Source organism: Malus domestica, chromosome 06 (genome assembly GCF_042453785.1).
Source record: "Malus domestica chromosome 06, GDT2T_hap1".
Classification (NCBI taxonomy): domain Eukaryota; kingdom Viridiplantae; phylum Streptophyta; class Magnoliopsida; order Rosales; family Rosaceae; genus Malus; species Malus domestica.
The window spans coordinates 17,525,164-17,597,252 of NC_091666.1; the positions used below are offsets into that span (position 1 = coordinate 17,525,164).

At 37.9% G+C, this 72,089-nt stretch overlaps 3 protein-coding genes, 2 long non-coding RNA genes and 1 pseudogene across 6 annotated transcripts; 3 read left to right on the forward strand and 3 right to left on the reverse strand.

The window, feature by feature from the left end:
* Nucleotides 1–10,744: 10,744 nt before the first annotated feature.
* LOC103420228 (BAG family molecular chaperone regulator 1-like) lies at nt 10,745–12,286 on the reverse strand (annotated as a pseudogene).
* Nucleotides 12,287–28,138: 15,852 nt separating this feature from the next.
* On the forward strand, nt 28,139–31,197 carry LOC114825528 (uncharacterized). Of its 2 annotated transcripts, XR_011582010.1 has the most exons (6): nt 28,139–28,515; nt 29,149–29,255; nt 29,564–29,658; nt 29,894–30,058; nt 30,153–30,422; nt 30,959–31,197. It is a non-coding gene; the product is annotated as an uncharacterized lncRNA (long non-coding RNA). The 2 variants fall into 2 exon arrangements; XR_011582011.1 differs by lacking the exons at nt 30,153–30,422; nt 30,959–31,197 and having other exon boundaries at nt 28,386–28,515; nt 29,883–30,020.
* Nucleotides 31,198–31,900: 703 nt separating this feature from the next.
* LOC103428220 (lysophospholipid acyltransferase 1-like) lies at nt 31,901–36,852 on the reverse strand. Its single transcript, XM_029104586.2, has 8 exons — nt 36,326–36,852; nt 35,589–35,644; nt 35,085–35,305; nt 34,576–34,984; nt 34,096–34,181; nt 32,853–32,916; nt 32,576–32,694; nt 31,901–32,371 (listed from the first exon to the last, which is right to left on the reverse strand). Exons 1-8 carry the CDS (start codon nt 36,625–36,627, stop codon nt 32,231–32,233), a joined length of 1,398 nt encoding a protein of 465 aa, XP_028960419.2. The 5' UTR covers nt 36,628–36,852; the 3' UTR covers nt 31,901–32,230.
* A 15,865-nt stretch (nt 36,853–52,717) lies between these two features.
* LOC139196680 (uncharacterized) lies at nt 52,718–53,935 on the forward strand. The gene is made up of 2 exons (XR_011581778.1): nt 52,718–53,621; nt 53,713–53,935. It is a non-coding gene; the product is annotated as an uncharacterized lncRNA (long non-coding RNA).
* Nucleotides 53,936–62,110: 8,175 nt separating this feature from the next.
* LOC103437160 (uncharacterized) lies at nt 62,111–66,040 on the forward strand. The gene is made up of 4 exons (XM_017332649.3): nt 62,111–62,245; nt 64,116–64,170; nt 64,785–65,136; nt 65,224–66,040. The coding sequence occupies exons 2-4, from the start codon at nt 64,148–64,150 to the stop codon at nt 65,839–65,841; spliced, it is 993 nt and encodes a 330-aa protein (XP_017188138.3). The 5' UTR covers nt 62,111–62,245; nt 64,116–64,147; the 3' UTR covers nt 65,842–66,040.
* A 1,959-nt stretch (nt 66,041–67,999) lies between these two features.
* LOC103420227 (F-box protein PP2-A12-like) lies at nt 68,000–70,756 on the reverse strand. Its single transcript, XM_008358286.4, has 3 exons — nt 70,190–70,756; nt 69,699–69,817; nt 68,000–68,694 (listed from the first exon to the last, which is right to left on the reverse strand). The coding sequence occupies exons 1-3, from the start codon at nt 70,514–70,516 to the stop codon at nt 68,271–68,273; spliced, it is 870 nt and encodes a 289-aa protein (XP_008356508.3). The 5' UTR covers nt 70,517–70,756; the 3' UTR covers nt 68,000–68,270.
* Nucleotides 70,757–72,089: the final 1,333 nt, after the last annotated feature.

Sequence of the window (72,089 nt, forward strand, 5' to 3'; positions counted from 1 at the left end):
ATTGAAGGCTGCCCTTGAAGCTTTCCTTCATTCATCTCCTTAGGACTATTTTAGCTGATAAGCTGGTTGACCAGCTCTGTTTGTACACCTTTTGCGAAATCAATGAAATGAATTTTTATTCTCGCATATCCCATGTGACTAGATAGTATTTCTTTAAAAATTTCCCATTGATATGTAGTTTATGAATTGAGCCGGTTCTATCTTTCAGGTGGCATGCCCTCTTACCAAGAACTTTGTGGACAATGAATGGTCTTTCCCAATTCGACGACCATTTTCCGAATCTAGGGTCTTTAATTCCTACTGGTAAAATACTAGTTCACCTTCGCCGAACGTCTTTTGTCTGACCCGTTGATTATAAGCTCACTCGGCGATCTTTTTCTGTGCCACTAACAAATTATAAGCATTAAATCGAGCTTCCTTTAAATCCTCCAACTCTTGCCTCATGGCTTGATTGTACTCGGCACTAACCAAACTGCTTTGTTTAAGTACTCGCAACGAGTTTATACTCAGCTCGACTGATAATATTGCATCGTGCCTAAAAGTTAACGCATATGGGGTCGTCCCAGTTGCTGATCGAAGTGAAGTCCGATATGCCCATAAAGCCTTGTTTAACTTCAAATGCCACATACCGGGCTTTTCTTTCATCATTTTTCCAAGAAGCCAATCAAAACTTTATTACTTGCTTTGGCCTGTCCATTTGCTTGCGGGTAATACAGCGTGGATTGTTCGAGTTGGATTTTCAAGTCACCGTATATTCTTTGAACCTTTCAGCTGTAAAGATTGTGTCTTTGTCAGTTATGATCATTTTTGTTATGCCGAGTTTGGTCACGATGTTTTCTTCTACAAAATTGCAAACTTCCTTGGATGCTAATTCGTCGTATGATTTTGCTTCGACCCACTTAGTGAAGTAGTCGGTTGCCATAAGCATCCATGCATGTTTTGCTGCTCCAGAAGACGGTGTAATTTTACCGATTACAACCATGGCCCATCCTCTAAATGGCCATGGCTTGGTGACTGAATGGAGTAATACGGCTAGGACTCTCTATATAGGCCCGTGAATTTGACATTGTACACATCCTCGTGCGTACTTGATACAATATTTTAATATAGTCGACCAGAAATAACTGTGTTGGTGAAGCAGCCAACACATCTTACATCCAGATTGATGAGCTCCGCATATTCCTTCGTATAGTTTTGTAATTGCTTGGGCAACCTCCTACGAGTCGAGGTACAATAACAATAACCCATCCTAGCCTTTCTGGTATAACTTATTCTGGTACAACATGTAATTCGTGGCATGGACCTGGTCTTGCAGTCGTGTTTGTGACTGGGGTTATCGAGATATCGCATGATTGACCATTGACCTTCTCTAGTTGTCCGGTAATGTCTCAACTACACACACGTCTACAAGATCTCCTCGCTCTGGTAACGAAGGTAAGGACATCACTCATGTTCGGATCACGTGGTCGTGTTAAAGAACTTGTTGATTAACCAAGGCCGGGTGTGATTGTCGTACTATAGGTATCGCCCGGCCTAGCTCGCCCCCCAAGAGTTGTGCTCTGGAGGCTATTTGAGCCAGTTCATCTGCGTCGTTGTTTTGAATATGAGAAATATGTTTGAATGTGATACTGTTGAATGACTCAGCCAAATAGTTGGTAACCATGTAATAGGGCGCCAGAGTACAAATCATGCAACATAAAGTTCTATTAAGTTGGTTAATCACAAGTTTCGAATCATCGAGGACGAGTACGAGAGCAGCCCTTAAGTCGTGAAGGACACTATGGCCGATGATAAGGGCTTCGTCTTCGGCCTGATTATTTGTACAATCAAAATCAAGCTTAAAAGAAAAATATCAACGGTGTTGATCAGAGGATTTAATGACGATCCTAACACCAGCCGAGGTTGAAGTACTAGAGCCATCAAAATACATCGTCCAATGATTATCACATGTTTCCACCATGTCGATTTCGACGTCGTTGCCCCCGAAACCATATGAAGAAAGATGTTGAGCTAAGAAATCGGCTAGTGCTAATCCTTTAATTACTTTCTGTGGACATATTGCAAACTTAATTCAGATAGTGCCATTGTCCATTTCCCAATTCGGCCTTTAACCATTGGCTGAGTGAGCATATATCGAATAACGTCGGTCTGGGCGATGACCTGGGTGACAGAATGAAGCATTATTGAAGGATAATTTTGTGAAAACATGTTCATTTAAGCAACATCTATAGCATGCAATTAACAATTAAAAGGCGGAATCATGCTTGTATGCACTTAAAACAAAACATTAACTATAAAATTCAAAGCCTAGTAGATTGGTGAACCAAGACTCAACTCAAAACAAAGAGAGTTGAGATTTATGCCTTTGTAGATTCCTCTTTGCATAAGCAAAGGCTAATCACCCAAAGAGAGGGCCTTCATTCCTTGCTTCTTAGATCTATGGATTTGGATGGAAGAATATGTTTCTCCAAGTTCTCAAAATAGAGAACCTCTAAGTCTCTACACCAAGGTTAGATTTAAGTAGAAATGAGTGACCTAGAGGAAGTTGGATTGCTAGCTAATCTCCTCTAGGGTGGCCGGCCTCTTTAGAGAGAAATGAGAGCTTTGTGTTCTCATCCTTTCCCAAAAAGAAACCCTAAATGAATTTTGGCTATAAAGTCATATTTATACCTTAATTCATTGGAGTGGCAAACTTGTAAATAAGTCCAAAACCCACTCCATCTCTAAATGGTCGGCCATAGGGATTCATTGGACTATTTGAGCCTTTGTGAATCATTATTCATTAAGTTGTCATACAACTTAAGTCAATGGACTTGACGTTTGAAGCCCATTGGGCCTTAAGGTCCAAAACTATCCCGAGGTCTTTAACGAACTTATTCGTTTGATTAATTAACATATTAATTAATCCTTGCCATAAATAATTAAACCATTTAATTATTCTTACTCATCTCCGTTGTTTCTTCAATCTCTACCTCACACGGTGTACGATCCATTAGGTTCCTTTTAGCGAGGCAGTGGGCGATTAAAACTCTTTCAAATCGATTGTGAATTGAAACTTACTTTAAATTCTCCCTTTAGTGTTTATACACGTTTAGGGCTTCCACAAACCAAGAGTGACACCTAGCAGCATATCATGGTTACCCAAGCTAATCAGAAGAGGTGGAGAACCTATTCAGTTTAGGATTACAATGCAATACGGTCTTTCTCTAATACAATACTCTTGACCACATTGTTTGGTTTGATAGTTTATTCATGTCTACTATCCAATGTGATTCATGTACTTATATGATTACCTTGAATGTGATTTGGAACGACTTCCTAAATCTCATTCATACTTTGGCCAAAGATTCTTAATCATATCATAGAGTATTCTCCCTCAAATGGTTTGAAGGTTAGAAATCTCTTGTTGCGCATTCACTTGCCTCCATGGCTAAGTGGCTTAACCCCAACGATGCCGTAGACACCCTCGAATGGAGTGACTTTGACATAATCAAAGATCAAGGACTTAACCACAAGACAACTATGATGCCTCAGGTCAAAGGACTACTTTGCATTATCCCAACCATGAGTTCTCATCTGACATGAGTATGAGAACTCTTCGTTGATCGTGTTCAATGAACTCATTTCTTATTGAGCACCTACGTACTTGTCTTGGTGTCAGTCCCACCAATGACTCGAGACCAGTCACTCTCCCTAAGAGAAGACATAGCACATACTGATCTTAACGGACTGTCAATGCCCAATTGGCAATCCTATGATCAGGAACGTTTATGATATGTATATGAAAAAGAATGGTCTCATGAATCTAACTTCTTTAAATTGCATTCTCCTAATTACATATTACCTGGACTTATCGTTTTAGCATATAACATTTATATGAGACGGCTTAAAACAATAATCTTTGCCCTTGATATTAAACTAGATTAGTTTAACATGTGAAATGTCCGTAAAGTATCATCATATGATTGGTTTTAGGGCACATTTCCAACAATTATTGCCGGAGTTTAAACGCAGCAAAAAACAAAACCAAGCAGAGTTTTTCTACTATTGAATAATTGATGTTAGCTGAGTTAAGATTCCGACTAAGATAAAAGATGTCATGTTCATGCTTAATATCGTTATCTTATGCCAGGAGCAACCGATGGACTCTTCGGCAGCTGAAATGTATAGCTTAAGAGGTTTAACACGCCAAGGCAGTACAATGACCTGTAGGGTTGTAAGGGAAACCATGATTTGAGTGAAGGCCGCTTGATGTTCTTCAAGCCACTCGAATCAGTCTAAATCCTTGAGTTTCAAACGTGTAGAGCACACTTTCATTTTTCCCGCTGAATTAGCTATGAAAAGGCGAAGAAAATTTAATTTATCTTGCCGAGTAAAGACTGGAGTTGCTTTTTGGTCGTTGGGGGTGGAGCGTCGATAACTGCGCGAGCCTTATTTTTGTCCACTTCGATACCACGATTATGTACAAAGAAACCCAAAAAGTTGTAGGCCAATACACTAAAGATGCACTTGGCTGGGTTCATTTTGAGATTATGTTGGCGCATACGAAGGAAAGTTTGCCGAAGGTCATCGAGATGCGTTTGGCGACCCTTCGATTTAACTACTACATCGTCGATATACACTTCTATGACTATACCAATCAAGTCATGAAAGATGGTATTCATAACATGTTGGTATGTGGCACCAACATTTTTAAGGCCGAATGGCATGACTACCCATTCGTATGTCCCCAGTGCCCCTGGATAACAAAAGGTAGTTTTGTGAACATTGGCTTCGGCAATAAAAATCTGGTTGTAGCCAACATGGCCATCCATGAAGGACAACATTTCATGATTAGTTGGGGCATCGATTAATAAATTTGAAATTGGCATCGAATATTCATCTTTGGGAGTTGCCAAATTCAAATTATGAAAGTCAATGCAATGCGTAGAGCGCCACTTTTCTTTATCATTGGTATGATATTCAGCAACCATTCAACGTATCAAATAGTCTGAATCAACCCAGCTTTTAAAAGTTGAACCAGTTTGCCTTTTATGCCAAGTTGTAGTTGGTCGAGAATCGCCAAGAGGGTTGGCGAAAAGGCTTACAACCAATTTTGATGCATAATTCATGCTTGACGAGTGTTCGATCTAAACCAGGCATCTCATGGTAACTCTAAGCAAAACAATCTTTAAATTCGTTTAGCAATTTACAAAGTTCGCTTTTCATGGGTTGGGGTAACAAAGCACTAATGAATAACGGCTGAGGGTTATCAGCCGCTCCAACATTTATTTCCTCTAATAGGTCGTTGACTTAAGGCCGACTATCTTCGAGCTCAACTGGGGTAGCTTGGACTTTGTCAAGGGAAATGACATGACCATTATCTCATTCGGAGAGAAACTCTACGAGGTTTACTCTTGAATTCGGTTGTTTAGAAATAGTATACTAGTGGGCTAGCAGTCGTTCCATGGTAGATAAAACTGCGGCCCGGCGTTCGATCTGTTTGGTGTCAAACATCGGGATCGGTAATGTGGTCAGCCACCCCAAGTCTCGCCGAATCCTTCTGAACAGTCTTGGCGCCAACCTCAATGGCTTTCTGAACTGAAATTTGAGTCGACCTTTCTTCATTGTTGAAACATGGAAAAATGATGTAGTCGACGTGGTCGTTGTAGTAACATGCTTCGATCATGTTAGTTTTGAAATGTTGATTGTCGGCCGGATAAACCACGACCAATTTGTTGTCCCAAAAGATAAAGACTTTATATAAAGATGAAAGGATACAACCTGTTTGATGGATCAAGTCTCGACTGAGCAATGCGTTATACTCAATTTTTGAGTTGACTATGAAAAACGCAGTCATGTGATTTTGACCTACGATATTTACTTCTAACAAAAGTACCCCCTTAGTCTAGGACTTGTCACCGACGAAGCTACTCATGGTGACCCCTGATGAAATAAGTTCGTCATTAGAGCAACGTAGTGCTTTCATGATGAACACGGGCATGATATTGACCATTGCACCACAGTCGACGAAGATTTTAGAAACTGGATGTGAGCTGTAACATACAATGGCTTCAAATGATGTAGGTTGGCCGAGAACGGGGAAACAACTCGGCAAGAGCTGCTTTGAGTTTGTCTTCCTTTGTGGTCAAATCAATCTCTTCAGTGGCCACAAAATCGATTTGTGTGGTTTCTTCGGCAACCACGTCACTATTTAGGAAATTTGCTTGGGACGCGGTTGGCTAGAACTTGACAGGTCAGACATGAACCATACTGATTTCCATGTTGTCGAGGATCGAATGACCCATCAGGTCGTGATCTACTTCCGGACTTTCTGGCGACGTGTTCTTCTTGAAGGCAATTTTGTGAAAAACATGTTCATTTGAACAACATCTATGGCATGCAATTAACATTTAAAGGCAGAATCATGCTTGTATGTATGCACTCAAAAACAAAACATTGCCCATGAAATTCAAAGCCTAGTAGAAGGGTGAACCAAGACTCAACTCAAAACAAAGTGAGTTGAGAAATTTTATACCTTTGTTGATTCCTCTTTGCATAAGCAAAGGCTAATCACCCAAGGAGAGGGCCTTCAATCCTTGCTTCTTAGCTCTATGGATTTCTAGGATGAGGATGGTTGAAAGGATTCTCCAAGTTCCCAAAGTTGAGAACCTCTAATTTTTCCACACCAAGGAGAGACTCGAAGAAGAAATGAGTGACCTTGGAGGATGGAAGATTGCTAGCTAATCTCCTCCAAGGGGGCCGACATCCTAGAGAGAAAGGGAGAGACATTGCGTTCTCATATTTTCTCCAAAAGAAACCCTAATGAAGAAAAGGCTATAAAAACATATTTATACCTTCATTCATTGGAGTGGCAAACTTGTAATAAGTCCAAACCCACACCTTTATCAATATGGCTGGCCATAGGGTTTTATTGGGCTGTTTGAGCCTTTGTGAATTATTAGTCATTAAGTTGTCATACAACTTAAGTCAATGAGCTTGACGTTCGAAGCCCATTGGGCCTTGAGGCCCAAAACTAACCCGAGGTCTTTAACAAACTTTATTCGTTTGATTAATTAACATATTAATTAATCCTTGCCATAAATAATTAAACCATTTAATTATCCTTACTAATCTTTGTTGTTTCTTCAATCTCTACCTTACACAGTGTACGATCCATTAGGTTTCTTTTAGCGAGGCAGTGGGCGATTAGAACTCTTTCAAATCGATTGTGAATTGAAACTTACTTTCAATTCTCCCTTTAGTGATTATACACATTTAAGGCTTCCACAAACCATGAGTGACACCTAGCAGTATGTCATGGTTACCCAAGCTAATCAGAAGATGTGGAGAACCTATTCAGTTTAGGATTACAATGCAATACGGTCTTTCTCTAATACAATACTCTTGACCACATTGTTTGGTTTGATAGTTTATTCATGTCTACTATCCAATGTGATTCTCTTTCTTATATGATTACCTTGAATGTGATTTGGAACGATTTCCTAAATCTCATTCATACTCTGGCCAGAGATTCTTAATCATATTATAGAGTATTCTCCCTCAAACGATTTAAAAGTCAGAGATCCCTTGTTGCGCATTCACTTGCCTCCATGACTAAGTGGCTTAACCCCAACTATGTCGTGGACACCCTCTGACAGAGTGACTTTGACATAGTCAAAAATCAATGACCTAACCACAAGACAACTATGATGCCTCAGGTCAAAGGACTACTTTGCATTATCCCAACCATGAGTTCTCATTTGACATGAGTATGAGAACTCCTTGTTGATCGTGTTCAGTGAACTCATTCTCTATTGAGCACTTACGTACTTGTCTTGGTGTCAGTCACACCAATGACTCGAGACCAGTCACTCTCCCTAAGAGAAGACATAGCACGTACTGATCTTAACGGACTGTTAATGCCCAATTGGCAATCCTATGATCAGGAATGTTTAGGATATGTATACGAAAGAGAATGGTCACATGAATCTAACTTCTTTAGATCGTATTCTCCAAATTACATATTCCATGGACTTATCGTTTAAGCGTATAATATTTATATGAGACGGCTTCAAACAATAATTTTTGCCCTTTAAATTAAAATACATTAGTTTAACATGTGAAATGTCCGTAAACTATCATCATATGATTGGTTTTAGGGCACATTTCCAACAATCTCCCACTTGCACTAGAGCCAATCAGCTTGGTCATCAATGATGATACCTCTTCTGTAGTTATTTAAAAAATGGCTGAGTAGTAGGCTGAGACAATGGATATCTATATGTTATCCATAAAAGTAACCTTGAGAATAACGACGTCACCATTATACATGATTCTTAATCATGTGGTTTAGTCTCTCATTTGAGTTCAGATCATGATGAGACCTTGATTCCCTGGCTTGAGGTATCGCCCCATTAGTGTCGTAGTGTCGTAGTGTCGTTACACTAGAGACACTTTCTGGTTGGAACCGAATAGAGAGTTCATGAATGAACTTTCTCATCCAAACAACATTGTTGTAAGCTTCTATATGGCAATATATTTTGCATTCACAATGGAACACACTAAAGTCATTACTTTTAATGTTTCCATCCAAATATCTCTTTAGTCATAATAAAGAGATATCTGATTTTCTCTTCATTCATAATGAAGAAACATCTAATGATGGATTATATTTTAATCTAATACATTTACGCTTCCATTATGTTACTCTAATTCTTCCTCATTCTTGAGGAATCCATCCTTTATTATTTCTCAAATACTTAAGGATTCACTTGACAGTTGCCATGGTTCTGATCCTGGGCTTGCATTGATATCGTCTTGTACTGATCTTGGTACAACTCATATCAACGTTTTTTATACAATATGAAATACATAAATCACCTTTCTGCGTATACATAAAGGATTCAATTTACGCATTATTTCTTTGGGAGTCAAAGGGTACATTCCCTTTGAAAAGAGCTACCTCTTAGTCTCACTAGAGTTGTTCTTCTGATTGAAGTTTATCATCATATGAGAAACTTCCTAGCATCTTTTGTCTATCATTAGGGCTTGATATAATCCAATTATATCCTGAAATCTATCATTATATCCCATGTTTATAGACTATGTCTCCCATATACATTCTATCGTTATAGAATGTTTAAAGTCATAAATTTAACGAAGAAGTATTCTTTTCATTTCCAAAATTAATATATCATATATGTGTGTGTATATAAATTTAACGAAAGTGAAGTCCTTCCTTAGTTTCCGTCTCTAGAAGTGGTTTAACACTTCAACACTCAATGATTCAAAATCATCATAAGTCCATGTTGATGGACTATTTTTGTCAACCAACCATTATGTTCTAAACACAATTACAAACTTTCAAGAGTTGTTCAAGGCAACTCTCATTTCTTCATACAACAATTTGTAAATGAAGAATCATGGCACATAAAGTGTTCATGCCCTTGTGCTTACTTCTTAAGTTCCTTGTTCATGTAACAAAGAAACGAGCACTAATGTTTGCGTTAACTAAGGGTTGTTCTAAGGGTTGTTCAACGCAATTCTTACTTCTTCATACAACAATTTGTAATTGAAGAATTATGACATTAAAAGTGTTGTCACACTTGTGGCTTCGAGTGTGATGGCAACAGGAGGATTCTATGTCTGTGACAAACCATCATGATCTAGGTTTTAGACCGTAGGTGGAAGGTTAATCGCCAATTTACCCATTCTTATTTTCATTTTTACTGACCGCGTCTCAATGGTCATGAAACTTCGTAGCTTTAGCATTGTTTCCCACTAGGCGTGCCAAAATGTAGACCCTAAAAACTACTAAGCCTACGTGGCACGCAGGCCGAGTAATTAATAAGCTAACTACGTCCTTTGGTTGTGTGCGGGGTGTGCCATCTTGTCGGCCGAGCTCGGCCGAGGAGTAAAATATGTTATTATTGTGTTGAGCGTGCTGACTTCTCTATCTTGGGACGGCGACCGAGGAAGGAACACGTCTCAGCCTTCAAGTTCTAAAGCCTGAAGACAAGGCTGCTAGTCTTGCGAAGTTCACGGATCATTGGTGCCAGGTTCGGTCACAGTGATTATATTTGTAAGAGTATAAGCACGTCGAACTGGCACCAAACTATATAGACACAAGTACTCAAAAGAGATGTATGTCTTAATGATGAATGTGGTTCGGCCGTCAGAATGTCGAACTCTAAAACTTGTGAATATTTAATCATAAAACAACTCGATGTTCAATGCGCTGAGCCTAGGAATTTTTAACACCTCACTTCGCCGATAAGGCTAGTGAGATGACCCCTGCCAATAAGGACTTGAAAATCCTTTTTGACCAAGACTTAGATAGATAACCAGTCGCCCTCAACACAGTGCTGTTTATCCAAATTGAAGGTGCTCAACGATCGGCTAATTCTACGGCAACAGTGTTGTTTATCCAAACTGAAAATGCTACCGGTTGGCTTTACAGTGTTGTTTATCCAAACTGAAGATGTGTCAACGAGAAAAAGAGAATAAAAATCTCAAGGTTGTTGAGAGATTTCGCGTAGAGCGAGAGTTTGCATAGGGCAGTTTGTGTGTTGAATTGGAGGGGCTCCAAATGTTGCACGGTGTCTTGTATTTATAGCAACGAGCCTGCTTCTGGCCAAACTAAAGATATACTCGGATTAGGACTCCTCAACCCAATCCGATTAAACTTCGACCAATCCTAATCTCTATAAGATTCTGAACCAAACCTTCAAACAAACCAGGTTCATCAGTTAATCCCAAGTACTTTAGCTTTAAGACTCCTTATTATACCAGGATTCAACTACTTCACCTTTATCCGATATAATCCTATTCGTAGCAAGATTCGGCCAACCTCGACAGAGCCGGCCCATGACAAGACTTTACAAAGAGCCAACCCCAAAAGTATAGTTGTAATTAGCCCTTTTGGTTTTAATCAAAAGTTTCCCATTTTGTTGTAACCACAACAGACTCAGAATTCTATTGTTGTTGCTGCTGCATCACTGGATTTTTGCGTATCGAATTTTCTGGCTTCCAATGCACGCGTTGTTTCTGCATCGGTTTTGAGTCCTTTAGCATATGGCCAGTTGGATTTTCTTTATTTCTTGTTGCTGCAATTTGATTTTTGCTCCATTTCTACTTGATTTGGAGTTCTGATGCTTCAACATGTCCAGAATTTCTATGTACTTCTGAACTCTTGTCACCTTCAAGATCATAAACCAACAATTAGAATAGTACTAACAACGTGCAAGTAAAAGACATTTAAAACGTACTTAATTTTATAATACCTACACTCTTCTCTGCAATTTTAGATGGCCGGTGCCAACAATTCCATCCAATTTAATTAACTTCATCATCATAAGCTCAGTCAAATTCTCCACATCCATCGTGGAAACTTTCCCACCTGTAGAATCTGTTGTTTCCAAAGCTGTGACCTATTTACAACAGGAACGAAATTAATAAAAACAATTCAGTAGATATCAGTTAGGCTAGTTCGTCATTGCAATCTTGCGCCCAAGTTCGAATTTCTTTCCCTGCAAATTATGATTCATTTTAATTACCTAGCTTGCAAGCTTGTCCACTTCCAAGTTGATTTCAGCTAAGGATTTCGAAGATTTCTCTACACTTGAATTTTTTAGACACCTTTTTTCTCTACCTAAAATGTTCTCCACCAGCACGATCTTTGATCCTTGTTTAACTCTTGCCACATCAAGATACTTTTTGGAGCCCCTCTCTTTCTTTTTGTATATCAGCTTCTGATCCAGATGGTGCAACTTCATTCGCTCTGCCAACATTTTCTTCAATTCCCCTGCAAATTCGAAAACCAAATTCAATTAAACAAAACAATTTAATTGTTTCTTTCCAATCAAAAAACCAAAACAAAAGTTGGATTTGAAATTTCGTAGTACTAAAGCTTGCTTGGAAGCTGATTTGAATTTCGTGGTACGAAGAGCCATACTTGACTCTAACTTTGATTGTATGGATTGAAATAGAACTAGGATTCATCTCATCGGTTCTCTTTTGCACCAGCATTCCCCCTGGCTTGATTTCCAAGTCTACGCTATCGGGACCTCCACTGCCATCATCAACAGAGCGCTTACTTTCCGAAGAAAGCATTTTGTTCTTCTTTGAATTCATTGGCTCCATTTATAATCTATTTCTTAATCATGTTAGCTAAGACCAAGAGAAAAGAAAACTACTTGAACAAGAAACCTCAAAAGAAGCTGAGAGTTTTCGTTCAATGTTCTTTGCTTGGATTCAAAGTAACCCAATACAGAAGAAAGAACCTTTCGATCCCTACGATGGAATAAAAAAAACACCCAATTGTGAAAGAATTAGGAAGAAATGGTGCAAAACCAAAACAACAATTTCAAGTAATACAAACAGCATTTTTCTATCAATGAGAATAGCAAAAGGGAATAAAGGATTAGGTGAGCAAAACTACAGACTAAGTGAGACAAATGACGAAAACATGATCAAAACTTTATCTAAGAGAGAGAGACGCAGAGAAGAAATTGAGATCTACTCAAAGCTATATAGAAACCAATGGCAAATGGGAAAGATAAAGGAGAGAGAACTAATGGCCAACAGAGAATGTGAAGTGAGTGAAGGGAATAAATCCCTCTGATAAATATACAAAGAAAGAAAATAAGGGGGAAAAAGGGAAATCCACATCAGTTTACGTGAGGAGAGGGACAAAAGAAAAAGAGGAAAATATTTAGATTTTAAGGTAAAACAAAATCAAAAATGGCAAATAACAATAAGCATTTTACATGCAGTATTCAGACCTTTTAACCCTTTTTTCCTTCTTATTCAAGTTTGTCGTTATGTGTGTTGATGTATACTCACAATCCAACACCAAAACAAAGAAAATTAATGTAGGAAAAGAGTATACGATACGGCTATCTATTTCTCTTCTCAGAGTAACTTACATGACACCGGTACACACATATTGATTTTCGTGCTAATAATAGGGTTATCTATGTTGGAAGTTTTGAGACTCTTGTCCCACATTGGGGAAAACAAGATTCTCAAGGGTCTTTATATAGATTTAGTGCTTTAGTCTAGTAATTATAATATGGGCCATTTGGAAATGGATTGAAGGCTTGAGCCTTATGGTTGTGTGGATTAGGCTTGTATAATATAGCCTAAATACAATTAATATTAATTAATCAAGACAAGGGCCTAAACCCTAAACCCTAAATTTAAAAATAATCTGATTCATTAATTTTAATTTTCGGATTAAGTTTTTAATTAATTTATTATTAATTAAAAACGTTTTGATTAAAAGACACAGTTCTTAGAAAAGAGTTGTGAACCTTCAAATACACTGAACTGGTATTTGAAAGGGTGTGAAACAGCCTATATATCTGCAATCCATGGTATCCAAATGAATCATCTTTTCTTCTTCCTTTTCTTCCGTACAAACTTTCCAGAGAGAGTAAACACACAAAGTAATTCGCTAGAATTCTATAATCCAGTGCGGGTTATAGGATTAGGTAGTTGTATCCTGGTCGAGCAGACGTTATAGAACCACAAGCACAAGAGTGGGACGGAATTACTGTTCGAAGGACATAGCTTTTACGCTAGCCTTTACCTTCTGTAATCAAGTTAGTACCGTTGATATTCTTATATTAATTTCTGTATTTATTGTATACTTTTCATTCTGTATAGCAAGTACCTTTTGTGAAATAAAAATTGTGAATTTCAAGTTCTGTTTATTTCTGTTATTCTGTTTATTTCTGAATTGTTCTCCAACAATCTGATCTGATCAACTGTGTAAGCCCTAGCACGTTAGCGCGCGTACTCTTCCTCTATCTATGAGTGAGACTCTATCCAAATCTATTTATCTCCCCAACATCAAAGCGAGACCCATCAAAATCTGCCATTTGTTGGGTGACACCTTCTTTTCTATGAGCACCCCACCATTGAATGATGAACCTTGCTAGTCTTCGCCTCGAATCCAACTAAGGGAGGACACACAGCACATTGTTCAATGATCTCAATGCATAATCCAACATACTTGTATCTCTAATATGTAGCCAAGCAAAAAGCTATGTGCAGAGAAATACACATCTTTACATCATTAACACAGAATGACACGATAACAATAAACCCGTGCCATAAAAGTTCTTCTTGCGTGTCACATAATTGAAAAAGAAAAGCAACATAGAATTGAAAAGCAGACATGTGAAGGAAAACTTAACAGAAAGAAAATTTCAGCTAGTCGGCACCTGTCTGGTTGCCTAAACGTGGTTGGTTCTGAGGGACAATACTGTCATTGTCTAATAGAAAATAATTGGTTTGTATTGTATAAAGCAAAAAATTAGGCTTTTTATATTAGCACTTCACAAAATGTTGAATGCACTCCACATTAAAATTTAGTATTAAATGACTTATTTACCCTACTATGCTATGACAATTTTGACCTTATTAGGTTTTAAAAGAAAAAAAAAATTCTATATACACCCTAAATCACTTTTAACGTATTATTTATCTTCTTCAACTATCAAAACCCCTTCAACCCTCCATTATTGAACAAAACCCTATCCAATGAAACTACAAACATATTAATTGAGAAAAATTATTTTTGACGAATGAAACATGAAATCGATATTTCGGAAACTTTACATGAGGTAATGACACACCCCGACCGAGATCAAGGCATGCTGGCCATCACGTGAAAGTGAGGTAGCCAAGTGCACAGTGCAGAAGCAATAAAGATAAGAATATACGAATAATTAAAAACCAAATTACTAGAGTGCACTACTAAAAGAAAGTGATAGGAGTTAGTTACAACACTAAACACTCCTAATCAGAGCATAAAGTCTAGGTGCAGTCTAATAGGACAAGTACTAGTTACACAGTACCAGGAATGTCCTACTGTTATTCAAATAGGTCAGAACTGCTGATGATCCCGAGCCACCGACAACAAGCTTACTTAAAATCTGGAAGGGCGCAAAACAGAAAACGTGAGTGGGCAAAAACAAATGTTTTACAAAATCATTTCATTTATCAATATACTAATCCCTCGTTGTAAAACATGTATAATTTTTCCCAGAATCAGAATATAAGCATATACATAATTAGATATGAAATTTATCAACTCAATTCATGCTTCACATAATCATATTCATATGTATGCCATGCCAAAATATAACAAAGTAAACAATCCAGGTAATAATAATTTCATAGAAATATGATATGTTAGCCGAAACTTTTATGGTAGTCTGTACGGCTGAATTCATAGCTCACACTCAATCTAGCCGAAGTCACTACTATGACCTATACGACAATATACTGCACATAAGTCGGAACCCCTAGATAGGGTCTGTACAACAAGATTGGGTGTAATATAATTATGCTCAACTCTATTCTCTCATAATAGTCGGGAGATAAATCGCTAGTCACCTGCGAGTCGGAACCATGAATAAGGTATGTATGACAAGACTGTGCACTTAAGTTGGATCCAATATGAGCATATAGTGCGGGAGGTGACGTAAATAAATAGGCATGTACTTCATATCTCTGGCTAAATCACAATCACCCTAGGTGCAGTTTTATGAGCTCAACATTATTCGATCACATATCACATCATTGATGATTCACTTAGCCAAACATAACTTACCTGAACTTACCTGTGCCTCCACAGCACCACATTGATATATATATATATATATATATGCAACCATGAAATGCATATTCAAAATATAAAAGCATTTGGCATATTATTTCAAAGCATACTTTCCTTATAAATGCATTTCTCGGAAATATACCAAGTATATAAATATATACTAAAAACAAAAACCCACTCACTAGTATGTCGAAGGGTCGTAGCCCCCGAGTCGCCCGTGGGTACGCTCGTCCTCGGGATAAGTCTCACCTATATGCGAATTAACTATAAAAACGTTATTTTTAAAGCACATAGACAAACTAGCTAATAACTTCTTATACATTGCTCAAAATGGGTATATGAATATACCACAGTGATCTACACAACCTCAAGATCATCCCCATATTTTTAGAAATATTTTTGGACATCCCAAGCGCCGCCACACACCGGCAAGGGTACGGCAAAACGCGCCCCCACGCGCGGCCCAAACCTGACGGATTCCTTAACCACCGTTAGGGAATATTCTATTAAACCTAATAGATTCTGCTAAAATTGACTGACGGTGTCAGCATATTCAGGCGAGTCGCCGGGAAACTAGGTAAAACTTTAAAACCCTTGTTCTCACTCTTTTCTTCACCAAAACTTATGAAATTTAAACCAAAATGAAGCTAAGGACAAGTAGAAACACTATATAACAATTTGGGTCCTTGAAATTCACGAGAACACGTGGGAAATTACCTCGACTTTCTGGCCAAATGTAAAACATGTCGATCTCCACTTTCCGACGTCCAAAATCCTCAAAGGAACTATCCCAAGCCTCCCAGGGACCTCACAAAGCTTCCTATAAGCTTCAAATTCCATAAAAACAAGCCATAAGTTTTTGCATGAACAGTACCTCATTCACGTGATTTCAAAGTAGTTCTTACCTGTAAATGGTATGGATGTGTTCGTCTGAGCTTCACGAACATAATGGTGCCATTTTCCACTTTGATCCGTCGTGTTTGCAAAGGTTTTGGTTGGCGTCCGTACGAGTTCGAAGGAGAGAGAGAATGAGAGTCCGAGAGAGATAAGAGGGTACGGGAGAGAGAAGAGAGAGAATGTGTGTGTGTGGCCTAGGATTGGTCAACCACCAAAAAGTACCATAATTTAATCCTAATTGGTTCCAAACAATTAGTATTTAAGAATATTAACCCAAAGCTACACTTAAACCACATTACACAACTAGCGTCCAAGGGTATTTTCGTCAATTCACGCCATCAATAAATATATATTTGGGACGGGCTGTGACAGGTAAGACTTCATATTTTTTTATTGTTTTAGTGATTTTGACGACATCGATAATTATTGAATCTTGCTTTTGATGTATTATTCAAGCTTCTATGTTTGTATTCATCTTTTAGGGATCACAGGGATTACATGAAGAATTAAACACCTAAAATTACCACCAAATATTAAAATTTGAAGACATGGGTTTTAATAGTGGAATTGAAAACAACCCACATATGTTTTAAATCTCAGACGGCATCTTTTGTCAAAATTCCAGTTGGCATTTTTTTATCCAAATTAAAAACTTTCTAAGATTTGAGAAATGTGGGGTGTAAAGAAAATATGGGGTGCATGTAGAAAATATAAGGAGTATATTAAGAATGTGGGGTGTGAGGGTATTATGGGAAAGTATGTAGGGTGTATTAGGATAATTTTTAATTGAAAAAAACAAATATGCGGTATATTAAGTATGGGGTGTCAATATAATAAGCAAAAAATTATTATATTTTATAGAAGGTGAGTTGTAGACGTGCATGGTTCAATTTGATATAATAAGGTCATCTCCAACCGAATGGTTCAGAAGGCCAGAAGGCCGAAAATAGCCCTAAAACCATCTCCAACCAAGGGCCAAGCCAAAAGGCTCATGGGTCCCACTGGACCAAAAAGGGCCAAAGGGCCAACTGGCCGGCCCAAATAAGCCAGCCAGCCGGGCTAAAAAATTTGAATCTCAACAGCTAGCCGTTATTTTTTATTTTTCATTTTTTTTTACAGTTTTTTTTAGGCCAAAAATTTAAAAAGAATATTTAATTAAAGCCCAGAAAGGTGATTGGTTCTATGTGAGGATATTGCTTTTATAAGTATGTTTGATTGCTCAAACCTCTCTCACAGCCGACGTGGGACAAATATAATGGGGGCACCAAATGTAAGCTTTCTATTAGAGGTGGCAAATGTGCATTTATACATGGTAAATGTGCATTTAATTTAAGTTGTTTTAGTTTTTAAATTTAAATAATATGTTTGGCCCTAGGTTGGATATAGTTTTTTGTGACAGGGCTAAAACGAGCTTTATGGCCCTTTGGCCCTCGGTTGGAGATGGTAAAAAATATAACTATGCACTGTTCATTAAAATATTAATTTTTTGGAGAACCAAAGGGTTAAAATGAGTAATCTGGCTAGCTTTTGGTGAGAGATGGCCTAACAATATAGTCATCTGTCATTTTGCACACCAAAGCTCTGCAATCTCATTTTTTTTTTTTTTCGACACGAGAATCCACGACTTCTTTTTTTTTAAAGCAGGGGAACAACAAGGCAAAGAAACCAAAAAACAAGAAAGCCTACAGAGAGGCAAACACAAAGCAGGAAACCAAGTAATGAACGGGGATACAACAGAGACACCGCCACCTAGTGGAGACGTCACCCCAAACATCACAAAGCAATCAATGAGGACACGGGAGCCCATCATTGTTCAAAACAAAGATCAACGAAGATGGGGGCCGCTCGACCCAAACATAATCACTCATCTCCGTAAAACCAACCGACGCCATCTCATGCGCCGCACCATTAGCTGATCTAGGTACCCAAGACCAGCGACAGAACTGGAAGGCCTCCCCAAGCTGTTTGACCTGAGCCAACATAGGGAAAAACTCCCAACTGCCCATCTCTAGAGAACCAGAGAGACAATTAACAGCATCAAGAGAATCAGATTCAATAATCAGAGCATTGATACCCAAAGCTGCACCCAATTCATAACCACGAAGCAAAGCTAAAGCCTCAGCTGCAGCAGCCGAGGGAGCAGAAAGAGGGTACCTTGCAGTAGCAACAAACCTCCCATCCGCAGCCCGCATAACCACCCAGCGAAACCCAACTTTGAAACCTTTGACCAACTAGCATCAACATTTATCTTGATGAAAGGAAAGGTAGGAGCACACCAACGCGAAGCATGCCCCACCCTATCAGATCCCTCCGACCTGGACACTCCCAAAATATCTTTCAAAGCCAAGAAAGAGCCCACAGCCGTAGATAAAGCAAACAACACTTTAGAAGGATTAGTGGGCACCTTATTAAACATAAAGTCACAGCGAGTCTTCCAAATAAACCAACAGGTATAAGCAATATAAGACCGCATCCACTTAGCATGGGTAGAGGACGCAAAGGAAGAAGACCATACATCCTTTAACCAATCCACCCAAGAGTGAATAGCATCACGATTAATTTTGTAGTTCAAGGCACCTCCAAACCAAATAGGCTCAACCCACGAACAATTAAGAAAAAGATGCTCAATAGTCTTATCATGGCAAAGACAAATAGGACAAGTAGAGGAAATTGAGGACTTTCTGCGAAAAAAGGGCCGTACAAGTAGGAAGACAATTGTGCAAAGTGAGCCATAGAAAATTGCGCAATTTCGGAGGCACCTCAAGCTTCCAGATAGCCTTCCATAACCTCGAAGGAACCCCACGAGCAGTAGAAAGCTGATTATCCCTCAAAGCAAGCGATCTACTTTGAATCCACCGGTAACCCGACTTGACCGTGTAAATACCATTCTTACTACATCCCCAAATAATCCGATCCTTGTGACTCAAATCACCAATTGGAGTGTCCTCAATAGCCTTTTTATCCGTATCCGAGAGGAAAGGCAGGAAGAAATTAAGATCCCACCTCCTAGAAACCGGACAAATAAGTGAGCTCACACACAAACTAGAGGTAACTGGAACTGACCCAAGAGGCAGAGGATAACCTAAAGGCAGAGACGGTAACCACTTATTCACCCACACCTGCACATCCTGACCTTCCAAAATTTGCCAATGGGAACCAAGTTTAAGCAAATCCCTTCCCGTGATAATACTAGACCAGGCCCAAGAAGCACGACCACCTTTCGTTGCTTCCTAAATGTTGCAATGAGGGAAATAACGAGCCTTAATTACATGAGCCCACAACAAATTAGGGTCTGAAACCAAGCGCCAACATTGTTTAGCTAACAAAGCATCATTAAACTCCTGGAAATTCTGAAAGCCCAATCCACCTAAGTCTTTTGGAAGACCCAAAACATCCTTGGAAACCCAATGTATTTTGCGAGCTCCATCCTTGTTACCCCACCAAAAATCTGCCACCAAAGAATCAAGCTCCTGACAAACAATGGCAGGGAATTTAAAAATACTCATAGGGTAAGCAGGAATAGCCTGAACAACAGCCTTAATCAGCACCTCTTTTCCGGCTCGGGACAAAGAACTTTGTTTCCAGCCTTGCATTTTCTCTAGAATTTGCCTCTTCACATAAGAAAGGCCCCGCTTCTTAGACCGTCCCCAAATAGCAAGAACCCCCAGATAGGTCCCAAGATTACAAACCACAGCCATACCAAGAATACTCCCCATGTGGGCAGAAAGCGAAGCCGAGACATTTGCCCCAAAGAAAATGCTAGATTTCAATAAGTTGACATTTTGCCCCGAGGCTTCACAATATGTAGCAAGAAGATCGCTCAGATGCCGACAGTTATTCTCATCAGCTCGTAAGAAAATTAAAGTATCATCAGCAAAGAAAAGATGGGATATAACTGGTCCCGAGAAACCCATCCGCACACCAACCAGTCGCCTTTAATCCACCTCACCCTGAATCATTCGGGAGAGAACCTCCCCAACCAATATGAATAAATAGGGAGAAAGAGGATCCCCCTGACGGAGACCCCTGGAGAGAGCAAACCTATTCCCAGGTTGCCCATTTAGAAGAACATTAAACTGAACCGAATTAACACAGCCCATGATAAGCTTTCTCCACATCGGATAGAACCCCATCTTTTCCATAACTGCCTTCAGAAAATCCCATTCAACCCTATCATAAGCCTTCTGCATATCAAGTTTAATGCCCAACTCAAATTTATTCTTTGCTTTCCTCCCTTTCAAAAAATGAAAGATTTCATGAAACTATACCAATACTATCCTGAATTTGTCTACCCACCACAAAAGCATTCTGAGAAGGAGAAATAATGGTCGGCAGTAACACTCTCAGTCTATTGGTGATAACTTTTGACAGAATTTTGTAAGAATAGTTACATAAACTGATAGGCCTGAATTGTGAAACAGATTCAGGATTTGCAACCTTTGGGATAAGAACAATATGAGTATCATTCAGAGTACCTGGGATGGTAGAGTCCTGAATCAGAGCTTTAACCAAAGCTAAAACATCCGCTCTGACAGTCTCCCAAAAAGACTGGTAAAACACCCCTTGGAATCCGTCCGGGCCAAGAGCTTTCAAGCACCCCATTTCCAAGGCTGCCTCCTTAATTTCGTCATCCGAAACCGTCACAACCAAAACCATATTCATAGCATCAAAAACCACAGGATAGATACAGTCCAATAAGGAACCCTAGTTCCGAGACCCAGCCGAGCTGAAAATGTCAACAAAATGATTCTCCACCAAGTGACAAACCTGATCAGGATGCTCCACCCAACACTCATCCTCATCCTTAAGCTTCACAATGGTGTTCCTACGACGCCGGTGCAAAGTTAAATGATGAAAAAACTTAGTATTAGCATCCCCATCTCGCAACCATTTGACCCTAGAGCGCTGACACCAAAAACTTTCTTCCTGCGCCCTTAGATCATCAATTAATTGAGATTTGTCCCTTATCACATCTTGGTTTGGACCCCAATCCCTCTGGAGATCATCTAATTGAGCAAGGAGATCTTGAATTTGAAGGCCCCGCCTCTTAAACTTGGTACTGCTCCAGCGACACAAACTAGACCGGCAAGCTTTTAATTTTCTCCCCCAATTCAACAAAACATCACCGTGCTACATGTGCTCCCAACAGGTACGAACCAAATTCTGACACTCCTCCTCCTTAGCCCAAAAAGCCTCAAACCTAAAAAGCTTCCTTCCTTTCGGACCATCCAAATCAGACTTAATTATGAAAGGGCAATGCGTAACAGTGGAGTTAGGCCAAAGGTCCTACCATAAATCATTAACAAGGACCCTATCAAGCCGTTCCTCCACCCAATCCCCATATCTCAATCCTCGCCAAGTAAAAGCCGACCCATTGAAGCCCAAATCAAACAAATTCGAAGAATTCATGAAATCCTCCAAATACCTGGGCCTATTATACAATACCTCAACCCCTCCAGACTTTTCATAAGCCCAAATGTACTCATTAAAATCCCCACCACATATCTAAGGAATCTCCAAAAGAATAAAGTGATTTAACATCCAACCCCAAAACATTTGTTTTTCATTTCTATAAGGAGTCCCATACACCCCAGTGACACGAACCCATCTATTATCCCCTTTAGTGCGCTGAACAGCATCAATAATATTATGTGAAGAAAAAACAATTTGAACCTCCAGTGTGTCATCCCACCACAAGCTTAAGCCTTCAGCCCTACCAATAGGCGAGACGTTAAAACCGTTCAGAAAACCCAATCGCCTCTTCACCCCATCAATTCTATGATCTTTCATCTTAGTTTCAGATAAAAATATCATAGAGGGTCTCTTATTACAAATAAGCCCATGTAGAGCCCTAACTGCCGTGTCCGACCCTAGACCACGGCAGTTCCAAAAAATATAACTCATGGCTGACTTGTGGCTATTGAAGGCCAGCCGCCACCACCCCGAGCCATCTTGCCCACCTTGTTTTCCAAACTCTGATCCTGGTCAGTTTCTGAGAAATCCTCCAATAATTCCCTCATGTCACGAGCCTCACATGGGACTTCCCGACTCTCTTCCTCCGCAAGAAAAGCCTGTTCCACCACTAAACAAGTTTCCTTAAAACTCATGCTCCTCTATAAGTCAGCCACCCTACCTTTACTAGTCTCCTCTATACCAAGACCCCTGAACTTTTTTAGCGGAGAAGTAGACAGCTCCAAGCTCTGCGTTTCCATTCCCCTTTTAGTACCCCATTCAGCTACTCTACCTAAAGTGAAGAAATCCTCAGTAACTGCTAGGAGAAAACCTGATTTCCAGCCACCCGCATGTTGACTTCCTGAAAAAACTAGAATGTGAGTAGCCTTCCTCAACCGCCGTTATAGACGGACGGTCCCCATCAGCCTCATTCCCTGGAACCTGGTCAGTTGAAACCAAAAATCGTGGCTTTCGGCGCCACTTCTTTTTACTGCTGCCCTGGTGAGCAGAACCCACCCCAGATGCAATACCCCGAGTTACATCCCCCCTTAGTGAAGTCAAGACTCTTCCTCCCCGTTGGTTCTAAGACTGAGGAAGACCAGAGCCCCTCACCTCACCAGCCTGTCGTCACTCACATCCCAACATTTAACATTCTCAAAGGCTCTATAACATCCCTAACTGGAGGCACATTTGTCCACTCCCCATACGCAGCCACCCCTTCACCAGGAGCCATAAAATTGCATTCTATATTACCATGCACAATGCGTCCGCATCGGTAACAGAAATCTTGGAGCCGTTCATACCGAAAATCCACCTAAGTATCACGGTTCTGGTCCCTCTGAATCCAACAACCATTACATAACAACTTACCCGTATCAATTAGGAGTCTAACTCGCAAGAACCCACGAGCTTTACCTGGATCCTCCAAAACTATAAACTGTACAACCGCTTGAGTAAGACGTTGAATATTAGCTGAAGAAATGAAGCCCAGTGGAATGCCACAAATCTGAACCTAGAAGGGAATAGTCTCCATCTCAACTTCCTCCAAGGCTAGCTCCAGGGGCCATTTCTTGACAGATAACACCTTCTTCATCACTGCCCATGGTACATGTTCAAGAATTTTGAAGGCCATACTTTCATCTTGGACCGAAATAAGAAACGTATTATCCCTTACCCATTTGATGTCAACCTTTCCCAAATCTTTCCAAGCCGATATGAGAATATTCCTAACTCCCCATTTGTTCAACAGTTTACTCGTCAGAACTTTCCCAATCAATTTGACTCCTTGCTCCATAGACGATAAGTCCAACGCCTGATCCAAATAGACCACAAGCTCCTGTTAGAAATGTGCCCTAAAACCAATCATATGATGATACTTTACGGACATTTCACATGTTAAACTAATATAGTTTAATTTAAAGGGCAAAGATTATTGTTTAAAGTCATCTCATATAAATGTTATACGCTTAAACGATAAGTCCAAGGAATATGTAATTGGGAGAATGCGATCTAAACAAGTTAGATTCATGAGACCATTCTCTTCCGTATACATATCCTAAACGTTCTTGATCATAGGATTGCCAATTGGGCATTGACAGTCCGTTAAGATCAGTACGTGTTATGTCTTCTCTTAAGGAGAGTGACTGGTCTCGAGTCATTGGTGTGACTGACACCAAGACAAGCATGTAGGTGCTCAATAGAGAATGAGTCCACTGAACACGATCAACAAGGAGTTATCATACTCATGTCACATGAGAACTCATGGTTAGGATAATGCAAAGTAGTCATTTGACCTGATGCATCATAGTTGTCTTGTGGTTAGGTCCTTGATCCTTGACTATGTCAAAGTCACTCCGTCAGAGGGTGTCCACAGCATAGTTGGGGTTAAGCCACTTAACCATGGAGGCAAGTGAATGCGCAACAAGGGATCTCTAACCTTCAAACTATTTGAGGGAGAATACTCTATGATATGATTAAGAATCTCTTGGCAGAGTATGAATAAGATTGAGGAAGTCGTTCCAAATCACATTCAAGGTAATCATATAAGTAAGAGAATCACATTGGATAGTAGACATGAATAAACTATCAAACCAAACAATGTGGTCAAGAGTATTGTATTAGAGAAAAACCGTATTACATTGTAATCCTAAACTGAATAGGTTTTTCACCTCTTCTGATTAGCTTAGGTAACCATGACATACTGGTAGGTGTCACTCATGGTTTATGGAGCCCTAAACGTGTATAATCACTAAAGGGAGAATTGAAAATAAGTTTCAATTCACAATCGATTTGAAAGAGTTCTAATCGCCCACTGCCTCGCTAAAATGAACCTAATGGATCGTGCACCGTGTAAGGTAGAGATTGAAGAAACAATGGAGATGAGTAAGGACAATTAAATGGTTTAATTGTTTATGGCAAGAATTAATTAATATGTTAATTAATCAAACGAATAAGTTCGTTTTAAACCTTGAGTTAGTTTTAGGCCTTAAAGCCCAAATTGGGCTTCGAATCGTCAAGCCCATTAGCTTAAGTTGTATGACAACTTAACAAACAAACTTCAAGAAGCCCAAAACAACCCAAAGGCTTGGGAAAACCGGTCATATAGAGAGGGGTAGTGAACTTGGCTTAATTGCAAGTTTGTCACTCCATTGTGAGGTGGTATAAAGGCAACTTTATAGCCATTTCATCCTTAGGGTTTCTTTTAGAGAAAAGATGAGAACACAAGCTCCATTTTTCTCTCTAAGAGGCCGGCCACCCTAGAGGATTATAGCTAGCAATCTTATTTCCTCTAGGTCACTCATCTCTTCTTCAAGTCCTACCTTGGTGTGGGGACTTAGAGGTTCTCAACTTTGGTTTAACTTGGAGAATCCTTTCAACCATCCTCATCCAAGAAATCCATGGAGCTAAGAAGCAAGAATGAAGGCCCTCTCCTTGGGTGATTAGCCTTTGCTTATGCAAAGAGGAATCAACAAAGATATAAAGTTTCTCAACTCACTTTGTTTTGAGTTGAGTCTTGGTTCACCCTTCTACTAGGATTTGAATTTTATGGGTAATGTTTTGTTTTTTAGTGCATACAAGCATGATTCTGCCTTTAATTGTTAATTGCATGTCATAGATATTGCTCAAATGAACATGTTTTTCACAAAATTTTCTTCAACTCCTCCACTCCACTATTCTCCATTGGAGAATAACACAAATTGACAAGTTGCCAAACCAGAACTACAAAGTACACTAGACTCGCTGCACCAACCCTCAGTATAATTCCCCAGAATAATCTGATAAACGTCTAAAGCCATGACTCACTACACCCTGATAGATAAGGGAAAATGAACAATCCCATAAATGCATTCACTATCATATACCTGAACGGGATAGGTGAAATACACATTGGAGATACACCTGTCGCCGAGATCCCAAATGGCCAATAAATGACATATTTAAGACCAGGACTCCCCCTTGAATAGATCCTCATAAATACATAAACGAACAGTAGCTCCAAACAGTACATTTAAAAATCCCCTACCCACCAGAAACTTGTGAGGAAGAGTTAAAGCCTGATACCGTCGCACAGGACCAAACCACCAAACGCTCAGCAAAACCCCCCAATTAATTGACCAATCAAACCAGGAATTTAAGACCCCACCTACACCCACCCAAAACCCCAACCGTAAAAGGATAAAGCGCCACATACCCACACAACCAGCAAAGAACCGAAGGAACCAACAAAGAGAGACAAGACAGGGAAACAACAGGAACACAGCAGAACAAAGAGAGCAAACAACACGCACAAAGGCGGATCTCACAAAGGAGAAAACACTCTCACACCGGAGAGAACATTCATCTAAATGGCTCAGCTGTGCAATCTCATTGGTTAACACATTATACACTTCTAAAAGCCTGTGGATGGGGACTGTTCATTGACAGTGCCTACCCGGTTTCGTCTCATTACATTATACACTTCTAAAAGCCCGTGGATGGGGACTGTTCATTAACAGTGCCCACCCGGTTTTGTCTCATTCTCTTCATGATTTTTCAGTTTTAATGGGGTTGTATGGTGAATTGGCCATTTTGCCCCTCTCTCATTTTCTTTCACTTTTCACTTTCCTCTTCTTTTCTTCTCTTTCCGTTTCTCTCTGTTTTTTGGTTTCGATTCCGATCGAATTCTCTACAAGGTGTTTGCCATTTTTTCCCCTGTTTTCCACGAAGGAATCGCTCGCGTCTAGGTATGTTGATTTATACGTTTGTTTACTTTCTGTTTGGTTAGGAAGAAAATTTTAATTGATTGTTGCCAAGTTCGGCTCTTCAGCTTTTTGCCCAGCTTTTTCTTTGTTTTTTCATGCTCTAAGTCTAATTGTTATCTCTAATTTTGTATTTTGGTTGCAGGAAACCTTTTTCTTCCAGTTTCAGGGTTTTATTCTTTGAGCTTGTGTTTTAGTTAAACGGTTAAACATATCTCAGAAACACATGTGGATGATCATATGATTAATTTTTTGGAAGAGAGAGAGAGAGAGAGAGAGAGAGAGAGAGAGAGAGAGAGAGTTAAAAAATGTAGTCTATGTGAGTTCACATAATTTTCCTTTCACAGTTTCATTGCGGTGCAGATTAGCTTAACCATTATCTCTTAAGAGCTAGAAAGGTTATCTAGAGGATTACATGTTATAGGTTAAAAATTGAGGAGACAATATGACTAATAGATCAGGACAAAAACTGTGTATCATTTTGAGGAAACAATATGACTGATTTGGATTTTTTTTTCATTGGTGAAAAAAGATGGTTAGCAGTAAATTGATTGTATTTTTATTTCTATTGAATTCAGGTAGCCATGATCAATTTTTCAGTTTGATTTGAAGGAATTTCTTGCGCAGAAGAGCTAGGGTTTCTTGGTGGTGCATCTGGGTAATTTTCTTTTGTTAAAATTTTGGGGCTTTTGTTATTGTGATTTCGGGTATTGTGATTTTGGGGATTTTGTTTGTAGGTTTGGATTCCCCATCATGGTGTCTAATTTTGTTTTGTTTTTGGCTTTAGGAAATCGTGGTTTTTTGGATTTGGGGCTTTTGTTTGCAGCCTTCAGAGCCATGTGTATTTGAGGTGAGCGATTTCAAGATTTTAGAGTTCTGATTTAGAGTTTTGTTTGGTATTTTGGTTATATTGGACTTGAATTTGCTTTTTTGTTGTCGATTATATTGAAATCAGATCTTGGGTTTAGATTTTTATTTGGTTTTGATTATAATTTTTTGCACTTATTAGATTTGATAAGTTTAGATTCGGTTATTAGTTTGGTTTGACAAGTGAGGGAGGTAGAGGGAGAGAGATAAATAGTGGTTTGTCATTTTAAGTTAGTGGTCTGCTGCTTTGGACTCATTAGTTCAACCTCTACTGGATAACCAAAACCAGGAATATAACATAAGAAAAGAAATCAAAATCTTAAGTATATGCTATTGGAATAAAATGATATCACACATTCTTTTCATATAAAATAATTGACGAACAGAACCAAAGTGTCTCAAAAGCATTGGAGGGCTAAACATTTCTAAGGAACTCATATGGATGATCATGGTTAATTTTTAGGTTTAATTGAGTTGTTTCGGTTTATACCTTGCGTCAAGTTTTTATTTTATTTTATTAAAAGGCCAGACATTATTGAGGGATGAATATGACTAGAATAGTAGTTGAGACAATGTCTTTGGCAATATGATAGAGGGCGTTCTAGCTTTATTTGATAGCTTGGGGACTGTAGCTTTGTATATTGCTGAAAAAGCCAAAGAAGGGGATGGCTTCATAAATTTGTATAGGCGAAAAATAAGAGGATTTTTTTTCCAGAGGGTTTTTTTTCTATGTTTAGATCTTAGGTATAACTAGATAATTTTGTTGTCTTTTCATTTGGAGGAAATAGTGATTTTTGAGGGTTTTGTCTGCAGCCTTTAAAGTTTAATAGTGGTTGCTTTCAATTCAATCACGAATTGCTGAGAGGTTGAATTTAGCACTGAATGCAGAAGAGAGCACTGAGCATAGAGCTAACAAACTGCACCGAGTATTGAAGTCGAGAAAAAGCTAAGGTTAATGTTAACTAAATTTATTGATTTTTTGTGCATGGGTTAATCTATTTGTTATATGTCATGGTTAAATTTTGGTTTGTTCCCGTTTTCTTTTTATCAATCCTCTCCCTCTCCCTTTCTAATTTAAATTGAATTATTCTGGCATCCATGGATTTCAGCATCGTATTTCTAACGGAGGACATGACACAGAACCGAGCGCAATGGCGTTCTAGGATTCCTATAGCCACTTAGTGGGAAAAAGCTTTGTTGTTGTTGTATCAGGAGCGGCTAAGTAGTTTTATGTCTAAAATATTATCCTCGGATATAAATCTCGACTGCTTTGTATTCCATCTGATTTTGATAACATTTATAATTTTATATAAATTTGCTCGATTAATACTGTATGACAAGTTATTTTAGTAACATTTACACTGTTATCTGTCATGATTAGACTTTCAGTTTGTTTCTTTTTTATTTTGTAAATTCTGTCTGTTTTGCCCTTAAATTGGATTATGCTAATCTGCATAAAATTGAGAGTCCTGTTGATAAAAGCTTTGTTTTTATTCTCCTGTTATTGAAAGTAGCCTGGAAATATTTTAAGTTTGTTTTATCTTTATTTGAAAATGAATTATTTGTGTTTGCAATCATCTGCAGGTTAATTTCAATTTGAAAAAAATCTCTGCCATATCTTGGTTCCTACAATAATTTTAGCTGCTGAAGTAGCTTTTAGCTGTCAAGGTTTCAAGCAATTGAGTGTGTTTGTAAGTGCTTTTTGTTTTCGTAAGATTGTGTTAAAGATTATATAATGCTATCACTAAATATATTTTATTGCATAAGACACCGATTTCCATCTTTGTTGTACTAAACTGAAAAAAAACTTATCTTTTCTGAGACGTTATTCAAATTCCCAACCCAGGTATGTATCCAATTTCACTTACTCTTTATTTTTCAATGCATTTGTTAGTATAAATTAACATAACATTAGTCAAAACTGAACAACTTACAAATTATGCCCAATTTATTTTTAATAATTTTTTAGTTATTACCTACGAACTTTCTTATCCCACAGCAACACACAGGCGCCACCTCCTAGTGAATTCTGAAAGTGTGGAAGTAGAAAAGCTCAGCAATCTGCGTTTCTGGAATATTTGGCCAACAAACACCGTAAGTTGTTCCAAGTTTAAAATCTCAAATGTTTGTTATTGCTTTTGTTGAACGTAGCATGCTCCAAATACACCCAGTACTTGTCAACATCTAAAGTTGTTAAATTAGGGGATTCTCCTTTTACGACAAATTTATTAACAGTTTAAAATTTCTCTTTAAATTCTGTCAATTTTCTAAATATCGAACTAGAATTTTGTGAATTCCATGTCAATTTTGTAATCCAGCTCCAAAGCAGGGAGTCAAATGCCGGAGACGAAATATGCTGCTGATATTTCCTCTATAAGGGAAGCGCAAGCACACATCGAGCCATTCATGCACAAAACTCGGGTCTTGACCTCGGAATCCCTCAATGCTCTTTCAGGAAGACGCCTTTTTTTAAATGTGAATGTTTACAAAAGGGGTGAGACTCTACTTCGCACTCAATCATGTCTCTTCTTTTCTTTTGTAACTACGTTTGGATTTCATTAAGGTAATCTATGTGCCTACCTATACAGTGGCGCTTTCAAATTCAGAGGCGCTTGCAATGCGGTGTTTTCACTTGATGCTGCAGCATTGTCTTTGGCTGCAAAACTACAGGGGATCCCTGCATACGTAGTTATACCAAAAAATGCTCCCAAGTGCAAAGTTGAGAATGTCATTCGTTACGGTGGTCAGATTATCTGGAGTGAGGCCACTATGCCGTCAAGGGAAAGTACAGCAGCTAAGGTGTTGCAAGAAACTGGCGCACTTCTTCTCCATCCTCACAATGATAGGCGCATCATACGGTACAAATTGACTTCAGTTTATTTGCATTTAATCACGTATGTTTGAAATTTCACCTATGATAAGGGAAGAACATAAATCTTTTGCTCAAGAGATGGGCTTGTTTTGTGCAAATGTTTGAAACTTAAAATGTATCTTGAAAATCTAATGAGCTGATACACTATAAAGACAACTTAAACAGATTGCTTTACAGTAGTGTATGTGTTTACTTAAAGAATGACCAGATCAAAATCATATTATGATTTGTAAAACTGCTGGTAGTATCGCGTTTCCCATATTTTGTCTCGGAAGTACACTAATAGCTGTTCTCTTGAATTTCATGGCGACGTATTACCCTGGTTTTTCCTCGGCAAGTATTACTAATACTTAAATCATTCCAGATGCATTAGCGAAACAACTTCTTTGTAGGTTAATCCATTAATGCTGCTGCTGGACAATGCTGTAGTTCGTATTAATGTATTTGAACACATTAGCATTTAGTAACATACCTAATGAGATTAGGGCTTTATTGCATGTTTAAGTTTAACTGTTCTTTCAGTGGGCAGGGTACCATTTCACTGGAGCTTCTGGAGCAACAAGTTCCGCAGTTAGACGCCATTATAGTACCCATAAGCGGTTGGTTTAGTTACATGTAATCATAAAATTCGTTTGATTGGTTCACTTTTGTTGTGCATATTTCTGTTGTTGATTTTTCAGCTTTGTAGTAGTATTGGTTTATGTATATCTGTCTTAAATCTTTAAATAAGGATTTGCCGACAAAAAATTCGAGTTTATAAATACACGGGAGCATGATAAGAGTCTTCAAAAGAAGAAAATTGTAACAATTATCTCTCAACTTTAATCCAATTAGAGCAATGATCTCCCTATTTTAACCTAATTAGAGTAATAGTCTCTCTACTTTAACCTAATTAGAGCAATAGTTCCTTAACTAAAAATTCAGAACTTTTGGCCCCTTAATTGGTCAAAACGTGCATCTATAGTTATTTTCGTCAACTCTTGCTAAAACTTACGCCAAAATGATTCACCATGCACGTGAGATTGAATCAGGAAGCAAATATGGGAAACTAAATGAGAAAATTATAGAAATGGTTCTTCAACTTTAACTCAATTGGAAAAATGATCTCTCAACTTTAATCCAATTGTAGCAATGATTATTCCAACACGACTCGTTTTGACAAAAGTTCTGACAAAGTTGACAAAAAAGACAATAGCTGCATGTTTTAAAGAGTTAGAGACCAATAATCATAGGTTTTTAGTTGTGGAACCATTGCTCCATTTAGATTAAAGTTGAGGAGTCATTACTATTATTTAATTGAATGTGAAAAACAAATTTTTTTGTTGTCGATTCAGCTTCTACTCACCATTTTCCGACAAAAATACCCCTCAGGTTCGACAAAAAGTTCGACTCTAAAACCGACATTGGTGCGTTATGCAATTATGAATCAAACAAACCTAAGTCCTCCAAATTGTCTCTCAAGTGTGAAGTTAAACGATGTTCCACTCAGTTCAACCGTAAAGTTGACACCAACAAACTTATTTCCAGTAACATCTGTTTGGACAGCTAATGGATTGCTATTTTCTAGACGACTACAACTGCCTTCTGGTTCGTTATTAGCGTGATTTCGCTTACTGAGGTCGACGCTACAAAAGATGAAACAGACATAATCAACGTTGTCGGTAGAACAGATGTTACAATCGTTCGAAACAATTTGGAGGACTTAGGTTTGATTCATAATTGCATAACGAAGCGCCTTCTTATCTCATTCCAAGCACTCCAAAGCGTAGCGAATGCTGTTGCAGCTGACAAACCTCACTCTTCCTTCCGAGCCTTTGATTTCGCAGGCCTTGGAGGTTTTATTACATAGCTCAGTAGGATCAATGCTATGGGAACAATGGTTCCGATGAAATGCACACTTCCATATGAGGCGAGTGTTTCGTGAAGGCTTAATACCTGCACCATGTGAGACCAACGCATGAGAAAACTTTAATGCATCGGAGGGTGGTATGTGTACATGTACATGTGTGTCATGTGTTCATGGTATGTTTGGATGACGTGCTCGTATTAATGTGTGTCTGAATCACATGTGTTCATGTTCATGCGTGTGTCTAAAAATGGCATGTCTGCATGTGCGAGAGAGAGAGAGAGAGGACTAACAATGAAACCAACACAGGAGTAGTTCAGAACCAAGACAGTGTAAGCAAAGTTGATGAACACCAATATCTTCTTAACAACGTCCATAGTTGGAGGTACATCTTGCTGCCATCTGTAAATCGCTGCTTGCGGAAAAGGTAGAAAATGATACAGATTAATTATCTTAAAGAACAAATAATTAGTACATGCTTGCTTATTAAAGCACCTACCCTTCACGGGTGGATAGCAATTTAATGAAACAAAGAAATAACTAGTGAATTAGAAGCGGAAAGACCAATACCTCTTGATCCGGCAATCATCAATGCTGACTGAACAAAGAATATGATGTACCCCGGATAGAGGCCCTGCAGTTCAGAAAATAACCAATACGATACAGATAATTCAAGTTTGAAACGTGTGAAAAATCAAACATATTCTGGAGATAAGAGAACATAAGGGTTTGAAACAAAAAGTAAGCCGAGTAGTTAGTTGAAGAGAAACTTAATGGGCACAAGCATAAATTTTGGTAACTTGGCTTGACGACGCTGAGTGGTGGATAAGAAATTATTACGTTAATATTGCAAGTACCCTTCCACCCAAAAAAAATATCATTTCACTTTAGCAATTTGAACACAAATGAGCACCAAACCAAACATTGGCACAACTAAAAAACTATAGGAACACATGAAATAACACAAAAAGCATAATTACATTTAAAATAACACAAGTCACAGAGTTCTTTTTGGCGCCAAAAGTGGTGACATGAAAATACAAAACTGGAGGGCATGTTGTTACCTCATCCCCACCCCACCAAATTCTACCCAGCCACCTATTTTTCGCCTTGTATTTGTTAAAGGCACAAAACTTAAACAAAAAATGTAAGCGTAAAATGCATTAAGCAATGTAAGTTACCTAAAGATTGAAATTTGCCACATAATGATTAGATTGAAACCTAAGAATTAAAAAGCGACTAAATGCGAAAATATCATTATCCAACCTGATAGTAATAAATAGTTTATACTAAGTAAAAGTATAAAATATGTGGGGCGGGGGGGTGGTCAAAATCCATCACAAGATCACATCCTTGCCCCATCCTGCATCGAGTTTTAATTTTAAATCCAATCGCTACTCAATACTCTACTACAGGAAGAGTAAATCATCCTGTTGGTGCCCTAAAACATTCAGTCCCAGCATCCCCATTAGATAAAGAACACTACAGAGTAACAAAGTGCACACATTGTAGCTACACGAGGAAATTGTTTATCACGTTTTGAAGAGAACTGTGAACTGGTTGATTATCTGGTAGTAGTTGACCGCTTTTCCTTTTTTTTTCTTTTCTCAGTTTTTTTTTTCAAGTATAAAAGATGGACAGCTAAATCCACTCTATAGAATGAATGCCAATAGATCGTTTAAGAGAAGCTTAGAACCTAGGAAAGCATTTGTAGCAGAGCTATTGTTTGAAGAAACAAAGTCTAAAATGGACATAAAATCAGCAAAAGACAAAAACACACATTCAGGATGAGGGTAAGACAGTTTATACTCACATGCCAAACAGCGCTGACAGTCTGTGTAGCCAGCAACTGGAAGAAACCAGCCTTCTTGCCAGGTTTAACAAGCCTTTCATACACATCTACAGAAGAAAAATATATTAGATAATTGAACAGTAAATAGTCATCTTTTGATTCATGTGCATAATTTACTAATAATTTTGGGATATTATAAGAAAGTACGTGCTTTCTTGATCAGAGCTAAAATAAGAAAAATTTTGGCCATTAAATGCAACAGGCACAAAACTGAAGAAACTAGTGACCAGATACCAAACTTCAAATATTGATACCAGGACCAATTACTCATATAGTTCTTTGCATATAGAGAGCTTAAAAATGAATACAACTCAGTCCTTACTAGGATTCATAGTTTGGATATGCAAAAGTAGTTTCCTGGCAAAATATTTAAAAGAAACAAAAATATGGATTGCATGTTACTGACAAAAAGAAAACTTAGGAAGGAAGAGAGATGCTCACAATGACGAAGCCAGGTGCTGACTTGTATGTTCCAAACAAGTGGTAACTGAACTGAACTCTTTGCAAACTCAACACCTATAATATCAACATTTTTTGCACGATCCCACCCAGGTTTTGGTGGTGAGGACTCTGTCCAGCCACTGAAACCGAGACCCGAAAGAATGATAGAAGCCTCTGATATTGACCAAATGAAATAATATTTCCACCTCGCTGTGAATCCAGACATATACTGGTAGCTCAGTCGTTTCCAAAAACCCCATTCTTGGTATATGGGCTCAGTAAATCTTGACAAAGGAAATTGGGGTACCAAATATACATACAAGGCCATACAGAATGCAGCTTGGAGAAGAGCTCGAATTGTTGCTCCGTAGGGTGATGGAGATGGTCCTTTCTCTGAGCGGCTCCATATCTGAAAATGATAATTAGTAAAGGCCAACATATGAGAAGGGTCAACCTCAAGAAAACAAAACTAAGAAGAAGGGAAGACACTTAGTACATAATAAGCATACCCCTTTTCCTTCGGTCCAGTCAAGATAATCCTTCATTTCATAAACTGGACCAGCAAAGTGACTACCACAGCCGAGGCAGTAGCCAAAGTACTCGATCAAAGAGGGTAACTTAATCAACCGGTTTTTCTTCTGAGACTCACGCAGACCTTCCTCTTTCAATACCCCATCGTTGTAATTGATTGCACACGAGATGACTTTCAGTGTTAACACCATTAAGGCCCCTAAGTATGAGAAGGAAATTCAAGCTTAACTGACGCGCATAACAAATAATAGTGCATGAATTCTAGTAATGTTCCAATATATGCATTTTTAGTCATGTTAAGAATTCAATAGAAGAGTCCATGAATTCTAGTAAAAAATAAAAAGAAACGGAAGTCATCAAGGACCAAAAACAGAACTCGCCATTTTCTTACAGGAGATCGAGACTCTGCAACCTACTAAAGAACAGATAATAAAGGAAGAAAGGAAACGCAAGCCGACTAGAAAGGCTGATATTGTGTTTACCAGTTGCATCAATTCCTCCTTCCTTCCATGCGTCCCCACTCATGTAAAATACATGGCTACACATACAGACAAATGTATATGAATGATCAAGAATTCAGAAACAAAACTTTTATAAATCTCTAGATAGATAAACATTAAAAATTATCGCATATAGATGTTGTTATCACTTCAAGACCGTCAAACATTAACAAACAATGTTATGTCAATGAAGAACACAAAGATCGCCATACCATTCACATACTGTTAAATATGCAATCATAGTTTCTCCCCAACATCACAAGTGATTGAAACGTAAAAAAAGAGCACCACAATTGATAATAAGAGTTCAAAGACATAATTTTGGGACAAGTCAGATCTGTAAAACTTAGAACGTAAAGGTCCAGAATTTTCAAGAAATTAACAGGTTATAAGAAAAAAAAACGAATTAATTTAAATTCATGATGCATTGTCAAATTCGATCATCCATATTTAAAACAAAAAGAAAATTAATAACACTACAGATCATAACATAACCATACCAATCAACCAACACGAACTATCCAGTCAATCACAAGCTTTAGAAAACTAATTAATTTTTTTTTATAAACTACAAAACTTACAAAACCACCAATTCAAAATAACACTACCCATCAATTTTTTCTCACAAAATTCGATCACCAAACTCAAAAATAAGGAATCAAATTGTTCAGAAATTACTCATTGGGTCAAATATTAATTTTTGTGTTTCGGAAATGTACCAGCCGATGAGGTAGCCGAAGCCCAGGATAAAGGTAATGATTCCGCAATGGTTTCGGGCGAAGACCATGGAAGCATAGCCAAGTAGCATTGGGACTAAGAAATGGAGGTTGGAAGAGAATCCGAATGAAAGATACGAGAGGAGAGCGCCGGAAGCGAAGGCGTAGAGGTGCTTGGCGGGTGGACTGGGGACGAGTCGCCAGATGAAACTGACGGGGATGGTGGCGACAAAACATAGGAGGAAGCGGAGCACCGGGACCGAGACGCCGATCGCGGCGGCCATGGATTCCATCTCAAGGCCCATGGCTTGTAGTATCAATCGGCAAATCAAATTGACAAACCTGTCCTGATTTTTATTTAAAAACTCGATTTTTGAGAGAGAGCCAAATGACTGATATGCCTCTGGGCGGACGTTTATATTTTTCTTTTAACTAACTATATTACATATACTTTGATACGGGGAATGAGCTAAATTCTACAATAAATTTATCATAATAATATAATTTAAAATCATTTTTCACGTACAATTAAAGAAGAATATCTTTATACTGTACGATTAAGTAGCAAGCAGACGTTCTTATTGTTTGTGTGGGATTTAGTGATGAAAGTTGGTTGGGTGTTGGAGGTCTAATGACAATAGTGTCCTTGGACAATGTCTCTTTCTAGTCCATAATTTGTTGAAGTCATCTCCGGCATTTATCCATCTCCGGCATTTTCTTGTTGAGTAGCTGAAATCGAAGCGTATTTAATTCGAAATTAAATTGTAGGTTTTTTTTTTTTTTGGTCGACAATGAAGCTTCATTAATGAAAGAAAAATACAATTTGTGCTAGAAAGAAAAATACAATTTGTGCTAGAAAGGTCTAAACCTAAACAAAGCACAAAGCCTTACACAACAAAGCAAACATAAGATAGAGGACAAGCCCAAACAAGGAGAGCTACAAATCCAGCTACAAAAAGAGGCCCACACTGATTTAGGCTCGTAGGCTACAAAATAAACAATAAACAGTAAAACCCTCAAATCCCGAAGCCAAAAACTGGTCACCACCGCCACAACCATCGTTACCTCCGCGAAGAAAGACATCGCACCAAACTGAAAAATGCACCCAAACCAAAACCCAGATCTAAGAGTATTGCTCAAAATCAATCCACCAAGAGCCAAAGCCACCACAGCCACACCTGCAAGAAAAGTCACCAATCGTAACAGGGGGAGGGGGAAGGCGAAGGGGGTGTGTAAAACACCCTTATTCCGACGTGAATCGTTCCACACTTCGCCCAATTTTTTCAGTAAGCCGGATCAACAGTGGGTTGTGTGGGTTGAGTCTTGAGTCAAGATAGAGCCCAATACTCATAGATCTAAATCATGGTTCAGAGTTGGGAAAGATGAAGGGCAGCAAGAAGGAGGTAGGAGAACAGGGTGTGATGGGGAGGGATGGGGGGATGACGGTGAGCGACTGATGATTAAGGAGAGGGAACAAAACTAAGACCAAAGCTTAAATAGATGAGACAAAACTTAGAAGAAAAAAAAACATTGAAAAGATAGGGAATGGAAGAGAAGAAAGAAAAGTAGAAGGAAGCATGAGAGATTTTCAAGGCTGCCACTGATCTTAAAGCCAAAGGCTAGGGCCGGCGGCTGAGCAAGGGTTTCTCTTGGCGCTTTTCCTTTTACTATTTCTTTGAGACTTGGAAACACAACAAATGATTCATAAGGAGAAATGGGCGCCATTGGCCCCAGATCCCAACTTGAAACCACCAACCAGATTGAAAGATTGTTGTGCTCGCCTTACTTGACAACGAAATTAGGTGACATATCGTCTAAGTTTGGATAAATTATATTTTGCACCCTTAAATTTGGGTGCAATTGCAACCTCATACTTCATCTTCAAAAAATTACGATGTCATACACCGAGTTACGATTTAGTTGCAATGTCATATATTCGTTAGTCAATTCGTCAAACAAGTGTAGGTCTCACATATATGCTGACATGAATAAAAATTATATTTTAATTATTAAAAAAATCATTTAAATATAAAACTAATCTAAACCCTAATTAGAACTTAAGAATATGAATAATACGCTATCGCTTCTTGTAAAAAAAAAAGAATGAATAATAAAAAGGGGGCTCATCCCATTCTCTTCCTCTTCCTTTAGTAACTTTAAAACAGAGAAGAACCGCGTGAACTACCCCTTCTATTTCAAGATGGAGCTTGCAAATAAGATGACTGTTGTTGTCGCCTACACCCCGATGTCAACTCGCAGGAAGGCTAACTCATCAACCTGTACAAGATTCAAGAGCATTTTGAGGACTTCTACGAGGATATACTTGAGGAGCTCACCAAGTTCGGGGAGATCAATAGCAAAAAAAAAAAAACAAAAATCCCCAAATAAAAATCATAACCGCCATTAAACTAGTGGTTGCGGGATATTGAATGGTGGATGTGAGTGTAGGGCATTGTTGTGATTGCACCAATAGTTTTTCTTTTTTTTTTTTGGGTAAATCGCACTAGTAGTTTAAGTAATGCCTTCGTGAAAAGGTCAGCAAGGTTGTCTTGGAATCGGATATGCTTAACTTCAATCTTCTAATGATCAAGCTAATGTGATGTAGATGCCATATATTGGGCGTTGACTTTTTGCATGTATCATGTTATGGTTGATAGATGCAGCATAGTCTTCATTGATCGTTGTTAGACGCAATGATGGATTAAAACCACATATGCTTCGAAAATGCTTAACAAGACTCTCAACCATGTCTCTCACGTGCGGCGTAGTGAGGTGCATGTCTTGGAACGATTCGAAGATTTCGCACTAAGGTCTATATCATGGACCTCTAAGATATTGCAGTGTTCCTAACAGTAAAGACATAACCCGTTTGGAAACGTACCTTGTGCAGATCAGATAGGTAGTCTATGTCAGCGTAACACACAAGTTATGCATTTTTTTAAAACCAATGGGGGTGATTCATTAGGGATAGAATAAGCCCAAAATCGTAGTAACTAAAAAACGTCTTTAACACCAATTTGGTGGTGGTATGTAGGCACAGTACTGCTTTATGCCAAAACATTATCAATAACTAAGATGTCTGATCTGGTGCTTTGAGCTAAGTACAATAAAAGGAAAACGCACTTAGATATGGAGCTTTAGGCTCCATAGTCTCCACAAAGGTCCTTTTTGATGCTAGATGGGTATACTCGAGGGTAACACCTTCTGGGTGTAGTCCGACTGGTGAACCAGTATATTGTCAAAACCATGCTCGAAACTTTAAGTCAAGATAGTGTTTTGTTTTTCCAAGATATTTCATCTCAAAGTCCAACTTTAGGTGCAAGGTAGTTTTCTCAAGCTTTGCAGGAGTCTGAGATTCATGTCATCTACATGAACTTCAAGTCTAGTAATTTCATATTTGTACACGTATGGGCATATATCCCTAACTGGTCAAATATTCACTTAGATTGGTACACCATCTGCCCAGATTGTTCTGAATCCGTAAAGTGAATGCCTCATCTAAATCTAGAGGGTATTCAATGGTCTAGAACCATTTTAATGAGTACATGTAAGTCATTCGGAAGCTTCCATGTAGTTTTTGTATCATAATCCCAGAGATACATTACAACTATGTTTATAAGCTGCAATCAATCTAGGGTGTATAAGAGAAGCCTTGCACCATAAGGCAGCATTATACCAAACTATTTCATTCATCTTATTTGACATGGATTGTGTCTTTCTGGTTAACCAATCCATTCTACTTTGTCACTAATCAATAAAACGCAGTTTGATACCGTTGCTTTTCATTTATATCAGTAGCTACCATATAAGTAAAGCATCATCGATGATAATTTCATTCCAATTTTATATCTCATCCAAACTAACTAGACCAAGAACTTCAAGTCTCAGGAGTAACCTGGATTAATCTCATGAGATGGAAATGATTGAGACAACAATTGAGGAAGGGATTCGTTTATGCCATGATTCTCTCATGAGACAGAAATCGAGGAAGGGATTCGTTTGTGCCATGCTTCTTCAATTCCATGGAGGTGAATCTTTCGAACCAGTTGATCTGATGCATTTTAGACCAAAGACAGATTGATTGGCTATCTACGGGTGTATAGAGGTTGGCCACTAGGTGCAGCAATCCACCCGTGAATGCATTGCTGATGCACGTAGTAACATCTCTTCTAAGGACAATGACGTATGTAGCTACATTTATCCTTGCAAGCATGTTTGCAACTGGTATATGCAATTTTTTTATTTTTGCTAGAGCAAAGAAAGCACCTAGAAACACTCTGATGATTTAGAATACGGGATTGAGATGAGATATAGTGAGGACGTCCATGATAATTCATGTCGTTCTTTAGGAACGTTAATGTTTTTATCTCCCCCAAACAGTATGCAGATTGTCTTATGAAAGTGAAAGGTCGCTTGCACAGGCTTTAGGAGAATCATAATCAACATTGATTCATATATTTTTTTAGGAACTGTATTGGTATATTGTTGCGGCTCAATTAGCATACAAAGTGTACACCCAAATGCATAAGTACGAAACATTACATTTGTACCAAGTTACCAATTGTAATGCCAAAATAAGATTGGGTTGCAATGGGCCTTAGGTGGACCAACATATCTGCATGTAATATTATATAGGCCTACATAGAAAATTTGAAAGCTTGGTGTGTTCCCTACCAAAGTCTGTACGACCACTGAAAGGTGTTTGATGATCGATTTTTGCGAGATTGTTTGGGTGTGAATATAGGGAATTGAAATTTTCAACTTATATCTAATTAAAATGTAATAATCATCGATTTTGTCGATGTAAACTCTCCGACATTATCTAGTCTTCTGGACTCTATATATAATTGAAGTGATGAGCTCGCAACTTAATAATTGGTGCCAAGATTCTAGCAAGCAGTGTTGGGTATGGACAAACATGTAACCAATGTGTTGATACGTCAACCAAAACCCTAAATTAATTAAATGGTCTGCATTTTGATTGGATTAGTTCACAAATATTGCCTTCAATCTGATGTAGGAAATATGGAGGATTTGTACGTATCATTATAGTTCATAGGCGAGTAATTAGATTGCCTTGTAAAGATCTTAGTAGTTGGGTTAGTAATTAGCTTGCCTAATAAAGATCAGTGAGCATGTTTGGCAAGGTACGCTTCCAATACGATGTCATCACTATTGGTAAGGAATGTCCTATTCAGCGCATCATCAATCAACCTAGATATCCCAAATGTTCGTGCCACAACACCCTTTGGAATCCTGGACTTTCTAGCTGGCCATGTAGTGGGCCTTTACAATGTGAATGATTGTGATGTGCAATCCATTTGGGAGGTGTTTCATCTTCTCTAGAATATATTTCTGGCTATATTCGTAAGAACTTATTCAAAATGAATTGCACTCCATTTTCTACAGTGGCTTCAATAGGTAATAACTCTCTTGAATATCCTTAAAGTTTAAAAAGTGTTCTTCCGGAACAAAGTGAGTATAAGGCTTCCCTTATGGTAAAGTTGATACCATTGGACAATATGATATAGTAGTGTCAAGCCCCACAATCAGGTTAGATAGGCTTGAAAGTGTTGTTAGGGGGTAATTAGGTATGAAGTTAGCAAATGGAACCAGACAACTAACTGCCCCACAAGATATAAGCATGAGTTAATTGAATAAGGTCACATGTATTATCTTGAGTCAATTAGCTTGTGTTTGGGAACAATAATGTTATCCATAACTAAAACAAACACCAAACTTAAATTTGAAAACTAGGAAATTGTTCACAAAGTAAACCAAATTTACTAAGGGGGTTAAAATGGCTTCCCATGTCAAAATTTAACTCTCTAAACATGTTAGGTGGAGCAAAATTAGTCTCACATATTGACTACGGAAATAGTACACCTCAACAAATGATAGGAGCATATTTATGCGACTTAGTTAGCTTGTTCTTGTGCAATTATGTTGTTATTTCTTAGTTAATTTAGTGTTTAAAGTCATTTTCGTGCAATTTCAGGTTCTAAGGACAAAGTATGCAAAAAGGTGCATTTTGGAGCTTTTTGGAGCAGTTTTGGGCTTGGAATGAATATCACATGCATGGAGCAAGAGGGATAGACGAAATTGAAGACCAAAAGAGGCTAGGATTATGCTGACGTTATGAAGAAATCAATTCAAGAAAAGAAAGTCAAAGATCAAAGCAAGAAAGAAGGAATGCTAGCCAAGTTGCCTTATTTGGTCCTAACCTTTCCTATTCCTATATCACTTAAATTCCAGCAGCAAGAAAGGCTCCAAAGTACTTTGGGACACTTAATTATATGTTTCTAGAAGGCCTAATCCCATTCCTACTTTGATGCCGCACCAAATCTGCAAGGATCCTTCCTTGCCTCATAAGGGGAACACTTTCCCTTTCTTTTTAGGTTCCTTTCCCTTTCCTAAGTCCTTTGTCGCACCCTATTTCTATTTCCCTTTGGATTTTGACTTTGACTTAGCCTTTCCTAACAGATTTAGAGTAATAAATCCTAAAACATTAATAAAAACTTTCTTTCCTTTTCCCTTGATTTTCTGCCACACCTTAGCCTTTATTCCCTAGGGTTTGGACATATTTTGCTATAAATACAACCCTTTGCCGCAGCTTGCCATTCATCCATGGACTACTAAAAACACTTCCAGCCATTCTCCCATACAAACCACCATTCAAACCTTCACCCAACCCTTGTGTCGCAGCAAAGAGAAAAAGGAGGACCCTTGGACGTGCTTGCCATTCAAGTTGGATTGCTGAAGCGTTTTTAGGTGTTTTCATTCTTTGTTTTCAATGTCTAAATTTATGTATCTTTGTTTCGTGAACATAAGGAGCTAAACCCCTTTTAGCTAGGAGGAATTTCGAAACCATGAATATATTTGCAACATGAATTGATTACTTCCAGTTGTGATTCTATGAATCGTGAATGCAATTTACTTAATTGTTTGATTGATAACTTATTCTTGTTTGTTGATTAAGGGTGCAAACTTACTTTGCATGCAAGGATTTGGTGCTAGAATATAAGGGAGTTTCACATAATCGTTATGAACTTATATTCATAAGTAGTGAAGGTTGCTAGTCACAATCGCGTTAAGTAGATTCCTAGCAGGAGTATCATGCTCATCATAGTTACGAATGCTTTGTCAATACTTATGATTTTCACATAACTTAATGATCTTTGATTGTTTCTCTATTATGCGCTTTCATGTAGGGAACTTTTGAAGAATGCTTTGGGTTGTCGAATGATGTCATCCAATCCAATAACTAAAGGAAAATCTGACGGTTAATTTAAGCGTACCTAATTAATCTGGGGTGTTGAGATTCATGGTTTATTGAAAAGGAAATGGAAATTGTTTTATATGCAAGTGTGTCATGTGTGAATAAGGACCCTCTAGCTAGCCCATCATCCATCTAATTTCCCAAAATCGTTTTTTAATCTGTTTTTAAGTTACAATCTGTTTTGTTATTTTAAATTCGTCCAAAACAAACCCCCTTCTTTACTTTCTTGTTTCAAATTGTTTTAAACTTGTTTTGTTTGTGTTTTTAAGAGTTTTGAGTCAAGCCCAAACCTTATTTTCGTCCAGAATTATGTTTAGTGTCAGAAACTGCCTAGTTTGTGTTTTTAGGCAGTTTTGAATCTTGTGAACTTGTTTTGAATCTTTTAAGTCTATCCAAACGTTTTTAGTTTGTTTTTGTGTCTTTGAGTCAGTTTAGAGTCGATTAACAATCCCTCCTAATCCCCGATCTAGAACGATCCCTGCTTATACATATACTACAATTGTCAAAAGAGAGTTTAATTTGTGTGTTAAGTTAATTTTCGCATCAACAACATTGGTAGAGGCATAGACAAGTGCATAGCTAATGGTCTCTTCCATCAAAACGTAAGTAGATTCTACAGGGTTAAGGTTCATGAATACTATCCTTTATTCTTGAAGTTTTAAGTCAGGTTTGGGAATATTGTCCCTTATTCTTGAAGTTTTAGGTCTTATGTGCCAAGAATCACATTTTTGGTTATGATGCCACCCCTTAGCATGCCCTGATTCTACCATTTGTAAAACAAACGCGAAAGTGAGTGAGAGACAAACAGACAAACAGACAAACAGACCCAGACTTGGGTTTGGGAGGTTCTAGTCGAAGCTGGATGGGTCTATTTGGTACTCTCTAGGCGAAGATGGATGAACAGATTCGGTAGGTGTCTACCGAATACATAGCCTTATATCCAGTACATCTTTGCTAAAGCATAGCATGTCATTCGGTGGTCCCCAACCAAAACTTAGTAATACCATTCGATAGGCTCCAGCCGAAGCTAAGTTTATACCATTCAGTACCTCCCAGCCAAATTACTAGGATACATTTCTCTCACAATTATGGTAGTAATCAGATTCGAAAATTTGATAAACTTCCACTCACATTTCTGCTTTAGGAGCAATTTAGAACCATGGAATGATAAAAAAAAAAATCATCTCTACTAAAAAATTCGACCGAATTCTATAAACTTCATAACTTGTCACGCCTCGGACCCGGGTCGACAATAAAAACTCGAACCCAAATCAGAAACGTGAGTTAAAAGCTCAATAAATAAAAGAAAATTGAAACGGGTTGGAAAATAAACTCCTCTTATGAAAATAATTCATGATTCTTAAACAAATCAAGAATTCTTTACAACCTACATTAAATAAATGAATAAACATTCTATTCTCATATCTAATCCGATTTCATCATGCTTACCCTCTTGAATGTCTAGTTCGTAAACCTGCATAACAATAGAGGGATGAGCTTCAACAGCTCAATAAGGACATAACCTTATCACAGTAAATTGACAATATTAAATTAAGTGTTATGAAATCATATAGCCAAACATCAAATCATAAATTATAACAATGCATGTATACAATCCAACCTCTTCAGCTACACTAGTTAATTTATATAATAAAACACACAGACCTGCACGTCCCATACCATGCATTTTACCACTGCAATGGTGGTTCAAATGTTCTATTATAGAAACTAACTCCCATACGATATCCCAAGTTCACAAACCCCTTTTGCTAGTCATCTTATCTAATTCGTTAATCTCCAACCCACATCACCCACATCGACAATTCCTGCCGATATGCTATTCTAATGTGCACAGCAGGCTCAACTGGAACTGGTTTCACAATGAATAGATTCAACTAACAAAATATCATTTCCAACTACCCTCATTTCCCGAATTCAAATCTCAACACTGAAGTTGTAACCACATCTAACAACATGAGTGATGCACAAATAATGTCATTTCGTCTTTCACATGTATCAAAGTATATTCTCAACGAATAGTATTCCAGCAGTAATTCCATAACCAATAACAAGTAAACACTTAACTGAAGCAATTAGCCAATTAAAATCCAACTACACCAATCAACCAAAAAGATCAAGAGTATTATAACACTTCACAAAATTTGATAAAATCAATTTCCGTAAAGGTTTACCTTATTTCTCCTACCTCAATTATAAAGCTAAAACAAAGATCCACGTAACTACCTGAATAGCTAAGCTTCACGTAATTATCTACGTCACTACCAAAATAGCTAAGTTCCACATACTTGAGCAAGCTCCTTAATCACTCCAAATACCATGTATTTCTTCCACTCTATTTTCTTTTCTAATCTCTCTCTCTACCATACACATATATAACATAAACCAACGTACTATACATGAAAACTACATGCAATGTACAAGATATAGAGATTTGGAAGAATGGTACAAATAAAAATTAAAGATTGGATGCTATTTATAGTAGGCAAAGGTCGGCTATAAGGGAAGAAATAGATAGAAATGGGCTGAGAAGAAACATTGGTGCAGCCCTTAAAAGGAACACGTGGTTGATGACTCATGGAATGCAGGACCACGTGGCAATTCATGATAAGGTGACTGACGCATCACAAGATGATGTGTCGTGCGTTTCATATGACCAGGTACGAAACTTGACGAATATGGGATAAAGATGGCTTAATTAGTGACTAAGCTATGCATGCAAACGTGTAGCATGCACGACAAGATATCACAAAAACATGTGATGGTTCCATAAGGAATTGGTTATAACAAATGGGTTGGCTAAGAGAATATGGGTCAAAATTCTGTATAATATATAAAATTAAAAATACGAGTTCTCACATAATTGTACCTACGGATTGACGTAAAGGTTTCAATCATGTCTTGCTTCAGGTAAAATATCATCTTCTCATGATTGGAACTGTCCGTAAGAGCGAGTCAAATAGCTATGGAATCCTCTTTAGTAAGGTACTTCCATTTAATAATTCAGGCATAAATCTTCGAATAAAGAGCGTGCCGGAGGCTTATTCAGCTTTTCCACACTAGTGCTGACTACAATAGTTTCAAGCTTTGCGTAGTCAAGTGGAGCTTCACATCTTGTACCGCATAAGGTAGTTCCGAAACTTCCAAATTAGTGAAATCGAACTTCTTACAGTTCAACAATTTGTTGAATGGAGCAAACAAGATTATGATTGGTGCTATGAGAAATGAAACCTCCATAAGCATCAAAGTTAGAACATTCGGGTTTTAAGACATGGTTTAGTTTCAACAGATTAATCATGAAAAACTTTGAGTTTCAATATGAGTGGTGCGTTTAGGAAACTTTATCAGGAGAGAGGACATGGCATAGGGAGAAAGAGAGGTATGGAGAAAAGCTTGAAGAATTATGTGTATTATTCAAGATCTTGTGCCCTTATTTATAGTAAACCAAGAAGGATTCTTTACCTTGCAAGTAATATAATCCTGAAAGGAAAATATCTTCTAGTATCTTATTTACAAAACCAAACATGTGGTTAAATTTATGTTCAAACATAATGATTTCTTTAGAATCGAGCGCCAATTACATCCCTAATATTATATTTGAAGCTACTATATTCAATTTTTCGTCAATTTAAGTCATGTTATGTCATGCCCCGAGCCCAAGGTCAGCAAAAAAGCGCTCAGCACGTGAATAAAAATAAAAATAAAAACGAAAAATCAAACTTATCTTCTATAAATAACTCCAGAATCCTTACAGGGTGTACAAAAATAAATAAAAACTCTTAAGTCTCTCGTCTAACACAATCTCAGCTTGCCTACCTTTCTTTAAACTTGTAGGAATCTGCAAGGTCTAAAATGTATAGGGTGAGCGAAACCACAGCTCAGCAGGGACATAAGTCTTATCAAGGATTATTGTCATGGCTAAACCAAGTATCATGCTCACATAAATCAATTATAACATGTTATCAAAAATATGTTATCTATCATGAATGCAACTTAACTTCAACTACCCAGCCCATTAATTTATATAATAAAACATGCGGACTTGCATGTCCCATACCATGCATTTTACCACTGCAACGATGGTTTGAATGCTCTATTACATTAACCAACCACTGTAACTCAATCAACCCAAATTTACCATTTTGTTGGTCATTTTGTTCTTCTCTCGATCGCTAGAGTCCCCATTACTTCATATCATTCCTATAATTTCACTTTTGGTTCCCTTGTTGGTCCCTATGAGAGTTGAACTCAACCACACAAAATAATATTTCCATTACCATATCCCAATCTTGAATAACCAATAAAATCCTTCCACTCTAATATGCTATGACATATGCAATTAATCAGCATTATCACGTTATCCACATATCAACAATAAAAGTAATATGAATCATTTTCCAATTTACATAATTATATCAATTATAGAGATAGATCAAATATGACACATATTTCACAAAGCTTAAACAAGACTAATACTACAATGGTGATAAGTTTCCCAAGAAACCCCTACCTTAATTTCAAAGCTAAAACGAAGATCCACGTCACTACCGCAATAGCTAAACTCCACGTACTTGAGCAAGCTCCTTGATCACTCCTAATGCCATGTATTTCTTCCACTCTTATCTTTTCTAATCTCTCTCTATATATAAACTATACACACACACACACTAACACGTTGCATATAATTATCATTATACAAAGTTTCAACAACATATTTATACATTTCTTTTGAATTCTTCAACACTAAAACATGTAGAATACCTTTTGCATCAATATAAGTACTCTTAAATTCTTCTGACCAATATATAAATACCCAAATCCTCATATTGAAGCACTATTCTCCTTCATAATTATGATTATGTATATAACAATAATTTTGCAAGTGATTCTCTAAAATCATGAACCAGCACTGAGTTCAAACCTAACTCATAGAGCTCATATTAGCTATAGAATAATTCATAACTCAATTTCAAAATTACAAATCCAAAGGGATCATAATTCTTTGTAGAAGTGGGAAAAAAAAAAACCGAATATTCCAAACCAAACCAATAAAAATACCAAACCGAAAATCCCAAAAATTTCGGTACCCAATACCGAACCAATCCTAAAATTTCGGTATGGGAATCAGTCTCACATTTTCATTCGTTCAGTAATCCCGAACCAATAAAATAAAATATATATATTATGTAATTTTAAATATATATTTGGAATTGTAACAGCCGTCGAATTTGGTTGAGATTTAATCTCAACTGTTGAATACAAATCAAACCCTCAGAACTCAGTCACTCCATCTCTTGACTCGACCTCACCTCATCACCCTCCCCGCCGATTTCTCTCTCTGTCCTTGAATCCGACCACACCCACATCACATAAATGACTCACCTCTCTCTTGACTGACCTATCACCTCTCTGATCTCTCTCTCTCTCTTGACTTCTCATCCCTCACTATGGAGGAGCCTTCTTTCACGACACAGAGGTAGAGCCACGACCACCTGCGCCGTTCACCTTTCTGATCTTTCTCTCTCTCGACTTCTTCATCCAGATTCCAGTGCACTGTGCATCGATTCTCCCCCAAATTTGGGAATTAATTTTGGGTTTGAAATTTAATTTAGGGTTCAAATTCTAGATTAGGGTTTGTGAAATTTAGCACTTGGAAGATACTGATACGGAGGTTGATGATTTATGGTTTATATAGTTATCTTTTACCCAGCAAAGTAAAGAAAGAGATCGTTGAAACTTGAACTTGACGTTAAAGATCCGGTATGCCACAAATCATCTCTCAAACTTAACTTTTTTTGTCCATTATTTGATTTAGCTTCTTGTTTGGTTATGGGAAATTAAGATTTGATGTTAATGTTGAGTATATATCCAAATGTGGAGGAAGATATTTCAGATTGTGTATATGATATATGTTCGATAATTACATCGAAAAATAAAGAAGAATTCTTGCATTTTTGTTTCTAATGTGGTTGAATTAGCATTGAAAAGAATTGTGCTTAGGTGAATTGGAGTAGTAGATTTTGTTATTTTGCGTAATAGTTGTGCTGAGTTTGTGTTGCCGAGTTATTGTTTTGAGGGTCATGAAGTAGAAGCGGTGTTCTAAAAATCGGCCTAGGTGATGCCTAGGCGCTGGATGGCGGAGCTCCGACTTGATTTCGACCAAATCGTTCACTTAAGGTGGAAAGGATTTAGGCGGCCGTCTAGGTGCTCGTTAGGCGGTCTAGGCGGCGCTAAGTGCCATTCTAGGTGGTTGCAAATCCCAAACGCGCTGCAACTCTGAATATGCAGCTTTACCGTCTGTGAGCAGATGAAGGGGTAAAGAGTACGCGCAAAGAGAGAGAGAGAGAGAGAGAAAGAGAGAGGGTATTTGACATATCAATCGTGAGCTTCTACACCTTTCACTTTGTGGTTCTAAAAGGGATAAGGAAGATGAAGAACTGAACAGATTTAATGGGAAGGTATTTTACTTTATTTGGCCTCTACCTTGGGTAATGTGAGAGGTGGAGTGCACGGTTCAATGGATTTTAATTTTCCAACCACCCACTATGTGGGCTTTTATCTTTTATAAGTTTATGTATATATACACATACATACATATACATATATGAATGTTATATCTAAATGCCATATGAGTTATTTAGTCAATGCCCAATCCAATGCAAAGATCATGAATAAGAAAAATTTAGTCTATCATCCAAGAATACTCATCATTATGATTATATGCTTACTATTTTGTAAATATTGAACTTGTTGGATGGATGTACTTTGTGTATTCTTCTACTTCTAGTTTTGCATTTTATCATTCTTTTATTATCCATACAAGTATATTTTTTTTAAAGTGTAAATAGACACTTATTTAGAAGATATAAAATGAATTTACATAAATCCGCCTAGGCGCCCACCTAGCCACCTAGGAGCTAGGCCCCTGCCTGCCACCCTACTAGTGCCTAGCGTTTTTTAGAACCTTGAGTAGAAGATATGTAATGGGGGTTGAGCGGTCTAGTGTAGTCCAGTTGATGTTGCATTATGCTTAAACAATGATGTACATGGCTCTGATGTTTTAATTCTTGAAAGTTGAAACTTTTGCTGAAACTTCTGGTGTTTTATGGTATCTTTATTGAAAATTTTAGTGCTAGTAGGTAATTGAAAGCCTGTATACGTTTTATGTTTGATAATATGTTCTTGGATAGATTTTTTTCTCTCCATTCCTTCTTGTTTGCATAATTGCAACTTGATCTCTGGCTTCTGAGTCTTCATTGTTTATTATATGGGTAGAGCAATTCATTTGTTTCAACGAATTTTATAGTGTTGAGTTACACAGTGACTAGGTTGGACAAGTTATCCTTCATTTGTTGCATAAAAAGAGAATTGAAATATTGACTTGATCTTGGTTGTGCCAAGATAGTCTGTAATACCACTGAATTTAAAGGAATTTGGGTTTGATGTTGCTTTGGATTGATGCCTTTTTTATTAGAAACTAGAAAGGCATATGTTATCTGACAAAAGTGAGGTCACCATTTGTTACCTTATTCTTTGAATGCAAGCAAAGCTTGTTGAAGAAGTATCTCTTTTGCGTTGCTCTGAGAAAGTTTAGGGAGTTGAAATAGATTTTGAATATCCTTTTCTTCCCTGATCTGTTCTAACTATGCGTATTTGAAAGTTTGTTGTAATGTGGTTAAGCAAGGTCAAGTTGTGGTCACATAGAACTGCCTGTCATGCTTGTCCAATTCATATTTGAAATTTTGATCCTCGTTTTTGTTCAATGGTTATGTCCGCTTACTTTAACTTACCCATTGACACTAGGAGGATTATCTGTATGGAATTGAGCTTAAGGAGACCGGTCTTTGGTTTGAATTGAGGCTTTTTAAGGTTAGTACTCTATCTTCATTGTTTCCTTAATTGTTTCATCTTAAGAATTCTCTTTAATTGATATGATTTGATTTGAGAATTCTCCTTAATTGTTTCCTTAGTACTTTATCCAAATAGATATGATTTGAGAATTCTCTTTAATTGTTTCCTCTTAAGAAATGCCATTTAGCATGCATAGTGTTGATGCACAAAACCAGAGGGGTCTTGGAACAACGTAAATCCGACCGTGAATTTGCATGAAAGTAAATAACACAAGATGTATCGTGGTTCACCTCAAGGTTTGGTCTACGTCCACACTAATATTGTATTTCTGAGAAGATTGTGAGGGAGAGAGTGTAGGATCCTCATGGCCGAGGAATTGGCCTCAAAATTCGCCTCCCCCATTGTGAGGATAAGGAGTCCCTTTTATAGAATAAAGGCTCCTTACTTATTACATATTTGCCCCTTCCTTTATTACATAATTACATTTGAGTCCCCCGAGTATTTATACAAGGTCTAAATACGGAGGTCCTAAGTATGGTACAAACAGTAGTCCCCCAAGTCATCAGTTAAAAGAGTATTTTGGCTGGAGACTTGAAATTCAGTCCATGTGTGGGCCAAAGTAACTAGATGTCGTCTAGAACTGATACTCGATATGAGGCGGTGCCCAATCCGACATGATGCTCAACCAGAAGTAGTACATGTTGCGAGGCTGCTCGGCTTGTGGCGTTGAAGATGAGGGAGTTCCTTTTATAGAATAAGGGCTCGCTCCTCAATACATAAATGATGGGCTAGAGTTGATGCTCTCAGCGAGGCGGTTGCTCAGTAGGCGGCGATGCTCTCTAATGAAGGTGAGGGAGTCCTTTTTATAAAATAAGGGATCGCTCCTCAGTACATGAATAATAGGGGTGGATTCAAAAAACCAAAAAAAATCGAAAATAGAACCGGACCGAGGCCGAAAAACACCGAACCAAAACTGTCAAATCGAACCGAACCGAATTTGGCTAGTTCGGTTTCGGTTTTTGAGGTTTGGAAACCGAACCGATATATATATATTTAATTGTTTTTTTCTTATAAATATTTTAGTCATACAATTACAACAAAACCGAACATGTTGCCAAGTTGGTTTCAGTGAAACTTTTCAAGCTAAGAGCGTATGGGTTCGAACCCTCGGCTCCAGGATGTTGGAATTTTTTTTTAATTTTCATGAGAAATGAACAAAACCCTTTAAAGTTTTAACCCTAGCCGCCGTCACTCCCATTTCAGTTTTCACCTCTAGGTTTTCTCAAACACTCTATTTCTTTCTCCCCTCCGCTGCTTTCTTCCTCTCTGGTCTCTGCTTCGTCAGTCTCTCTCTCTCTCCTTCCTCTCTTCCTCCAAATCACTCGCCCCTTTCGAATTGGAAGTCTCTCATCTTGCTGCAACTTCTTCTTGTCGTTTCGAGTCTCGACAGCAAAGGTTAGTCTCACAGTCTCACTTCTCTGTGATTATTTTGATTGTCCTTTTATTTTTTATTATCCTTGCATGTGGATTTGTTTTAGTTTCTGGGTGGATTTGTTTCAGTTTTTGGGATGGAGGAGGAGCCCTGCGGTACTAATTTGTATCGATGGAATCCTCGACGAGGCGGAGAAGAAATCGACTATGATGGATTTCACAACTGAGATGAGGATCCAAGCTTTTCTCCGACTCTTTCATGGTTTTGGTTCGATTTCAAAACTACCCAAATGATAAAAAAATTAAAAGACTATGATGGATTTCTGGGTTTTTTTCTTTCTTTATGGATTTGGGTTTTTTGTTGAATATAAAGGCTTCAACTTCATGACTACAAAACGATTTGAGCTTTTTAGAGAGAGAGAGAGAGAGAGAGAGAGAGAGCGGCTTTTGATGATTTCAGCGAGTAAATGCTGTAAGGAAGAAATACAGAGATCCAAAACAAGTTAATGTCGGGGAAGACCTTTCTTGTTTATCAAAAGCCGGTTAAACAAGCAGCACCAGCAACCTTAGGAGGTGGAACCTGCGCCGGCTCTTCCACTGTCAGCTGAAAAGTCTAAACAGCTATCTGTTTTGGAGGAAAAGATAAAGAACTTACTGGAACAAGTGGAGGCCCTAAGTGAAGCTGGAAAGGTCGATGAAGCTGAAACACTCATGAGAAAGGTGCTGCTGTTGGGGATTTTTAATTATTACTGTGAAGTATACTGATACATGAAATTTGACTACTTGATTTCTTTATCCTTTCATTTGGTAGGTGGATATGCTTAATTCCGAGAAGACAGCCTTGGCTCAGCAGCCCCAGAATGATAAAGTGTTGATGCTGGCACAGTGGATAAGTTTAACCACTCTGTTGCTGGTGCTGCTTGTTTTAACCACTATGTTGCTGGTTTTTTCTTGTTCTTACTGCATTTTTGTATCATTGGCTTTGAAAAATGATCACATAAGATTAAATCATAATTTTTTAACTTTTAAACCAATAAGGATGATTGGCCTTCCAGATTTTGTATCGTTGGCCTTCCAGATTTGATATCATTGCCTTTTTAGAATGGCTGCAAGCTTTGTGTTCTTAGAAAATTTGTTTGCTAATTATAAAAAAAAAAAAAAAAAAAAAACCGAACCGGGCCGAAACCGAACTGGAAAAAACCGAACCGAATTCAAACCAAACCGAATGCAAACCGATAAAAAATCGAACCAAACCAAACCAAACAATAATTTCGGTTCGGTTTCCGGTTTTGACAAAAAACCGAACCGAACGGAACCGAACCCACCCCTAATGAATAATGGGTTAAGTCCCCCAAGTATTTTTCATGAGGCCTAGTTGAGGCCCAATATATGGTACATAATGTAGTACCCTAAGTCTTTAGTCATAGAGTATGTTGGCTAGAGACTTCAAATTGAATCCATGTATGGGCCGAAATAGCGGTTGTTTGGAGGCGGTATTTGTATACCCTGCACTGAAGCTTTGTAGGTTAAGCTTTGCAAGTGAAGCTTTTGAAGCTGATTGACATAAGTGATGCTCATGAATGTTTATGTTGATTGACATGAGTGATGTTTATGGATGTTGACATGAGTGATGCTCATGAATGTTGACATGAGTGATGGTCATGAATGTTGACATGAGTAATGGTCATGAATGTTTATGTATGATTGACATGGGGGATGCACATGAATGTTTATGTATGATTGACATGAGTGATGCTCATGTATAATTTTGGAGTACTGGACGTACTTTTGATCACCTAGTTGGTGATAATAGCGGCAGGCTGCCAAATAATTTTGGAGTACTAGACGTACTTTTGATCACCTGGTTGGTGATAATAGCGGCAGGCTGCCGAATAATTTTGAAGTACTGGACGTACTTTTGATCACGTGGTTGGTGATAATAGAGGCAGGCTACTGAATAATTTTGGAGTACTGGACGTACTTTTGGTCACCTGGTTGGTGATAATAGAGGCAGGCTGCCGAATTATTTTGGAGTACTGGACGTACTTTTGATCATAATAGCGGCAGGTTGCCGAATAATTTTGGAGTACTAGACGTACTTTTGATCACCTAGGTGGAGATAATAGCGGCAGACTGCCGAATAATTTTGGAGCCATAGGGCCTAGCTCTTTTGGGCATATGGGCCTTCGCCCTTCACATTCCAGCCCATTATTTTGGGCTCTTTTTTATTATTATTATTATTACCCTCTGATGGGGTTTATACAGATGTCTCCGAAAGATAAGAAAAATAAATTACATCATTAAAAAATAAAGGTTTCGACAGTTGCAGATCGTTGGTGTGTACTGCACCTACTGCGTATTGGGTTGTTGCAAATCTTTTTCTATGTGCGTATTCCAGTGGCTTTTTTAGAAAAGTGGGAACATGCCTGATGAAAGTTTTCTTTTTCAAAAGTTAATGGCATCTTCTGCTTTAGTGGTCGACAAAAGCAAAAGTATAATCATTTCCTTTCTCTTTTGCTTTTGTGTTTCCTCTACAACTCATTGGTGACAGCTTGCACCTCTCTCTTTTGCTTTTGTCATTCTTTTTTCCCCTGCACCTCTCTCTTTTTCTTTTGCTTTCTCCTTTTATTATTCTGTTGCTGCTCCTCTGACTTCCTGTCTGACCAAGAAAGATGAGAAAAGCCGCCAGTTGATTTCAGAACTTGCAGTTGCACACTGCAACCAAGGTAGTTGAGGGTGATGGTTATGAATGGTGCGATTGGAGAGAGGTCAGTCGGCGGAGGAGAGAGATCGATGCAAAATTTCTTGGCGCTTTGATGATAGCCAAGCGCTGCAAGCTTCTTGGAAACCTCTTCCCATAAAAGACCTTTAACATTTTCATCACGAAAGGCGACGTCCATGTCAGACCATATTTGCAAGAGAGCTAAAGTCTCTTGGCACGGCCACCAATTCCCTCGGACACCATCACAGCGAGGGAGAAAGCTAAAACAGGGGGCATAATGGGTAAGGTCACTGACATTTTCAGAGGTTGATATGCAATTCTTAGTAGCTGGGTAGAGAGCCAAAGCTTGCTGATTTTTCTACACCCTAAGATACTCGAGCTTTTTACCACTCAAGTTGAAGATAGCTCCTACCACCGTCAATTCGCTGCTCCTCAGTATTATTTCCCTTCGACCAATTGGGTCGGTGGGTTTATGGTCGTTTTGCTGCTGTTGTTTGACGTCTGCAACATCTAACTCCAGGAGGAATCTCAACTTCCAAATGTTTATGTTCCTTGTGGAAGATGGGTAATCACAGGATCTATAACTGGGGACCTGACCTCGAGCCTGACTCCAGCGAACAGCCCCTACACAGCAGCTTCGACTTAGGGTCGAGGTTGTCGTCTAAACCAGGATCGGGATCCGGATCAGACTTCGGGTTCGGGCTGCTTCCCAGCTTGGTACAGAGAGGGTTTGTGATGTCCTATACGGTGGAGGGTGTCAGGAAGTATAACACGCCAGAGGTAGAGGTCGGGAAGTGTAGCACGTGACCTGCATGGAAAATGTGGCCGCTTACGTGGCATTGGCGGCGACAATGGATCTGAGCATGGATGTTTGCCGCCTATTTTCTCAGAAACTCCGGGAGGAGCTGAGGCAGCAGTAGATTCGCTTCGTGTAGGAGCAGACGTCGGAGCCATTCCAGGTGATGGTGAAGTTGAAATGGTCGGAGAAGATGGAAGACTTCTAAGCTTGGAGGGCAATGTAGGCTTGGCGAAACCTTGGGTTCTCAAATTGTAGGAGGCTTGGATCTACTGCTTTGACAACTTCATCAGTATCAATAACAGATGGCAGGCAGACAGTCAGTCACATGTGTCTCTCCATTTTTTTTAAAATTAGAAGCAGCTACTGCACAGAGAGAGAGAGCTCTATGTCTTTGCAGATCCACGGTGGACAGTGGTGAGGTTGTGAAGATTTCACGGTGGTGAGATGGAAAAATGAAAGAGAACCGACACAGTTTTTCGTGTCGTTTCCCACAGAAGGTGCCAAATGTTGATGCACAAAACCGGAGGGGTCTTGGAACAACGTAAATCCGACCGTAAATTTGCATGAAAGTAAATAACACAAGATGTATCGTGGTTCACCCCAAGGTTTGGGCTACGTCCACACTGATATTGTATTTCTGAGAGGATTGTGAGGGAGAGAGTGTGAGGATCCTCATGGCCTAGGAATTGGCCTCAGAATTCGCCTCCCCATTGTGAGGTTGAGGAGTCCCTTTTATAGAATAAGGGCTCCTCACTTATTACATATTTGCCCCTTCCTTTATTACATAATTACATTTGAGTCTCTTGAATATTTATACGAGGTCTAAATACGGAGGCCCTAAGTATGGTACAAACACATAGATTTAAAATTTAATGTTGTGCTTACTTTGCACATATTGAAAATGTTATTGCATTTGAATTGGATATGTGATTTATTGTATTGGAATTTGGATATATGTTGAACTGTGGTTGTGATATATTAATGTGCATTGTTATGTTAGGATGAATGAGTCTAGTAGCCAATCTAGTGCACCTATGGTCTCGGTATTAGGAAAACGAAAACAAATATAACCTAGTGGTACCATTCAACTGGGCACTCCCTCACCTCAAGATTATCTGCATGATGATTATTATGAAGATTGTTGGGATGATGATTCGGATGTGGAGAAGGATATTGCATTAGAACAAGTAAAAGAACATTGGGAAGAAGAGGAAGAAAGGGAAGAGGAAGTAGAAGTAGTGAGAGAATGGGAGGGTCCTCTTCGGAAAAAGGGCAATAGGAGAAAGGGCCCAAGTCCGGCGTGAAAATGATGCTAAGAGGGTAACTATCACCAATAATATGGGGTGGAATCGTACATGGCTGAATGCAAGCATTGCAAACTCTTAGTACCGGCACACCCTATAATTCATGAGACATTGGGAATTCTTAAGCATTTGAAGAAATGCCTAGGTTCTAGTCTCTTTAAGAGTGCATATCTGAATCAACTAACATTGACACAAGCGAGGATGGGAGGTGCAATTTTCACTCACACTTTCAATAAAAAAAAGACTTGATAGGAGATGTGTGAGGTGGATTATAATAGTGGAGATGCCTTTTAGGGTGGTCAATCAAGAGGACCTTCAAGCTTTTATTCGTGACTTGAATCCAAAGTACAAACTTCCTAATAGGCATAAGGTGCCGGCGGTGGTTTTGGAGTTGTTTTTCGAAGAGAAGGTAAAAATAAAAAGTATGATTGAGGGGTTAAGAGTGAGCATCACAACTGATACTTGGACCTTGATTCAAAAGATAAGCTACATGGCCATCACGGCCCATTTTTGGACACTAATTGGGCATTGCATAAAAGGATCCTAAACTTTGTCCAAGTTACTTCTCACAAAGGTGATGACATTGGAAGATGTGTAAAGGGTTGCTTGAATGATTGGGGCATAGACAAGGTCTTTAGCATTACCATTGACAATGCTAGTGCAAATGACACTGCTATTGCATACATAAAAAGAAGACTCAAGTAAAATGATACTCTTTTACTCGACGGGGCTCACTTGCACATGAGGTGCGCTTGTCACATCCTCAATTTGATAGTTAAGGATGTAATGTCGGAGCTTAGTTGTGAGATTGATGCTATAAGAAATTGTGTGAAGTTTATACACTCATTCCTAGCAAGGTTAGAGTCTTTTACGAAACATTGTGTCTTGTTGAGACTTAATAGGATGTCAAGTATCCCTTTTGATGTTGTCACAAGGTGGAATGCCACCCATGAAATGCTTAATAGTTCAAGTTTAAAGAAGTGTTCTCTAAGATGGCCTTTGAGTGTGACTCTTTCATTGCTTACTTTAAAAAGGAGGTCTCAAAAGAGGTTGATGGGGTGACAACAAAGGTCAAGCGGATGGGTCTTCCGGAGGTGGATGATTGGGAGAGGTCGGTGAGTTTTGCTCACTTTCTCAAAAAGTTTTATGATTCCACCTTGACATTGAGTGCAACTCTTACTCCAATGTCACACTTAATACTTAGCACGGTGATTTCTTTGCAAGTGGAGATAGAAGAACAAATTTTAAACACCTTTAATGCTACTTTGCAAAGTGTGGCTACCTCAATGAAGCTCAAGTTTGACAAATATTGGGGTGACATTGAAAAGGTGAACTCTATTCTCTTTGTAACCCAAGCACTCGACCTAAGATATTTATCTAGAAGAGCTCGGCTATGGATAGGACACAATAAGGGAGGAGAAAGCAAGGGTTAAAAGCTATGTAACCTAGTTGTATAATGCATATAAGGAGGAAGTGGTCCTTAGTAGTAGTAGTAATAGTAGTACTAGTAGTAGTGCTACTTCAAATGTGGAGCAAAGATCAAGTGTTGTACTAGATGATTGGGGGGGGGGGGGGGGGAAGGAGATATTGATGTTGCTAAAAGGATGACAAGAAAGATCCAACAAAAGAGAGCGACGGCACAACAAAATGAGATAACCAATGAAGTGGATATGTACTTCAATGATCCACATTAAAGCCTAACATATGAGGGTTTCAATCTTTTGGATTGGTGGAAAGGAAATAGTGGTACATATCCAACTCTTTGTAAAGTTGCTAAGGATGTATTGACCCTTCCTAGTAGCACCATTGCTAGTGAGAATGCCTTTAGTCTTGGTGGGAGAGTTGTTGATCCTTTTAGAGCTTCCTTAACACCTAAAACGGTTGAGGCTTTAGTGTGTACTAGTGATTGGCTTAGAGGAAATGAATTTTGTTTCTACAATGAGCCTACACTCGACGAATTCAATTTCTACAAGGAACTTAAACGCTCAAACAAAAGTAAGTAAATAATTTAATTTCCTTTTTTATTTTCTTAGTATTTATTATCTATTTATATAATTCAATCTAAATTATTTGTGGTTTATTATCTTAGGCACAGCTAATTTGGGAGGTGAGGAGAATACAACACAAGGAAATGAAATGTCACCTCCACCTCCTCGACCACCTCAACCTTGAAGTTCAACAACGTCAAAATCAATCACTACCTCCACGAGCACCCCTTTTAAGGGGAAGGGCTCAACCATCAACATCAAGGGGAAGGGTACCAACAAGAAGGCAACAACAACTATCAACAAGATCAATGGGTCGAAGGGGCCGAAGAGGCCAACAATCTTCATAAACTTGAAGCTTTTGTTTTTGCTTTTGGTTTGTGACTTAATTTATTTTGAAACTTGGGCTTGTAACTAATTTTTTTGCTTTTGGGTTTGTTACTTAATTTATTTTTGTTGCATGCATGTGCAGTAGAATATATTTGAAGAACAATTTATAATTTCATATTTCAATTAGGGCTATAAATCTATGATTGCACATATTGGTATGTATGAAGTTAAAGGCACAAAATAGATTGCATTGGTGGCTCAAAATAGATTGCACATATGATATATTTGTATGTATGACAGATTGGTATTAACGAAATTGGGCTGACAATTTCAATATAAAAGGCTAAATTTTAGCCCAAAAGCCCAATATGTCAAGTTTCAGCCCAACAGACCAAAAGCCCAAAATCAAAATTTAATCCCATGTCCCAAAATCCCAAAACTATTTCGGGATTCCCAAAAAATTGGTTTGGGCTCGTTCTTGAAATTGGGATTCTCGAAAATTTTAGAGGAATCAGGATATCGTTTTCGGTTCGGTATCCCATACTGAACCAACTCTAATTCTTTGTTTCATCTTAGGAATAAATCTGGCAATTTGTTTAGTGGTTACTCACTGCATATATAATCCATCAACAAATCGTGACTACTACCTTCATATATATCCCACAAGTAATTCATAGACCTTTTCAAGCCTAAATTTCCTTCCTACATACTTGACCTTACATCAAAATATATGAGTAACAAAATCCAAGTGTTCGTAGCATCCTAATCTCTAATATATTCATTCCAACATTGCACATAACTAGCTTATTATAAAATCCTTCTTATTTGTCCACTACTCAGGATCAAAACAACACTAGAAATTACAAAACTCTATGTCGCATCAAATTCTTGTCTCATTCAATTCTTAACTCTAAGATTAGTTCTAATCCCTCAACCAACTTAAAAAATTTCTCAAGAAATTCATTTTCTAGAATTTACTTGAACACTTCCTGTTTCCTTCACCTTTAAGAGTCAAATGAGTTGAGTACACACTGACTTCTCCAATTTTTTTTCATTACAGTGACCAAACTTAAAAAAAAAAAAATGATAGATGTCCTATCTCTCTCTAAATGGAAAAAACATTACAACTATGTACTCAGTTTATTTCTTACTTTTTCCAAGGTAAGGATGACCACAATCCTCTTACTTAAGTCCACCTTTCAAGTCCTCTTGTCCTTTAGTTACTCATGAACCCATTTCACCTGAGAAATTCATCTTAAAGTTATATGCATGCATTGCTTAACTTTCATCCTTTTCGTTTTTGGATCAAACTTAATTTCCTTTCTCAAAAGATCCACATATGAATTCAATTGTAAAGATCATGTGTAAAAACTAACTTCACATTTAAGCCTATTCGTACACTCTACATATCACTAGAGGCCAACCAAACTTTGACTTCCAAAACCCATCGCACATACTCTTCTAAATTCAAACTTATCTGGCTTATGCTAATCTTCTCCCACAGTTCTTATCCAAGGGTGTCTAATACCTATGCTCTGATACCATCATGTCACGCCTCGGACACCGGTTCGGGGCGTGACACGTTATTGGCATGTGATACACATTGGAAGGTAGATCGATAGTTTTTCCATAAAGTATTAGTGTATGGAGTTAACTTTGGCGGGTAAATTGGTAGTTTTTCATAAGAAATAGTGTAAGTTAACTTTGGAGGTAAATTAGATGTTAGATTTGCAACCTATACGTAATGTTAAGGGCTTATAGGTGAGAAAATGACAGGATTACACTCTAAAGTGTGTTAAGTGACTTAAGTTGACGAAAAAATGGATAAAATAGCTTTAAATATAATATTAGGGATGAAATTAGCAATTTTTAATGAGTTTAGGGACTTATTTTACCGAAAAACAATTCAAGAACTTAATTTTCACTGAGATGATAGTTCAGAGACTAAATAGACACTTCACCATTCTAGTAAGCACATGACACGAATGCTATTCCCACAGAAAATTGGCCCAACGAAACCAACCCAATAGGCCCAACAAAAGGCTCTTCTTCAAGTTTGATGTCTACATATGCGGTTTCGATATTCGAACGGAACATTCCTGAGTCCACAACACTGAAGAAAAACCTCCACTGCGCGAATGGCGACAGCAATCAAAATCGAGCGCCAACGACCCGAATATTCTTCTTCTTCTTCTTCCCAAAATGTAAGTAATCCGGATAGCCCACCAATTCGAACATACATTTTGAGTTCTTTTTGTTGGGTTTTCTTTTCTTTTTCCAGTACAACTGTAGTTTATAATTTAATTTTTTTAAATATATTGTTATGGAATTTCGTTGTATAGTTGATATAGCTGAATCTGTGGGTAAATTTTTTTGAAGGCCAATGGAGATTGGTTGCAAGATTCCAAAAAGATTGAACCTTTGGTATTGAATGAATGAAGTTTGTTCTGCTCTGTGATCAACATATATATATACACACACACACACACATATACATATATATGTATATATTTGTGTGTTAATTTAATTAGGAATTTAGGATTCAACCTTGTTTTTTATACCCTTTTTGTGTTTGATGGGGTTCCCAAATTTTTTTATGAGAAGAGAATTAGATGATGTGAATATTTTACCATGGAATGAATAACCGCAAACTGGTTAGTTTAGTGTTTTTATGTTTTTGTTCTGAAGCTGCTAGAATCCAATCTGCTTCCATGTTAAGCACGACATATAAGAATTATATGAGCAAGGACGGAGCTAGAACTTTTATTTACTGAGGCCAACTTCTGAAAACAAAATGAACTTATTATCCAAAAAAAATGTTATAATTGATCGATAATGATGTGTCACAATGCTATTGTTACAAAGATTTAGATTTGGGTGGATGATATTTGTTAGAGAGGTAAAGCGGGAGCTAAAGGAAGAGAATTTGTATAGGATAGAAGTCTCTTTCCTTGCCAGTTCTATCATCTGTTAGCATTGATCCAGCAGCCGAGGGCAGAGCCTAATTGTTAATCTCATTGATCATATTCTTATACAACGATAAGTATCTTGGGTCACTACAGCCATAGAACTATGTAATTAGTAGCTAGGTGAGAGTAGGATGAGGATGAACAATTGGTTTATTGAGTTTAGAGAATGAAGGTTTATGTGGAACTAGTGTATTCTTCACGATAATCATGAATACAAAGGTTTTTCTGTTTCTTTTTCTTACAAGTTGAGTGGGGGCAGCTGCCCCATCAGGGCAATTGCTAACTCCGTCTATGGTTATGATGGATTAGGAACTAGTTTGTTTCAGCTTTCCAGTTTACTTCTTTCTTTGGCAATATATGATGGTTGAAACTATGATAGACAGATAGAGGTATCAACATATGAGCATAGATGTTAGCCTACAATATTTGTTTTTCCTTCCATGTTTTTTTCTTTTTGGTGTGTTTTTCGGTAGTTTTTACAAAAGAATATGGTTTTATTATAATGAAGAAAACAATATTTGTTTAGACCATGAACAGACAGCTGACTGGAGGTATCTATCTACGTGTATGCGATGTTTTCTTTACGCTGAGAAGTTTTCCTGATAAGTTAGTATATTAATGCACCTTCATACGTAAATAGGGCAAGATTCTTGGTAGTTTGTTTATCGTAAAGGGCTTAATATTCTCAATTGTTATGGCAGGTACTTATATGTAAATGAAATGCATGCTGAGAATCTCAACCAAAACATTATGCTGTTGGTTTAATTATCAACTATTGTATTGTGGTCTGAATTCTTTCTTATTAAATTCAGCTGGTATTTTACCCATATTGAGATCTGTATGTGTATCATTCATTTTTGAGCTCTCTCTCTCCGTCCACTTGTACTCTGTGTGTATCAAAAAATTTTGGTCTTTGTTTTGTTTTGTTTTGATTTATTTGCTAATTTTGGATAACTAAGTTTCTCATTTGCTAATCCAAAAGTCTTTTTTTGTCAAATCCTTTCAGTAAATTAGCATATCAAATTCATGGGAATTTAGGAATTAATGTACACTTGTTGATCTTTTTTCAAAAGCATATTCACTGAGTACACATCCTGTGTAACAGACTTAGGAGGATATCAAAATTTATGTTTGGGAATGAGCTTCCTGCTAAAAGAAAGGTAATTTCTTGTACTAGCTATGGACACATGCCTTAATCTTCTTCTGTCTTTGTATTTATATTTATTTTTCCTGAGTTGTGTCCAGATATGACAAGAACTACAAAGGGAACTAAGGATATCCAGCATTCCATTAGCGGTTGAAGAACTAATTGATCATATATCTTGGATTGTTAGTGTTTTCGTTTTGGAAACATGTGAGACTTTATGCATCATGTATATCTGTGCAATGTATATCCCTTATATCTTTATTGTACAAAATATTAGTTCACTTACAATTTAACTCTATTCATCGTTGTCGTGTCTTTTAGGGTAAACAGTTAATATTTAAGTCTATTGATACCGGAATTTGATTGAGCACGAGAGAGAGAAACAGCAAAGCAAGGGAAAGAACTATTTTCCCACAAGAAATATAATACCCCTCCCTCCCCTCGGCCGTGTAGTGCTTAATTATCTATAGAACTCATGGCATGTGACAATCATTCCCGTTCTAAGTCATTCCTTTTTTTAATTATTTTAAATTACGCAATTATCATTTTTACGCTATGCAATTATTGTTATGCTGTGTTTGTAGTTTTGTCACATGTTTTTTTTTTTTTTTTATGTTATTTTATTAGGATGAATTCTGATTCAGCTATAAGAAAACGAGGACGGGGTCAAAACAAACGTTTCTGGACAACCAAAGAAGATTCTGCATTAGTTGAATCATTGCAAGAATTATATCGCAACACCAAGTGGCGAGCTGATAATGGTTTCAAAAATGGATACTTAACCCATATAGAGGCAATACTGGAAGCCAAACTGCCGGGTTGTGGAATACAAGCGTCTCCTCACATTGAATCACGAGTTAAGACATTGAAGAAAAAGTATTGTGCCTTAACTGAGATGTTATCTCAAGGAGGATTTAGTTGGGATGATAAACAAATGATGTTGGTTTGCAATAGAAGTCTCTATGATGAATGGGTGAAGGTAAGTCTGCAGATATCCTTATTCATTATTTCTTATATTTTCCTGTCGACTATGGATTATAGTTTCTGTAATATTCTGTAATTGTAGAAAAGAAGGGATGCAAGTGGATTGTATGGCAAGCCATTTCCATTCTACCATGTCTTGCGGGAGATATATGAAAAAGGTCGTCATACTGGTGCAAATGTTGGCAATGATGATGATGATGAAGAGGACATTAGGCAAGAGGATGCAAACATTGATCAAACTCATGGCGGGGACGATGATTTGGGTGAAAATGTGATTCTGAATGTGGATACGAATATAGAATCAGAGTCTGAAGGGATGGAACAGTTTGATGTATCATTTAGTACCCAACAACGAAGGCCTGCACAAAGTACCCCAAGTGTTTCAGATCCCGGTCGCAGGGTGAAAGCAAAGGTAATGGAGGAGATGACAAAGAATTTTGGGAGTATGGCAGCTTCGGTACAAGCGATGACATCTAAGATTGATGCTCTGATTAAAGTTCTTTCAACTGATAAACAAGTGGGTGAATTGCAAGCTAAACTTGACGGTGAGTTGAGCAAAATTGAAGGCCTTACCGGATTGCAAGTCTTTAGAGCGATAAATATACTGGCCACCAATCATGACCTGCTGAGAGTGTTCTTTACCATGTCCGAGGAAAGGAAAAAGGTATACATTACGCATCTGTTAGAGTATGGCTTATGAAGGATAGTTATGCAGTCGCGTTTAATCTTCTAGTCAGTTGTAATGATATATTTGGTATAAAACGGTATGACTGAGACGTTATTGCCGCTGCTTATTAGTGACGATTGTGATAGTAATCTTTGTCATAATCGCGCTTGTTATCCAACTGATGACCGGCTTAAGTTATCTAAATTGAAATCGAAAGAGCTTAAATGCCAAAGTGCTTTTGGAGAGGTAATTTGCAGGCTAAAACCGCAAAAGGCGTAACACTTTATAACCCTTTGTTTCCATGGTAGTCATAGCACCATAAGTCATTGTCCGACTCTAATGGAAAATGAATAACCATGACCAAGTAATGGATTATCTTCTGGTGGGGCCCACATCGAATTGGGTACTTGTTAGGGTTTTCTTGTTCTAGGAGTCTTGGTTCGAGTATGATGGTAACTCAAGTTGTTGGGTGTTTGAGAAGAAAATTTTAGAATTCAAAAAAGTACTAACAACATTAAGAATCCTAGTTTGTTGAGGGTTTGATTTAGTTTTATAGTTTTTTTGTAGTTTATTTTCATGAATGTTAAGATCTTGGGCTAGTTGGAGAATGATTATATATGAAATACCGATGTCTATAAGCGTTTTTGTTAACTATTATTTGGAAGTGCTTCATGATGATTAGGTTGTTAACTCGGAGTTCTTATACGCCCCTAAAATAATATAAGCCTAGAGAATGTCCAGCAAAAGCCCAAAAGAAGATCCAGAGAAGAAGAAGACGACAAAGGCATTTAGCTAAAAAGTTGGCCTAATAGAACTAAAGGAACCAACTTTGAACACTATAGACAACCGCTCAACTGTCTGGTATGACTATTGACAAGGAGGTCAATCACCTTCTCATAAAGTACTTTCCAACCACTTGAGGCAAGTGGGTAAATTGACAACTTTATAGCACGAGGCCCCATAGACAAACATACTTGGATGTCAACTTCAAGCCACGTGTTGACCGCCAATGAAAACAAAAACCTATAAAAAGACATAAAGGTTGTTAGACAAAGCGTTTGGGTCAGCATTTCCTCAGCTACTTAAGATCGAACGGAGCGCTCAATATGTGTTGACCAAAAAATCCTTTCAACTAGTTCTAAGCAACTATCATTTCATCTCTACTTGTTGACTAAATAGAGGAGTCATCAGCAAGTTAAGCTTACATGTTAAGATCATTTAGTGCTAGAGCAGTGGAGTCCTTGAGAACCTAGGACCTTTGGGCTCACTGGAGGCCTATATGAGGGAGACGAGTACATCATATAAACGGTCGGACACATAAAAGAAAAGAAAAGATTACACTATAACCAAGCGCGTCTTGTAATCTATATTCAATACATACACAAAGCACTACAGTGGGCGTAGCCCAATTTTTAAGGCTAAACCATTTCAACTTTGATGTCAATTTCTTATAGTCGGTATCCGAAGTTCACCAAAGGCCCATCATATTGGTCTTTGTTGACCTCCTAATTTTAAGCATTAATAGATTGGCGGCGACTATGAGAAATGCATACAATTTGGTTGCATTTTTTTACCAAGCTAACCGAAGTATGTTATGTGCCGAGCATCATGATGAGCATAAGAGCGAGAGAGAGTCCTACACTCCAAGAGCGAAAATCCGCCAACCACCCTAGTGGTCTGACACCAGCAAACCCTCCTAACATCCCCTGGACATCGGAAGTGGAGGTGAGGATGCTAGCGAGGTAATGAACAGAAGAAGGATTCGAGCAGAATAAGACGCTCGGGAGAAGAGGGCGCAAACTTTTGAGCAAAAAACCAAGGGTCCTGACCATAATCCCTACTTGAGGGCCGCCATGAAGAAAGTGATGGGTGAAGAGATGAAAAGCGTATGAGACCCATTGGAGACAATCCCATAAAGCATGGGACGTATCACAACCGATAGTGATATGAAGTAAAGATTCAGAGATCGTACTCATGAGACAGCTAATCATCAGTTGATCCTGTAGGTACCAACACAGGTACTCAAGATAAGCGACTTCCAGAGGAGAGAGAGGATCAATTTCTATGCGTTCGGGAGAGAGAGAACCGTCCACATTGAGTTGAGGAACCCAAATAATAAAGAAAATAATAGGTTGGGTTTCAAAACGTAATTCAACCTACACGCATTAAGGGAACCACGGTATCCAATCAATTCTCAAACTGTAAATACCATGATTAATTTCTCAAAATCCCATAACGAAGCAGAAACCCTTCACTATGAGGACAGACAGACTTACAAAATCTTAATCCACTGTCACTAATTAAACGAATCAAACAAAGAGAAAATGAATTTACACCTTTCTTTGCTTAAATACACAGGACACTCCAAAAGCACACATTCACTACCTAATTTCGATTTCTTTTCGACACCATCTACCCGCTATGATACAGAGCTTCCTACCGATAAAAAGCTTCAGCGCAAACTAAAAATGCTTTAGCCTCTCTCTAAATTCACTAGGGTATATAAGTACAGAGTCTAAACAGAGACCGCCTTTGGTGTGGGTGCAATCGATCTGGGTCATCGAGAGTTTAATCTTCGTTGATGCATTCGGGTTCTCCACAACAAAGTCCCCAACATGGTAGTAATTCCATTTTCCAGGTTCCGTTAAAAAGCACTGAGACGAGGCATAATGACCTTCTGAAGTCCATAGTTGGAACCTCACGGGTTTTATGTCCCAACCGTGGACATGCTCAATATTGCAAACTCGGCGACCAAACCTTTTCTGAGAAGACCGTCCCAGCTGCAACCTGAAGAATAGGCTGTATGTCCCAACAGGAAATGGAAACTCAACCTCCCCGTCAACTTCAAACCACCATATTTGCTGAAGATATGCAACTGAGCAAAATCTGTGTTCCAGCAAAGAAAAATTACAAATTAATTCCACAAATACTTGTACTTCAAATGTAAGCAATCCACAACCCTTCGGTTTATTTCACATGATCACATTAAGATGCATTGTATTAGTCACAAAGCCCAAATGAGAACCATCATATGAATAAACATAAAAATACACGCCAATCTTGTATTCTATATGCTTTGGGTTTCATTTTGTAATTGATTTTGGACACAGTTTGTAGGATGGAATCAACTAGCAGGAACGCAGCCATAAATGCAACAGTACAAACAAGTTCATAAAATGGCCTGTTAGCAATTCAAATACGCTCAAATCAAGGAAAAATCTCAACTTTTTTCTTAATACAGAGAGCTTTTTATTTTTTGAAGAGTTTCACTAGCTTTAAATAGGCTGAAATCGAGCCATTTCAATATCAGATGCTTCATCACTTCTGACAAGCTTAAATAACATCAACTTCAAGAAGAAACTATGTACTACAAATACTTTGTAGTCTAAAGGGACCGGGCACATCATCCTCAAATACGATATTAGCCCATTCTCCTTATTTTCGGTGACCAAATAAACTTACATATTTATAGACTCCTCCCTCCTATCCTTTCAAAAACAGAAAGGAAATACTTCTATGCAGATGATGACATAACAGATTATGTTTAACCAAACAGTTAATATTGATCATTAGATCGATCGCAATCATATTGAAGAAAACATTGATCACTAGATCGATTGCAATCATATTGAAAAAAGTGATCACCTCGAAAAAACGAGATTGCCACAATGTTTTTTTTTTTTGTTTTGGCATGCTTGACCTGAAAAACTTCAAAAGTCATTACCAAGCCACATACAATCACAGCCACAACCTTCTAACCCCAAAATCGTGCATTAAAATTGCAAAAATATTTGGGAAAAGCCATAAAGTACCATCAATCCGCAACATACAAATCTTCACTTTTCTCCAAAATCCAATGACTAAAAAAGAAAAAATGCCATTGTTCTTACCTAGATTCTTCAGTTGGAATATGATTCCAATATCTTCGATCATCAATGCCGGTAATTGCTAATCCCTTAGAAGAAATCGACAAGCAAACTGATCCTGTACTTTTATCCAGCCAAACCGTCTGCACCCACAACACAAAATTTATCAAACACCGCACTAAATCAAAACAAGGGAACAAAGAAACAAATTAATAAATTAAAAGATGGAAAATACTAATTCTTAAGGAAAGTCAAACTTGTTGAATTTCTAGTCCCGGCGCAAGAAAATATCTAGACTTTGAACAATAAATTTTCATCTTTCAATACGATTTCTGCTAAACAAAAACTGAAAACGAAATTCGATTTATGAGAAAACAGAGAAACCAATCAAACCCACACCACAATGATACAATATAATTCATAGAATCTAACTTTCCCAATTTTCCCACGCTTTCTCGGCACCCAAACAGAAAACAAGAAACAAAACCCAGAAAACAAAACGAAAGATGACCCACCTTGGTTCCATCATCGAAAGAGTTGGGCTGACAAAGCCTCGTATAAACATCTCTCTTACCCAGATTTTCCAATCCATCGCCGAACACTTTGCCCACAATAATTTGATAATTCGACGGCAATTTCGATTCCCAAATGAAATCAGCCCAAGAAGCGCCGCGAAAAGCCCGATTCAGCTTCGCCAATTTGCAAATCTCCGGCGGGTCCAAATACCCCAGAATCATCGCCGCGCAGCTCTCCGGCAAATCGCCGAGACCGGGTTTCGATGGCAATGATCCGACTGTAACTGGGTTTTCCGATTTGAAGACAGAAGAGAAACCCGCACCCATAGTCAAACAGTAGACAGCAATCCTAGAGAAAGAAAGAGAGAGAAAGCTAGGAGAATAGAGGAGAGAGAGAGGTGGGTATGGTGGGAGTGGACATGGAGGATTTAACGGTGGCAAAAAGTATGAAACTTGTTGATGATGTGTAGAGGGGAGGGACGCGTTGAATACAAGCTGTGGGAGGATTGTGTTTGGCTGTTTGTTTGGTTCCTTAGAAAAGGAGGGAGGACAGCGGCCTGATGTGTGAGAATAAGATGGAGAGACCATGATCTTGTCGTTTATTGAGATTTTTTTATTTAGAAAAAGATGGATAGCTGTGGCCTAGGGAAAGGGTTCCTCTCAAGATCCGTTCCACCTAATTCATCAAATCAGGTAATTCATGTAGTTAAAAATTGATCAAATCGTTAAAGTTATTATAATTTTTAAAGTGAATCATTATTTGTAGCCGTTGGATCAATTTTTAACGACATAGATTCCCTGATTTGATGGATTATGAGAAACGGATCCGAAGAGGATCCCTTTCCGTGGACTACTGTTTGGTTCACACAGTAAACCGCTTCTGGTATTGGAATTTTTGGATTTGGTTTCTCACTGTCTTTTGGATAACGGATTTTAATTATTTCTCTTAATAGGAAATGATTTTCTTAAATTTTGTGGATTAGAGGTATTTTCTCAATTTGATTAACATATTGGAGGATAAGATTGTGGGTTAATTAGAATCATATTTTTTTTCTTTTGTTGGAATTTGAATCAAATCATATCAGAATATTAAGGAAAATGGAGATTCTTGGATCAAATTATGGAAATGGACATCATTGTAAAAATAAGGAAAATTAAGATAAAATGACTATTTTTCGATTAAAGATTTATCTCTTTAATTCTGTTGAACACTGTTTTATTGGTTACATTTTTTTCCGGGTATGCGAACAACTCTGTTATCAATGACATGCCCTTATTCATAAATGTAGATCATCTTGTCATTTAATATTACGGTGAAATAATATTCTTCTTTACTTATAATTGAGAGGTTTTATGTTCGATTCTAGCCAATTGAATCACATTCTTGCTAATCAATTGTGAGGCTAAATTCACCCACTTTAGCGTAGATAATATCATTTGTTTAAAAAAAAAAAATCATCTTGATGCATGGTTAAGCAAATGTTTACTTCATCAGTGTTAGATAATTGATGGTCTTATTGTTTGACTATCTATACTACTATATAAAGCGAGCAGCCCCATTTGGGGACATGAGCTTCATAAAAAACAATGGAACAAAAATGCCTTATAGAAAAAAATGTTCAAAAGCAGCCCAAAATAATGGATCAAATAAAACAAGGATATTTTTGTTATATAAACAGTTTTTTTTAATTAGTATCTTACAATGGATTAGTAATAATGTGATACAAACATTTGTTTATTAAATATTATTTTTCTATTTTTAAGCACATTCAAAACATCTTAAAAGGGATAGTGCCAGTTATAAAAATAAAAAATAAATCATCCGCACACGCATAATAATGTAATTCAATTAGTTGTCAAACGATTGATTTTTTTTTCTTTTTTTTTAGGCTAGTGTGAA

What these genes read in the sequence shown, in the direction of transcription:
- LOC103420227 (XM_008358286.4), bottom strand. Translation starts at nt 70,516, where the DNA reads ATGGGTGCGGGTTTCTCTTCTGTCTTCAAATCGGAAAACCCAGTTACA. An exon ending in CTTTCGATGATGGAACCAAG is followed by an intron (nt 69,818 to 70,189) that starts GTGGGTCATCTT and finishes TTGTGGGTGCAG; the next exon opens with ACGGTTTGGCTGGATAAAAG. An exon ending in ATTCCAACTGAAGAATCTAG is followed by an intron (nt 68,695 to 69,698) that starts GTAAGAACAATG and finishes GCTGGAACACAG; the next exon opens with ATTTTGCTCAGTTGCATATC.
- LOC103428220 (XM_029104586.2), bottom strand. Translation starts at nt 36,627, where the DNA reads ATGGGCCTTGAGATGGAATCCATGGCCGCCGCGATCGGCGTCTCGGTC. An exon ending in TTCGGCTACCTCATCGGCTG is followed by an intron (nt 35,645 to 36,325) that starts GTACATTTCCGA and finishes CTGTATGTGTAG; the next exon opens with CCATGTATTTTACATGAGTG. An exon ending in ACTGGACCGAAGGAAAAGGG is followed by an intron (nt 34,985 to 35,084) that starts GTATGCTTATTA and finishes TATCATTTTCAG; the next exon opens with ATATGGAGCCGCTCAGAGAA.
- LOC103437160 (XM_017332649.3), top strand. Translation starts at nt 64,148, where the DNA reads ATGAGCTTCCTGCTAAAAGAAAG. An exon ending in AGCTTCCTGCTAAAAGAAAG is followed by an intron (nt 64,171 to 64,784) that starts GTAATTTCTTGT and finishes TTATTTTATTAG; the next exon opens with GATGAATTCTGATTCAGCTA. An exon ending in TCTATGATGAATGGGTGAAG is followed by an intron (nt 65,137 to 65,223) that starts GTAAGTCTGCAG and finishes CTGTAATTGTAG; the next exon opens with AAAAGAAGGGATGCAAGTGG.